At 39.2% G+C, this 72089-nt stretch overlaps 1 protein-coding gene across 1 annotated transcript; it reads right to left on the minus strand.

The window, feature by feature from the left end:
* Positions 1 to 601: 601 nt before the first annotated feature.
* On the minus strand, positions 602 to 41652 carry PUM3 (pumilio RNA binding family member 3). The gene is made up of 18 exons (XM_033237210.1): positions 41554 to 41652; positions 34687 to 34778; positions 33389 to 33607; positions 30278 to 30413; positions 29615 to 29690; positions 27521 to 27614; positions 27193 to 27259; positions 25839 to 26013; positions 24720 to 24823; positions 23114 to 23192; positions 20758 to 20856; positions 19798 to 19851; positions 16397 to 16477; positions 8647 to 8789; positions 7767 to 7989; positions 6750 to 6837; positions 4253 to 4343; positions 602 to 907 (listed from the first exon to the last, which is right to left on the minus strand). Exons 1-18 carry the CDS (start codon positions 41649 to 41651, stop codon positions 775 to 777), a joined length of 2052 nt encoding a protein of 683 aa, XP_033093101.1. The 5' UTR covers position 41652; the 3' UTR covers positions 602 to 774.
* Positions 41653 to 72089: the final 30437 nt, after the last annotated feature.

Raw genomic sequence — 72089 nt, forward strand, 5'->3', positions numbered from 1 at the left:
AGACTAGAAAAATAAAATTGTATAAACTCACAGGAACAAACTAAACAGAAGAGAAGCCACAGTGGGTGAGAGATAGCACTAAGTATCTGGAAGAACAGGAAGCAGTAGGGAAGGCAGCAGAACCATGGACGTGGAATACCTAGCGCATGGAGAGGAGTTAGTCCATTCTCACCATGATAGACCAGAAAATTCCAGTAGCACATTTCCTCCTATGAGCTTAACTTACCTGAGTGGCTTTCAAACAGAATCTAGCATGGAACCTAATCCATAAGACAGCTAGGAAGGCAGCTGTGGACCCCCCACTTCCCCGGTACTCATTAAATTCCACTTTACTGTGCCCACGACTCCCCCTGGCTCTTCTTTTCCACATCCTGCCTTCCTTTGACAAGATGAAAGTCTTCTCAAGTCCCACCTTCTCCAGGAAGCCTTCTGAGACTATGCTCACTGAAGATGTCATCTCCCCCGAATCAACTCGTTCAACTACACTTTATATATTTGGTTGGTCCCACCACATATGATTGGTAAACCTTCCACATTAATTGCCTCACACATTGATATGCTTACTACTCAATATAACAAAGGAGACAGCTGAGATTTTTTTAAAAGACCATTTAAAAAAACAATTTATATAAATAGATTCGTATACAAAGAAGAAACACATATACAGAGCACCCCAATTACCAGTATGGTGGATCCTATCCCTTCTTTTCTGCATTGGGAAACAGAACAGAGAACAGAAAAAAATGATTCCATCTTGCTTTTAACTCTTTCCACCTATGTGCTCAGTTTTTCAAGTAGAGTTTCTATTCCTTTGCTGGTGCTTTTGTTTTTTTCCAATGTAGGAATCAAGCTTTTCAGTGCAGCTTTGACTTTGTTTGCAACTTCTAGGTCACAACTCTGAAGGAGGCTGAAGAGAGGAAAAAAATTAAATTTCATAAGAACTCCTACATCATCTCCAATACTACCTGTACCAATAGTATAAAAGACTTGGTTAACTGTGAGACAAGCCTTGTAACTATATACACATTATTTTTCATTCAAAGGATGAATGATGAGGACCAGTAGTTTATATTATAAAGCCATGGAAAAAAATGTTTTAGAATCTTGCTAGTGGAGTCACCCAAGCAAAGATATTTGTAGGACCAACACCATTCCATACAGAGTTGGCTCTACCTTCACATTATCTTAGGACTTACTTACATCTGTCTTAAAATGATTCTACATGTATTCTATCTTCCCTTCCCCATCTCAGGATTATAAGCTCTAGAGCAGGGACCGTATTTTATTTATTTCATGATGCTACATTTATAGAGCAGACAGCCAAAAAATGCCCACCACGTGGCTGAATAAAAGTGTGTGAAGAGAGGCACAGAGAGGTCAGAGTTAGCAGCCTTCTCACTGAACTCCACAGCACTAACGTTTAGTGAAGGGGCGAAGAGCTTCACTGTGGAGCTTCACTGCTTGGATGTGAAACCTGCCTCTACCACTCAGTAACTGTACAACCAAGAGCAAGCTATTTAAACTCTCTTAAGACTCAGTTTCCCAAATTGTAGAATGGGAGTCACAACAGAGTCCACCTTCTGCCTCACAGAGTTGTTTTCTGAGGTTCAAATGGCCTTGTATCTAAAGCTCCCAGCCAGAGCCTGACACTCAGTAAGCACTCAATAAACGTTAGCCATTCAACAAAATAACCCCAGTCTCTGTTTTCTGAAACCCTGCGCGAGTACCCTATCAAAAGTGAAGGGAGCCCTAGAGGCTGGTAACAGCAGGCCCATTTCTCTGTGAACAGGACATACAGCTCTGACTGCAGAGCACCAGGCCTGAATTTCCTATTCTCTTCTTTTTCAGGACCATATGTAAATACGGACCTCTGAATCACATTCTAGAAATGAGGTACTTGGTATTTTCCAAAGTCCCTGGTCCCAATAACTTCCATTATGTCAATAAAGAGGAGGATAAATGTTCAGCACCAAGCAGTATTCTACTGCTTCTGGAAGACAAGCAACAAATTCAGCTTGCCACCTATGATGCTAAAAAGTAAAGTTCCCTTGTAATGAATTTGTGACTCACTAGGTGTTTTAATTTCATGCATCTTGGCTAAACACACAGTTATATAACACATAATAGTTATTGCTTACTAAGCATATGCCACATATTAGACATAATACTAGGCATTTTATATGCATCATTCCAATCTAGTTTTCATAACAACCATAGAGTTATGATTAATCTCATTTTTTTGCCACCAAGAAAATTAAGGCCCAGGAAAGCTGAATTTTCCCAAGGCTATGCACTAAGCTGGAACCCAGGCAGTCTGTCAAGAGCCAATACTCCCAAATGTTAGAGAATTTTGCGTCTCTGAACTACTTTTCAGCCAACATACAAGGCTGATTTTCTTTTCACCTAAAATTTACAAAAACAATTTTTTGTATTATTGTTATATATAGCTCAATTTCCATTTAGAACTTCAAATATTTCCTGTGCTCCTGTTCCAATTCTAAGTAGTGCTCCATAATAAACCTATAGTATCCTTCCTATGTTTGAAATCCACCTAATGGGAGAACATCCTTTATAAATTAATTTCATGGCACTGCTGAAATTTCCAGTTAATTGAGTGTAAAGAAAGAATGTGTCAGTAGATGTTAATACTCCAAATGCCTGGTAAAAGAATTTGTAACAAAAAAGTTCATGTATTAGCTAATGAATTCTGACCATTTGACATCAACTGGAAAATTAACTAATTTTAAGCAGAAATGAACAAAATGATCTGTAACACTTACATACTGGGAGACACTGACATACCTGAAGATATGAATGCTCCTGCATGTGTTTGTGAGTACATGTGTACCAGATCAGGTATATGTTGAAGAAACATTTAAAGTAACACTTGCAAACAATATAAATTAGGTTGTATAGCATGTTGCAAGTGAAATATCTTGAGAAATTCAAACTAGAGTTGGTATCTGTTTTCCCAAACCTTAATAACACAGCAGGGGAAAAATCAACAGTAATTGCTTCAAAGCAACACACAAATCTTTTTTTAAATGAATGCTCTTAACAGAAGGTTTTCATCTGCACATAGAATGTCTGGAAAATTTCAATGACTTGTGGATTGATTATAAACCCAACTAAGTTCAGAGAATAATACAAAACAGGCCACAGTTCATCACTGTTTTTTTCTCATTTTAAGTCAGATATCAACAATTAGCATACAGACTTCAGTAGCAAATGCTCTTCCAATCCTTTTAGAATCTTTTAAAACAATGAAGGAAATTACATGTAGAATTAGGCATGATTTAAGAATCAACATTGTCACAGTTTTCACAGGGACGTAAGTTATTCATTAAAAAAAATACAAGCTGGGCATGGTGGTTCACGCCTGTAATCCCAGCACTTTGGGAGGCCAAGGTGGGCGGATCACGAGGTCAGGAGATTGAGACCATCCTGGCTAACATAGTGAAACCACATCTCTACTAAAAATACAAAAAATTAGCCGGGCATAGTGGCGGGCACCTGCAGTGCCAGCTACTTGGGAGGCTGAGGCAGAAGAATGGCATGAACCCAGGAGGCAGAGCTTGTAGTGAGCCCAGATCGCACCACTGCACTCCAGCCTAGGCGACAGTGCGAGACTCCGTCTCAAAAAAAAAAAAAAAATTATGTTTCTGTCAAAACCATAAACATGGTGAAGCCACCTGATATCTTGTGAATGTTATAATTTGTCAAAAAGATGGTAGTTAAAAAATCCTAAAGGCCAGGCACAATGGCTCACACCTGTAATCCCAGCACTTTGGAAGATGAAGATGGGAGGCTTGCTTGAGCCTGAGTCTGAGATCAGCCCAGGCAACATGGGGAGACCCCCATCTCTATAAAAAATAAAAAAATAAAAAAATAAAAAAATAGCTGGGTGTGGTGGCATGTGCCTGTAGTCTTAGCTAAACAGGAGGCTGAGGTGGGAAGAAAACTTGAGCCCAGGAGGTTGAGGCTGCAGTGAGCTGAGATTGTGACATTGTACTCCAGCCTGGGTGACAGAGTGAGATGGAGTCTCAAAAAAAAAAAAAAAAAAAATTCTAAGGACTGACTGAAAGAGTTACATTTGCTTTCTAATATTTGGTATGCTTGTCTAGACCATGACTGACTGGAAGTAATACTAGACTATTGAGAACAAATATTAGAACTGAGAAATCAATGTGAAGGAAGTATGTCTTCTGCATGACCAGGCCCTGCTCAGAGAAGGGGCACACGATATACATACCTAGAAAGAATAATGGCACCTCGATTTACACTAGCCCAGGACTTCAGGTTCTTCATACCAACATGCTCTACAAGAGTTTTTGCAAAACAACCTGTAAAATATACTGAAGCTTAGTGAACATCATATAATAAGATTTATACTCCCTAACCCCTTCTCTACTGCCCTCAAACCTGCAAATATTTTTAAATAAAAAAGCTAATAAAAGTAGCTTTCACCCAGTCTTCCTTTTAACACTAAAAATTCCAATGCAGGTTTATCTAATGCATTTTCAAAAGAGCGATTTCTTTTAACTCTGATCCAAAACCTAGGCTATGTTTAGCAGTAATTACTCAAGACGAACAATGAATTCTAATAAAACACTCACTGAGTTATGTCTGCATTTCTTTGTACTATTTAATGATTTAACTTTGACCTGAAAGCTATTCAGTAAATAAATGTTTCACAGTAGCACCTCATGGTTGGTTGAAATCAAGTCCTTCCTCGTGGAGAAATGCTCACTCAGAAGGTGCCATGAACATAACACAGTGTTCACGTGTTCAACAGTGGTTGATAAATGATTGTTCTAGCTTACACTTGGCATTTCTCTTTACAACGCTTACATACTCACAAACCAAAAATACCATTTGTCTCCTGTTATTCTGGTACTTCTGATTCCCAAGGTCTTGGTATTATGTTTTTTACTGTGCAATTAATGCTTGGACAAAGGAGAAATTCTGCTAGCTAAGATTTAGTGTAGATAGAGGTAGGGACAACCTATCTTGATGGCAAACATCATAGTCAGGTAGCATGTACTACATAATTCATCCGGATACCTAAGTGTAAGTACTCTTTAAAAGTCAAGAGGCCTATGTTTCACGGTACCTGCTAAAGAGGGACAGAGTTCACCTAGTGAGGCAAACTGTTTTCCAAAGCTCACAACAATAGTATCTCCTGTCCTGTGTGCTCTTCTAGAATGCAGCCACTCCCCCATCTACAGGGGGAATCCATGTCTTCTTTTGAGTCACGGGGGGCCTCTGTGATTGACTTGACCAAAACAGTATGATGAAAGTGGCATTAAATGACTGCTAAGGATAAATCATGGAAGTGCCAGGCATTTACTTTGTTCTCTCAGGATGCTCACTCTTAAAAAAGCAACCACTATCTCGTGAAGGAGCCCTAGCAGCCTAGAAAGGGAAACTGAAGCTGTTGGTCCCCAGTCAACAGTCAGTACTCATTTGCCAGCCATGTGAGTGAGTTATTTCAAAAAATGGACACTCCAGCCACAAACCGAGCAGTCTTAGATGACTGACTCTGAGCACAGAGGAGGCAAGCTCCACCAGACCCTGATCAAGTCATTGTTTTGAAAACTACTACGTTTTAAGGTGGCTACTATACAGTAAAAGAGAATCAAAACAGCTAGACATGCAAGAGGACAAACTCATTTGCTGCTATAGGAATACAACAAGACAAACACATCAGACCCAAACAGGCAGATTTTAGGGTCCTCAGCACATTTTAATTAAGAGAGAGAAAAACCACTGGACATTAAGCCAGACTACTTTTCTGGCATAAACTCAACTATACATTAACTTTTTAATAATGAAAAAGATGATTCCATATGTTATTTTTTTCTTTAATATTCATCACAAGGCTTCTCTTTTACAAAAAAAATTTTCAGTGACAAATAGCCCCAGGTCCCCATTCTTAAAGGTAAAGTGAGAAGAGACAGCTCTACTACTATACTGATTGCCTCGCCATTAGAGCTGCCACTTGCCGTAAGACATGAATTCACGATCTGTCACTTTTTTTTCAGTCATTGTAATGAAAAGCCCAAACTGTTTTAATTCACTAGGGGAAAAAAATCTCTCCAGTGGTTTAAATACTAGATGCAATTTGGATTTCCTAAGTGAAGGTCTGGTTGGAGATAGGACGGAGAGGGGAATGGCATGCAAATGCTAATGCTGTCCTTCTCTAGAGAGCTGAGTTTCTACAGAGCAGCTGTAAGGCTTACAAAAAAACAGAAAGCGCCAAAGACTGGCTTACTCTTTGGTCACATGTATTTCAATACCAAATAAACAGGCACTAGTCCAAAATTCTCTTACGAGGATAATCTTTCTCTGCTTATTCTTTCTTCAGACATAGAGATAAATATCATGCCTTTCTACTGAGGTAATGATACTCAACAATTGGGGCCCCTGCCCCCCTCACCATCCTCATTAGAATGGCATTTTAAGGCATTGACCAAGCCAGGTTAGAAGCCTGCAGCAGCAGAGGAAGGAAAACAGAGAGAGTGAGGGGGGGTGGAAAAAAGAAAGAAAATTAAAGAGTTCTCGGGCACAAATTTATAGGGGAAAAAGCATTACCAGCAACCACTGAGTCATTTCTTATTCACAGACATCATTTCTAAACACTCAACAAACTTCATTTGAGCCTAAATGGCCGGTATAAAGTTCAGGGATGCCAGGAATTACTGGAATTCCACATAAGATACAAGAAAAAGTCAAATTTCATAGCCTACCTTCTCTCCCACTGTCTTTCATCTTTTTATCTTGCTCTATTAACCACTTCAGAACTAGATGTCCTGCAGGATGTTCTGCAATGTGAAGCTATGAGGGGTCGAGAACAGTTCATCTTAAAAGCTGTTTTCATTCATGCAAATACATTTGAATGAATACATACAATTTATATCACCACATACTGATAAGGACTCAGCTACTTTTAAAGTTCCACAGGCTTAAAAGGTCTTTATCTAGAACAACCATCATACTTGGGGGTACCAGAGATCTATTCTCCCAGACCAAAAGACGGTTATGTCGGATAACACAGCCACTGCACAGCACTTTAGTCTCAGCTTCATGAAATGTGCTCTGAACAGTAGCAGCACAAGGCTCTTCTTAATGCTAATCATGTCTTAGACTGAAATATGCCATTCTCAGACACAAATAAACCTACAGGACAGAACACTATAGCAGAAACATCAAAACCCAATGCTGCATGCTGTTTAAGCACACATGACTACCTAAGGGGATTATCTGATGAGCAACTCAAGAAAGCATCTCTTCAGCTCAACCTTACACCTTTTCAAGAGTAATAGCAATCGTTCCCAGTTACTTGGGTTTCTCCTTAGCAAGTATGGGAGGCAACCGGCTCAGTCTCCTTATAGCGAAACTTGCAAGGTGCATTCATCTTTCCCATTTGTTAATATGGTCAGGAGGAGCCAGGGCTTCTCTAAGATCCATGGCCCACTTCTCTTCCCCAATCTCAGGTGTCAGAAGCACCTTGGGCATTCAATACTTGGCAATGATTTCATTCATAACCAAATACACGTCTGCAAAACATTCCCAAGTGCCAGGCTTTGACCCAGATGGTTAGAGAAAATTAAAGATGAATTGTAATTGCTGCTGTGGGAGGTTCCTTGTTGTTTATTCAACAGGCATCTCCCTCCCCAGTTTTCTTACTGACACCCCGCATCCTCCAAAAATGAAGTTTTTGTGGCCTTTGCAGCTTTCCTGCCTGGCCTTTAACGCCACACTACCTCTCTGTCCTTGCCACCAGGATGCAGTTCTGTTGCTGCCAAGCTGGCGATGGCATTCATGGCAGGCTGAACGTCTCCAGTGGCAGATCCCAGAATGTCAGACACCAACACACATGCAGACTTATCTAGCACCACTTCTTGGGCGTGTTCTTGCAGGTAGCTTAACAAAGCTGGAGAAATGGATTCTAGGAGCTCCCGTCTGCGGACCTCTGTATCCTTCTTACTGTTGAATATGTTGAATGGGGTATTAAGGTAAGATAAATCGCAAAGGAAATGTGATCTTATTATCACAAAAACCTCTAAGAGCTTATCACAGACTGTATCACACTCTATTATTATTGTCTATCTTTCTGTTAAGTATGTAGACAATGAGTGATTTGAGTATGTGTTCTATCTGTTTTTAAAAATATTTCTGTCCCCCGATCTGAATAATGCCTGCCACAGAACAAGCGCTCAATAAAGGGAGTCTGGCTTGTGTAATACCAAAAAAAAAAAAAAAAAAAAATCCAAAAACCAAACAACATACCCACAAAACAACACGTTTACACTGCTGTATGGACACCATACTCTAGGGTACTCAAATAGGTGGTATCGGTAGCTTTGAAAAGAAAGCAAAAGTCAAACCACACACCTGAATGCCTACTACGTGCCAAGGGCTCAGAGGTATTCTTTTGGCACGACACTTTTGTTTCCTTTTCAAGATAAAAACTTTAAGAATCTGTCAAAAATACAGGCTTGAAAATGGAATTCACCTTTTCAGTAGTTTTAGAGAGAGAGGGTATGGATGCGTAAGTGGATTTCTGGACACACGCACTATTCAACATTAGCAGACAACCAGAGCAGAGGAATAAAGAAGTCAAGCCATTCTACTTGTTTTTACCTGTGTGCATTTCCATCTCCTTTTTGCAGAACTTCAATGATTTCTCGTACTGTATGTGCAGGATCTCTGGGGCTTAGTAAGTACAATAGGACCTTCCTTCCATATTTGTCATTTACTATGCTAGGCAACGAACTGATAATTTCCTATAAAATTATAAACAAAAAGAAGAATCAATATCTGCATTCTTAAAAAAGTACCACAGGACCTTCATTCCATATTTGTCATTTACTATGCTAAACAAGGAACTGATAATTTCCTATAAAATGATAGTGTATGTGCCGCCGAAGTGAGTACAATGTCCTATAAAATTATAAACAACAACAACAACAAAAAGAATTGATATCTACACTCTTAAAGTATGCCTGGAATTTCAATGGTGAAGGACATACTTAACTATTTTTCCCAGTGTACTTCATGGAAAATGTGGAGCTAGTTCTGAAATTAAAGCACACAGAGATTTACACTTAGAACACAGAATCAATTCTCTTTTGTGACTAGCATTACTGAACAACTCATTTATATTAACTGACCAAGCCCAAGGACTTAAAAAATCTTTAAAGGTGTTATCTTCCTTCATTATGGCCAGTATTTCTTGGGCCACTATTACGAGGGACATCACTTGCTGAGGTCACTGAGTAGAGACAGTTAATTTGCAGCTGCATTTAAATGTAGCATCGGCATGAATGAAGAACATTTCTATTAGAATTTCCCTGCTGGGATGTATGTGAAAGGAGATAAAGAAACTCTGTTAAATCGAACAAGTGGATAAAGGCTTTTAAAGTTAGGTTGCTTATTCATGGCAAATGAAGGCTGTTTAGCTACCGCAATGAAAAACAAAAACAGAGGAGGAGGGGAAACCAAATCCAGAAAGCCTCAACTAAGCAGTTACAAATTACACTGTATGACATTTCCAATCAACATACCCAAGAACAGTAACCTCCTTTTCTAGTTGTTCGAATTTAAGGGACAAAAGCAATGTTATCCCCACCCTAACTAAACTTCTGTGTAAATCTGATGTTTTCAAAGACAGAAAAGTCACTTGAAAAATTTTAAAAATTCCTTTATTCTTAATAGAGAAGATCCAACAGAAGAGTCATCAATTTGTTTCCCCACCTCTGACACTCCTACTTCTTGTAACAAACTTTACAACTATTCAGTGCATGTTTGAGCACCCCATATTCTTTAGAACTGGCTGGGCCTCGGAAAGAGTTCTGTCCAACTGGCCAGGTTTACCAATGAGGCATCCACAAAGAGGAGAGGACCTGCCAGAGGACTCACAGCGGCAGTATCCTGGTTCTCCAACTCCAAATCCAGTCTCTTTCAAACATAAAACCTCCTCTTAAGGAAAGGGATTCTCTCTGAGATGATATATTCAGATCTACTCTTCTTAAAATGGCCTATTTATCATGATGAGATTAGCAATTTTAGTGTAAGGAACCGAGCTCAAAATCAAGTCAGCCATCAACCATGGGACCATGAATCTCGCTGTCATGATCCTACAGCTGATGATGCTGCTCCAGGTTCCAAACACCATGTTTCTCTTTTTAAAATCCCAACCTTCCTTCATTTTTTGCACAAAAGTATAGCATGCTTCTGATAACAGTAGCTAACACTCGTTAAGTGCTTACTTACTAGGAGTCAAGCACTACTGAGAGCTGCACACTGATCATAATCTTCTGATCACTATGTCCTGTTTCTAGCAGTCCGATCCTCATTATGCTCTCCTAATTACTTCTGAAGTCTAAGATCACAGTATAAAGATTCCCATGTAAAACATAAAAGTTTTCAGAGAACTGAAAATTCAATAGTTCTAACCACCTCAAAATGAATATATAATTTCAAGCACCCAGGGAAAATGAACATAACATTTCAGTAATAAATGGGAAAACACACACACACAAAATATACAGAACTTGTTACAAGGTAGGGAACTCTTTCAAGGCAAACAAGCTCCAATGTGAATTCAATCTATGGTTTTTTTTTTTTTTTTTTTTCTGAGACAGAATCTCACTCTGTTGTCCAGGCTGGAGTGCAGTGGCGCAATCTTGGCTCACTGCCACCTCTGCCTCTTGGGTTCAAGCAATTCTCCTGCCTCAGCCTCCGGAGTAGCTGGGACTACAGGCTGCGCCATGACACCCAGCTAATTTTTGTAATTTTAGTAGAGACGGGGTTTCACCATGTTGGCCAGGCTGGTCTCAAACTCCTGACCTTAGGTGATCCACCCACCTCAGCCTCCCAAACTGCTGGGATTACAGGCATGAGCCACTGCACCCGGACAATCTATGTGTTGTTGATAACGAAGTGTTTAATGCCCCAAATATGGCGTAACTTGAGTGTGCCTTTAGTGTACCTTTAGGTACCTATATTAAGCTTTAACCAACTCATAAAAGAGGACAAATGCTTTAATTTCTTATATATTTTGTTAATTTGTTCAAAGAAAGAGGTGAGAATAATACATAGGCTGGGCCAATTTCTACAGTTAAAAACAAAAACAAAAACAAAAAAAAACTGAAACAAAACTTCGTGGCCCTTAACAAAATGATTCTGAACTATATATAACACCATTAAAAAAGTTTTTTTTTTTTTGAGAAAAAAACAAAAACTGTATGTAGTGAACAACTATAATGGCTACTCTTCACTTTTATTTAACATTTTTTTCCCTTGGTATAGGGAGGAGGCATGACGCTGGCAATGTATTCCTCAATATAGCGAGCTTTCTCCACAGCTTCCACGCTTAGGGACTAATCCGACACATATGGCTTGGGCAGAAATTGTTTTATAAAATGAGAAACTGGGACTTCATGATATGCATAAAACCTGTGCTTAAATACTACTCAGACCAGTCCCAAAATTCATTGACCTTTACTCCCTTTTGGTTTGTAATTAAGGAATTTAGAATCTAAATTCATATTTAATTAAGGCTTTTAAAAGAATGCCAATGTTTATAAATAGCAATTTTACAAAAAACTAAAAAACATTTACTTCAAAATGTAATATTTTTCAACCCACCTTATTGATCAGAAAAAAAAAAAAAAATGCAGTATCACTTAATCCTTCCCCAGATCACTCTCATTCCAGCTCTCCCCTACCATCAAAAACACACATCTCTGAAAGAGTACTATAGACTTCACTTCTTTTTAACTGGGGTTACAGAGAAAATGGGGAGGACGTTCTGGATTATCACACGGTGTGTACTAACAATTCCAGTGACATGTATAAATAGGTAAGAGACAGCTACGGCATAGTTATTTTTGTGCAGAATTTAGTCTCTGGGGTCTTGAGTTCAAGCTGTGTAGCCTTTGGCAAATCCATTAACCTCTTTGCATATTAATTCCCTTATATTTAAAAGGAAATGATACACCCGCCTAACGCATGGGCTATTACCAGGAGCAAATCAGAAAAAGTCACACTGCAAAGCGAAAGCTGTCACAAAATAATTATTTCATATGAAAAACATACCTCTCAATATGTATCTCCTCCTTAACTATGGAGATTAAATAAAGCTAGCTGAGTCATGAGTTTTCACCCTCAAGAGAAAGAATAGCAAAAACTGTTTAATTTGAAAGGTTCTGGCTTAGCTCACTCCTAACAAGAGTTAACTTACAGAAAATTCACAAAGGCCCATTTATTGTAATTTCTTCTTAAGCTCTAAAGTAGGCAAGTAAACAAAGAAAGCATGGGAATTACAAAGACTTTTCTTCCGAAGACATCTTTGGCCAGTTCTGACTGCCTTGTGCTGACCTCTAGCTAGACACCTTGGCACTCTTGTTTTGCCAATGCTCTTTTAAAGAGGAAAAGTAAAGGTCAAAATAAAAGATGCACACATGAAGTAGGGTTAAAGTGTGTGCATTTTTGGTCGAGGTTAGAAACGTAAAAATCAACCCATCCATGGTGCTGAAGACTGAGCCTATGGTGTCCACTCTTACGGTAGTTTGCTGTGGGGACAAAAAGAAATGCAGACTACTATATGGAACCTAAAATCCAGTGAAGAGGGAAGACAGTTAATAAAAAGTTAAAACTAAGAGATTTAACTAATGGCTAACAGAACTATAGAGGGCAGGTTAGATCATCAGGCAGCTTCCCGAGTGTTTTGTTCTGAAAACAGGATGACTATTTGCAAAAGTCTACCTTTTCAGTTGCAATAAAAAAACTGGAAGGTCTAGTTTAGTGGGTACAGTGCCTCATTCAGTTTTGCAAAATAAAAAATGTCCTGGAGATTGCCTAACAATGAGCATATTTACTACTACTTAACTGTATGCTTCAAAACGGTTAACATGGTAAATTTTGTTATGTGTAGTTTACCTCAATTAAAAAGAAAACAAATGTGAAGACCTATCACCATGGAGCTCACACTGCCAGGGACTGTGTGAGCTACGGTCCCTCCCACATCTTCTTGTCTCACACCTGGCCTGGCCACTCATTTACCTATCTGGTCAATGAAGGTTTTGCAGGTTTGTGAGCCCTGGGTGAGATCATGATTAACTGCTCAAGGAAGGGATGGCAAAGAAAAAGACTACAGTAGTTGAGTGGATGAGGAGACCACATCTGACTAGAAGATCACTATCTGGTGATTACACTAGAGCTTAGTCCTAACAGAAAACAGGCAGTGATTATCGGGCGGCTATGATTTCAACTTGACATTTTGGGAAATCTAGTTACTTTAAATGGAATGCTTAGCAACACACTAAGCTTTCTTGGCGATTTTTAAAAGCACTGTGTAATACAATGGTTTTGTAGTGGCTGAGTGGGAAATAGGAACACATGACTCTCTATGTAAACACACGCAGCAAAACTGGCAGCCCAGAGATTCTGATAAGTGCCTTAGAGAAACTTAACATGTCCCAAGGAGACATATACAAGACTGTTAATGGATTTGGATTAGCAAAAATTAAGAATTAAAGTTAGTTTTTAAAACTGTAAACAATCTAAACATCCATCACCAGAAAAATAGAAAATAAATCGCAGTATAGTCACATGTAATAGAATACCATTTGGCAGCGAAAAATAAATGATTTAGAATATGGATGGGTAAACTATGGTGCATTGGTCAAATCCAGCCTATAGCCTGTTTTTGTCCATCTTGCAAGCTAATAATAGTTTTTACATTTCAAAAGCGTTTTAAAAAACAAAAACAAAATGAACAAGAATACATGATAGGACCATATATACCCCACAAAATAATTATTAACTGGTCCTTTATAAAAAAGGCATGCTGACCCCGATGCTAAATCTCACAAACATGACAAAAGAAAAAAAGCAAGATGCAGAAGAATACATGTAAGACATTATTTATACAGAACTTGTAAACATGTGAAATAAAATTACATACATGTTTTACAAAATAAAAAACGTCTACATACAGTGAAAGGATAAGGACATGCATATGAATAATAAATACCAAATTTATCATAGTAGATATGGGGCGATGACAGGATACCAGGGATGGGTACACAAAGGGCTTAAATTTGAACTGTATTTGTCAAGTTCTATTTTATGCCAGGTGGTGGGAGGCTGGGTGTTCACTGTATTATTCATACCTTTCTGTATATTTTAAAGACAATGCCTTTAAAAATATGCATCAATATTTATTCATCCTCAAACAGCAATTAGCTAGTGTACTTATTTACTTTCCGATGAACATTGCTGTCAAACCGCTTGCGTATCAATGACTACAAAGGTAAACTGGATGAAACTTTATGTTTATTTAGGAAAGTAAAGTAGTTAGAAAGAGCTCGTATCCATTTTGAAAGGTGAAAGGCTCAGCTGACCAGGCTGTGATTTGAACCTGACTTTTTTGGGAAGTCTGGGTGCCCTGAACAGAGTGCTTAGCAACACTAAGCTTTCCTGTTTATTTTTTAAAAGCACTGCATACTGCAACTGTTTTTGTCGTAGATGAGGGGTGGGAAAAATTCAAGGGCAATTAGCATTCCAGAATTTTATCACAAGCTACACAGTTTAATAATACACAGAACCTGTTGAACATTTGTCAGTTACAGACAAGAGATCGGCAAATCAGGCCATTCAGGGAAAGCTGCCCTAAGTATGATAAAGTCATTAAGAATGTGGGTTAAGCAGTTGTGGGAATCAAAGTGATATAAGGAATTAAAACTGTTTCAACAGCAACTTTAAGTGGCATATATCTTCGGAAAAAAATTAACAGACAATTCTGGCAAATTGTGAAGGAAATCTGGTTTCTCTTGAAATCCATTTGGAACAGTTATGCAAATTTTAGTTGTCGTGAAAATATTAAACAAAAGCAAACTTTCAATATCCCAGCCTGTTTCCATTTCTGTGAAACAACTTTATTCATTAGCCAATTCTATGGCCTCACATCTCTGTCACAGGAATGAAAAACAATCATTATTGATTGGAGTCAAAAGGCTAATAAAGTCACAAGGAACATGTCAAAATACTCAGTTTGTAACGTTGAAGTCTTGCCAACTTGTTTCTTCCCACAATCCTATCCCAAAGAAAGTCATCACAATCTTAAAATAGTCAAGGGTAAAGTTGGAAAATGACAGCAAGGGCATGAGAAATTCACACACACTGGGACCTACAGCTGGCATCTAAGAAAACAACCTTCCCCTCCACTAGCTGGTATACTTTTTCTACTACACTCAGCTCGACTGATCCCGAGGGGCTACAAAGAGAGACCACAGCACCACCACCCGACAACAGGTAAATTCTCTTTTTGAATCATCCACATTCTTCTTTCTCGCAGATGTGAAAGTACCACTTGTCGTCACTAAGATTTCTCTAAGGGTCCCATTCATGTATATCAAACAGAAAGGCTTGTGTAATTCTCAGACAAATAACCTATGTCTATACAGATTATGTGGTTTTCAAGACGTTTCCAAGTTTGGTCACTACTATCAAGCTTGTATTTTCTCATCCCCACTCTGCTGCAACCTCTACCATATACTCAACACCACTCATACACTAAAAATAGAAGAAAAGAAAAGACAATCGTAGAATCAGAAAAAGAGGCTATTGATACAGAATGAAGAAAACAAATAGTTTAAAATGCAATTTTTACTTTGGAGTACTTCCCCTAAGAGGACAATTAGTTTTTCTGAAGGCCAGTTTAGGGACAAATACACTACATTCATGTATTACCACTTTATGGTCATTACACTGGACTAGAAGGAATTGCTGAAATGTAAAAAGGAAGCTAGAGCTTTAATTTGAGTTATAACTTTTAATTTGACCCTACAAAAGCTCTAAGAAGCATCACAACTGAGTGAGTCTTGTACATTTTTCTTCTCCATCAGCTCAATCCAGCACGGATGTAATGATTAACTGGGTAACTGTGCAGAGGTAATTATTTCTCCACAGGGAGAGACAGAATTTAATAGGTCACAGATATCCTCTGCTTGTATTTGAGTTCTGGAATAACTGAGGAATTACTATGCTAATTTCTGATCATATCTAAATATTACTTTGCTAACTTTCCATAGTTTAGAATCGCATATAGTCTGAAGTACCATGTTATCCTAATCCAAAATAAAAGTGTTAAATCTTAATTTGACCAGTCTTAAATATTTAAAATAGCATTAATATCAAGTTACAAGGTTAAGATTTATACAGGAATAAAACCTCCAAAATAAAACATAATTAACTTAAAAGTAAGCAAAAATACTGACAGAAGGCACAGCCGCAAGTCTTTACACATGCATGGTGAAATCAAGCTTACACATCCACAATTGGTTTATCGATATAACTTAAACTCAAGACCATCAGAATTACTTACTGATATGATTATCTGCTTCACAAGCTTAGTATCATCAATACAATCAAATGCTGCCAGTAAAACCAAATGGGAGTATTGGCCCTGCAAGAATTGGAAGCCAGTAAAGGTTAAAAACAAGTGCATAGATTTTCCCTCTTATTCCACACACAGAATATCTTCATAAAGGTTACCTACATTGACAACTTGTCTAACATAATATAAACAAGATGAATAAAAGCAATTCTAACGAACTTTCTCTCTTATCATGACCTCATTAATTATATTCTAGAGGTAAGGTTGATTTTTTTTAAAGCACATTATTCATTACCAAATGTCTAAAACTAATACCTATGTAAACAGGTATGCTGTTAATGAACAGCTACTTGAAAATTATACTTAAAAGTTCAAGTTATAAGATTAGGTTCAAAAAACCTACATATATAAACACATATATAAGATACTCCAATCATGAAAAAGAAAATATAAACTCACATAATTTTACACACACACACACACACACACACACACACGATATACATAATACACGTACACAGAAAATCCTGGAAGGCAAGGCATTGTAATAGTCATCTCTGGGTTATACAAACAATTATTAATTTTCTTTTCTATATTGCTCAATTTCTTTAACGTGATCTCACAAAATTAGAATATAAACATGAAAAAGATAAACTAGAAGAGTATAATTATACACTGAATGAGAATGATATAAAAATCATTACTTTAAAAAAGTATAGCTGCATGAGATCACAGAAATACACATGTGGCTTTCACAACACTTATCTTTCGAAATAAAATTATTTCCATGATGCTAATACTGTTCCAAACATTTAAAGAACATCTACTTTATGTTAAGAACAAAAACAAAACAAAACAAAAACCTGTTTCCAGAGCCTGTCGCACGAGTATCCTGGATTTTGATATAATTGTTTTAAACTTTGATAGGAATTTGATTTTTGATAATAACCCACAATCATTCAGAGCCAGATCTGATAAATATCACAGATAATACAATTTCAATCAGAAACAATAACGGAGTTGCTAATTGTAAAGTCAAAAAGACAAACTGAAGATAAACAACAAAGGTCTAACACCCTTACTATACAAAGACCAACAACCAACTAAAAACGGGCAAAGAACATGAAGAGTCAGATCACAAAAAACAGAAGTACAAATGTCTTTAAATGTATGAAATAATGCTTTAGGAACTAATTAAGGACAATAATTAAAACAATGAAGTGCCATTTATCCTATAAGCGATGGTGAAAACCTCTGACAATAGACTAATTTATCAAAGGTTTAGGAAAAAGCAGGCACACTTTTATGTTGATGAGAATGTAAAGTCGTTCAACTTCTTTGAAGGGCAACTGACAACACCTATACAAATTTAAAATGCAGGTATGACCTGATCCAGCAATTCTAGTTCTAGGGATTTATCTTGCAGACGTGTTTCCATGTAAGTACAAAGACTTACATACAAGTATATTCACGGAAATACTAATTGTAATTTTAAAAATTCTAGAAACTACCAAAATGCGCTACAGTAGGGGCTGGTTAAATAAATTATGGTACAGGCATATGATGAAATATTATAGTCACTAAGAAAAGTGAGGTAGACAGATGTATGTATGTTGAAATAAAATGACCCGTAATATGAATTAAGTGAAGGAAACAAAATGAAGAACAATGTGCCTAGTACAAAATCACTGGTTTCAGTTCTCTTAACTCAGACACACATAAGCATAACCAAGCATAAAATATTTCTGGATGAATACAACAGAAGCTGGTACAGAATTGAATATAAGTGAGAAACAGACAAATCCACAAGTATAGTTGGAAATTTTAACATGTTTCTCTCAGCAACTGATAGAACTAGAAAATAATAAGCCAGTAAAAACATTGATGGTACGAACACTATCAACTACTTTGATCTAATTGACAAATATAGAATACCTACCCCACCAAACAACTCTACAATATATTATTTTCAAAATACGTAGACCATATGTTAGGCCATAAAACAGGCCTCAATAAATTTAAAAGGAACAAAATATAGAGTATACCAAGAAACCCCCAATATTTGGAAATTAATAATTCTAAATAACCCATGGATCAAATCCATGGGTAATATTAGTTTATCACCCCTTTAGAAGTAACTCTTAGAGATTTAAAAAGACATGTATTGTTAATTTCTGTTACCATCATGATGCCGTGCTGGGATTAGGTTCTCAAAAAACTTAAGTGTTGAATTATCTGACATAACCAAACTGTAGAACTAAAACAATCTATTATTTAAAAATGTCGTACTATTAATACCTTTGTGAATTTTCTATTAACATTCTAGTTTTTACTCATTTTAATGTAAAGTATTCAAATTAGAATGCCACGCATAAAAATTTACTTAACATTGAATTATGAATCATAAAAAAATCACATACACTGGAAACAACTCATCAGAGGATTCCATATTTCACTTTGTTATAGGAATGTTAGCTGTCTTCTGAATTCTTCTAATCTCTAGCCCAACAGAAGACAACAGTCAAGTATACAATCACACAGCATTAATTTTAACTTGTTTGACTTACTATTTCAAACAAGTTGAAGTATTCACCAGATGCTAGTAGTTCTCACTGGATTTGTTTCAAAGGATAAAGTAGTTGATTACTACATAATTTTAGTTCACCAATAAATTAGAACTTTACTGATGAACTGCTATCCATCAAATTTATAAAATATAACTCAAAAATTAAAATTGTATTTACTACATATTTTCTAGTTATAGTACTCCATAGTAACAGCATGAAAAATTATTTAATATCTAAAAACACATAAACACTATTTTTGAAGCAACAAATCCCCCAGAAAAAATCAGGAAAATTGTTACTGCATTTCTAAAGAACTATAAAATTTAACAACTAAAAGTTTCCATAACCACACTGCAAAGTTATTCTTAAAAAATAAAAAGATACATTTTAATTTCTTTTATGGTTTTGGTCCTAAGGAAAACTAATATCAAGTTTCTGAAGTGCAATCTGGTATCATTCACCCAGAGACTAAAATATGGACATACCGTATCCAGGCAGTAATTCCCATGTTTAATTAACACGACTGGACAAATTCACCAAAAAAGCTAGTAAATATCAGGTTTTCAAAGAATATCTAATAAAAGTAGAGAACTATCACAATATAATGTTCAATTAAAAAAGGAGAAAAGAATGCATGTGGCATGATTTCCATTTTATGTAGATAAAATATGAAAATACATGTATATGGCACAGAAAAATATAATAAAACAATAATTTTCTTCCTGGTAATTTTCTGACTTTTTCCAAAGTTCCCGTAATATACATGAATACATCTTACTATTAAAAATAATTTGAAGAAATATGTAGTTTTATTATACTTACATTAGCTACCTTCTCAACGTAAGTCTTCATTGTTTTCACAATCACTTTCCTGTCCTTAAAAAGAAAAGATTGTCTCACTGAACTTTCAGTTATGTATTAAGGGTATTTTGTAGTTAAACATTTTAATACGATATTTATTAAGTTTTCATTTGAGTGCCATATTTTTTCATTAGTAAAAATAGTCATGCAGCCAGAATGAAAAAACTGTAATATACCAAAGAAGTTCTCTTAGAACTATTACAAGCTTAGATGTGTATGCGACAATCCATTCAGACATAAATATGGAACCATGAAATTGCAAATTGCAAGGCAAACCTAGTGAAGCCACCTTTCACAGTGAGACCAGACAGACCCTTCTTCCAAGGTCTGAACTGTCCTCAAATGCAGAGTCTAGCAAACAGTTAGTACTCATCTACATTTGTTGAACAAAATTAAATTTGCATTAAAAAAGTAGATACAGTACAACTATCTTTTAAAGGTAGAATTATGCTGACCAAGGAAATAATGACCATTTTTGTTAAGCTTCTGTGACTAATAAGGATCTTCACCTTTTCCCTCAAGTACTTAACACCTATGGGAGCAAATGTGTGTGGCCAGCTGTTTGTTAGCCCTTCCCATTTCCCTCTGCCATAGTATGATCATTAAGTGAGGAGGTACAAAAACCTCTATAAACTAAAGCTTAAATACATATTATGTTTACTTGCTTGATAGATCTCTTCCCATCCTTTAATGAAACTTTAAGGTTTCTACTACAGCAGAGAAAAGAAGAAACAGTAGGCCTAAAGAAGATGGCTCATTCCCATCAGGCCCTGAGACACAACTTTTGGAAGATAATGTTGCTGTGCACAACAGGGAAAAGACCAAAGGAGATTAAAAGTCTAAGGACAGCTAAATCAAGCCTTCAGATAAAGCATGGCCCTGACTTGTACAGTTTAAATGCACAAGTGCTATCACACTTACCTTGGGCGTGCCATGCCACAGGCAGTGCATGGCCACTCTGGCGCCATCGTGTGTGTGTGCCAGGTAGACCACCGCTTCGCGGATGGCTTCAATCATTTCCTAGGGAACAAATGCTGTCAGGAACAGGGCTTTGCTTTATTTTCTTCTTTCTGCTGTTTTAGCTGTCTGTCTACAGGGGCCAGTTATGCCGAGAGAAGGAAAGGAAGAGAATGCCAGGTAGCAAACAATTTCATTTTGTAGGCAAACAGAAACACAATCTCTTTCTAGAAACGTTCTTTTCCATCAAGAGCAGTAAATACTGCTGGCAGACAATTTCTGTTAAACACAGTATCTGACTTTTACCAATGTCCGTTAAAAAAAAAGTCACAAACTATATGCATAGTATAATATATTCTAATAATTTTCCAAGAAAAAGAAGCCTAGGAGTTGGTGGTGATAAGAAGGGAGCTTTTAACAGAATAAGTGAGATAAAGAAAATGCTCCTCCCTAAAAGAGACCTGTATGTAATAAACAGAATCAAAACCCTCATTTTGACTGAAAAAGTTCCCTTTTTAGTTCATAACAGGATTACCTCCAAAAATCATATTCGTTACCATAAACATGCTTATATAATATTTCCTTATGAAAAATTTCTGTACTAACATTTAGACTAAGACCTCACCTATAAATGACCCTTTAGTAAAAAACATTTAATTTCTCACTAGGTAGCTTAGCTTAATTTAACCCTTAGTCTTCATTTTCCATGTACATAATTTCTTATTTATATTTTCTTTCTTTTTTTTTTTGGAGACAGAATCTCGCTCCGTCGCCCAGGCTGGAGTGCAGTAGTGCGATCTCGGCTCACTGCAACCTCCAGCTCCCCGGGTTCAAGTGATTCTCGTGCCTCAGCCTCCCGAGTAGCTGGGACTACAGCTGCCCACCACCACCCCCAGCTAATTTTTATATTTTTAGTAGAGACAGGGTTTCACTATATTGGCCAGGCTGGTGTCAAACTCCTGACCTTGTGATCTGCCTGCCTCGGGCTCCCAAAGTGCTGGGATTACAGGCGTGAGTCACCGTGCCCAGTCCTATATTTTCAAAGTCTAAACACATAGGATGTAAATGAGTTCTGGCAACGAACAGCTTCAGAGCCCCATTTTAGTCTATTCCCAATTTAAACATTTCCGTTAAATAAATAAATACAAAGCCCCATGCCAGGAAAGAGAGGATAGGTGCCTAATTTCATCAAGGAACAAACAATTGCACCCTCACGCATCTTACGTCGCTTCCCAAGATGACTCTCAAGAGCAGTTTCAACTAACATACCTGAACTTAGGAATCTCTTCAGAGCTACCCAGATGGAAAGCCATGCATATATCCCAATTATGCTTCCATTTTCCCCAAAGGTTTTTTTTTTTAAGTCTCTTTTGAAAATGCCCCCAGTACCAGAAAAGACAATTTGTCTCATTATTTTACATGCATGCTAAGTTACAAAAGATTTTTTGCTGTTACTGAAACATTCAACACTAAAAAGATACTTTCTACCACTGAATATATTCAAATAATCATTGTGTCATTTCTGAGCATACAGGCCTGCCTCAGAACTGTGGGATACTGTGTTTTGCAGGAAATAAGAGAAATCTCCGAAAGAGAAGGTGCTGCTATGGTCATCGAACCATAAACTTAGGTGGGTGGCTACCGTTGGGAAATTATTTTGCATGCCAATTTTAAGGGAGTCAAAACTCCAATGAATGTATAGTCTGGCATATTTGTTAAGTCAGTCTCATTATTTTCATTATCCCTTGTGATTGGGAAATGAGGACAAATGGACAATGAGCTCACTGTACGATGAAGCAAGCAAAGTTCAGGGAACTAAATGATGAATTCTTATTTGTATTCCCATGACAGACTTGAAGGGCAGTGCAATTTTACCTTCACTCTCTGTTCTTCTATCATTTAAAGTCCAGGTTTTCATGGTCCATTTAGTTTTACAAACGTATCCTCCTCCAACCTTTTAATGCCAAGCAAATTTTTTTTTTTTTTTGGCACAGTTGAATTTAAAACTACCCGAATGCTTGAATATTCCTCCATGAGTTAGTTAATTTTCAGAGTAGGCTAGCTAGCGGATACTCTCCGGATTATAATTAAGGTATAAACATTCAATATGACTAGTAAAACTAGGGTCAGTTCTATTGTTTACTGGAATATCTAAATGGAATTTGCAAACACGTTCAAAGGGAGGTGAGTAAATTATCTTCCCTAAATAGAGAAGCAACTCTAAAATTTCCAAAAGACAATGTACATCAAAGCAGTTTTTCAAATTTCTACACCGCTCCTTCTCCATGTTTTAGTTTAAAAACAAAAACCAAGAACTTACTGATCTGAGTTTGGGGGGTGCATAGGTAAAAAAGTCCAAGAATACTTTATGTACCAATGAGTGCTTAATCACAGCTTCCCTGAAAACAGAAAAAAAAGCAAAAAGACTCATCAGATCTGGCACTAGTCATACCAAGACAGGTATTATCTCAGAAGTCCTAAAGTAATCTAAACTAGTGAAATGGTTTTACTGAATATAATTTGTCATAAAATAGACTGCATCTTTCAGAAACACTAAAACTTAAACAAAAACTTAGATGGTAAAATTGATTTAGTGCCATCTACAACCAAGACCGGTACAAATTTCTAATATCTACTCAGCAAACATAAAATTAACATTTGAAATATGCTCTGCTCTGTTAAATAAGGACATCTTCATTTTTTTCCCCAGCACTGGACATGATGATTAGAAATCCACACGTGGAACTATTTTTTAATAGTTGTTTTATTTCTGTCAACACCCTTCACAATCCATCTGTTTCACAAAATAATTTTAGCAAAATTAAAACTTGAATGAACCAAACATTGTCAGCAATTGCAACAACACCTGTTTAATCCAAACCCCCTAGTGTGACACTTGGTGGATCTAGGTGTACAGTGGAGGGTGATGGTCAGGCATCAAAGACCTAAAGTTCACAGGCGATATCCAAGTATATGGCAAAAACTAACACTGCCTTTATGGGTAAAACACTGTTCTGAATGTTTTGGAACAACTAACCCATTTAATCTTCATAAAATTCCTATGAAGTCTGTACTGTTATTATCCCAATTTTACGGATATGGTAATTGAGGCACAGAGAGGTTAAGTTGCTGAAGGTCATACAGTTAGTGGGGGGAGTGGGGAACCAGGAGTTGTACCCAGGCAATCGGGTCCTAAAAGCTATGCTCAGCCACTCCACTACGGGACAGATGCCATGAAGGGCACAGGCACAGGCTTCTGAGTCTTACAATCCATTTGAAAAAAATTTTTTTTTTTTTTTTTTTTTTTTTTAGGCAAGGTCTCAATCTGTTGCCTAGGCTGGAATGCACTGGCACAACCATGGCTCACTGTAGCCTTCACCTCCTGGGCTCAAGTGAGCCTCCTGCCTCTCAGCCTCCCAAGTAGTCAAGACTATAGACACATGCCACAAAGCCTGGCTAATTTTCTTATTTTTTCATAGAGATGGGGTCTTGCTATTGCCTCAGCTGGTCTTGAACTCTTGGCCTCAAGTGATTCTCCCACCTTGGTCCCTCAAAGTGCTAGGATTATAGGCGTGAGCCACTGCACCTTGCCTACAACCAAATTTGAGTAACAGATTATATTTGTGAAACTGTTTAGTATACATGGCTTCCATGTAACATTTTATTTGGGGAAAGAATGTTTCATTGCTTTAAAAAGCTCATAAATCACGAGTGCATGTTAGTTGTCATTTTATAGGGTACAATATCAGAAAAAGAAATCTCCTTTTGCACCAAGAATGGTTTCAAACCAATACTTTTGCACTCTTATTTAGGACAGATTAACACTTGTAGGCAGGAAATATCTACCTCTTCTGGGCAACAGTTATGTAAAACCTTCCTCCTTTGAATGTCATTTGTTAAGAAAAAAACAAAAACAACTTTCTTACTTTTGGGCCATTGGAGTTAGAATCTGCTTCATTTCATCCACAATAAGCTCTAATTTTTCTGGCTGTACCTCTAACACTTTGTCCAGAGTTGGGTGATCTGCTGACTGCAACAAAAGAAAAAATCAAACCCCTCTAAATTTAATCCATTTTTTCACTTCAGGACAAAGAAAAGCAATTACAGTAATTTTAAAGTAAGTTTTAACAAATTTAAGATTTCCCACATTTACATAATGAAAGCTCTGCTGTATATCCTTGTGGAGTAACCTGATTAGCTGATTCTCAGTCTGTATATCTATCAATGCATTTAAAGAGCCACGCTAAACACCAACCAAGTTAACCAGTCAACAGTTACTTGCCAAGCACCTAGCTCTCGCCTAATTATGAGATCAAGTAGTCACTTCACAAATTCTTGCCACGAGTTGAATCATTTAGTTGGCTATTCCTATTAAATATAATGAACTGTTAACAAAATTAGTACAGCAGCAAATTCAACCGAAGAATTGAACCTGACTAATGGAGGCAACCCAGGAATCAATCCATATCCCTTCAGACAAATGTGTGCATTTATGTTCCAAGGTTTGAAATAGATTCTTCAACCAGCTAGTCCCACTGCTCACTATTCTCAGATTCAATCCCTGCACTCTATCCAAGGTTAGGTCTCTCTACTCCCCTTCATCTTTAGATACAATCTGAAGAAGGGCAATGCATGTACATGAGAAAACACAGGAGAAGCTAGCAACCAGAGCCCAACACACTTCAGCCAGAGCTGGTTGGGGGTGCTTACACAACTTTGATAACTATTGGGAGTCTTCTCCCTCACTCTGACTGTAAAAATAGAAGTACTGAAGCGCTACACACAGAGTACTTAGGAGATGAACAAAAGTTGATTTGAAGTGGATTTAAAGCCAATGTTCTGGAGAAAGAGACGCGTAAGTATGATCACTTGCTTACTACACCAGAGACAAAATAAAGCATGAGGGAAAATCAAGGGCATAAGATGGTCTCTTAAAGAACCAGCCAAGGTAAAAAATAATACATTCTAAAAATAGGGCACTGGAAGTTAAGGAAGAGCATATAGAAAAAGTAAAAATACTAGAAAAAGACTTCTGGAGATGTCACCTTGTAAAGTTGAAATGTGTTCCCATAAAGCTCTTCCGTCAGCATGTTCCTCTGCTCCAAAATGGCTTTATCATTGTATGCATACTCCACGATGGCTGAGGCTTCCGCATGCCGCAGCATCTTCCTCACGTGGCCTTTAAAACTTCTGATTATCTCTGCAACCTGTGGTTTACTTCTAAATGCAACACAATCATGGAAAAAATAAACGATAGAAAGAGAAAGCTGGGTGACAATAAAACACAGCTTACTTCCTCCAAGACCAACTCATCAATCTGTTGCTCTGAGGAGTAAATGAGCAAGCATGCATTGAGAAGCTGGGGCTAGCACATAGTAAATGCTCGATAAATGTCAGTTCCTATTAAACTGTTCTGCTTGAAAAAAAAAAGTATGGCAGGAAAAAAGATAAAAGTAAAAGAAATAGAAAATCATATTCTAAGATTCTTTTTGAAGATGGGACTTAATCACAAGTATTTTAACTATATCCTAAAAGAATCAAATAGCTGGTAACTATAGCTAGGAATATGTTTTTGAAAATTTTGTCAACTGCATATATTACACTTTTTGTTGTTGATTATCATATTCTAGCACATTATTACACTCAAAAAGATTGGTCAAGACAAGTACTAATTCCACTTAATTTAGGAAATTCTCCCATGTTGACATTTTCTAAGCCACTAACCCTGTATCAGTCTACTCACCCACCACCCCCTCCCCACTCTCTACCCTCTTAATACTGGTGGCTAATTACAAGCTAATTATTCTATCTCTCTTCTTCCAGAGGATCAAGATAAACATTCACAAATCATCCATCATGCAATATTATTTTTACTATGCTACAGTATCAGTCTACTTCAAAAGTGCTTATTTGTTGCTCACTCTGTCTTTGTGACAGAACTGCCTCTTCTTTTGATGGAAGTCCCCACTTGTACTCCCCCCGCATATACTGTGTTTACTGGATGACAAGAAGACAGACATATAGACAGGAACACAGATGGAGAGACAGCCAAAAAGATGGACACGTGGAGGGGGAGGACTTAGAATAGGGCCCAGCATCTTTTGAATGCCAACAAATCAGAAGGTGAGGGTATACCTTCATCAAAGTCATAAATTTCAAGGAGATTTGCAAGACATCTCTCATGTATCTTTTTAGGAATGAAGGCAGTACCATAATTTTATATTAATTTCAATAATTGTATTTAAGATGATACTCTCTAGAAACAACACAAGCATCTGCTCAGAGCCATTACTATTACTTATAAAGACCACAGACTTCCTATTTCACATCTGAGCACAGTTGGAAACCATGCCTTCAAAAGACAAACAAAAAATGTATTTTATAAATAAAACAACTTACCCATACATGAGAAATTTCTTAACAATATTTCTGGAATATTTGGCTTTACTTAATTCAACCAAATCATCTGAAAAACAAAAATACATTACAATGACTTGAGATCTCATTTCAGTTCTCTGGAAACAAAGGGAGAAACTAAATAAATGCACAATCCTGGAAACACAAATAATTCTCAATTTGTCCCAGGCAAGGAAAAAATAAAAACAAAAAAGGATCTGGAGAAGACACACCTAAACAAAAATTGTTTTCTAGACAGTCTTGGGTATTTTAAGAGAAAACAAGTGACTTATTGCAAATGATAACATAATCTTCAGTATGTAATAAATACCTCGCAATTCTTCAAAAGCCTGTTTTCTCTGTTCTTCATTACCATACTGAATGTAACACTGAATCACACGAGTTGAATCATGTGCAAATGCAATCTGTAGGAAAAAGTCTGAGTTAGACTAATTCTCTTTTGAGAGTCATGTTTCTCATTAATTTATTGTGACCTCTTCTGGAATTTCTTGTTAGAAAAAAGGTAGTCTTCATGGATAAAATCAAACCTAGATTACTGAGAACTACTTGTTTTAATTACACAGAACATCATTCTTTTGTTTTGAGGCCTACCATATTTGATAGGTACAATTAATAATGACATTGAGACAAGGATAAATTAAACCATTCTGCAATACTCCTCTCATTATAATTAAAACCAAACCAATCCAAACCATCTGATGATTATACAGACTATAACTCCTCACTTCTTTGATAGTTACTGTCCCTAAAAGGGAAATATTTGTTTAAAAGGTCTATTACCCTATGACTTTTATATAAGTGATCTAAGAATGTTTGGCTTTGACAACCAGAAGTATATCCGTAAGATGAATCTAAACGTCTTCCTAAAGAAATAAATATATCTATACACACTGGCAATTATAAGCTAATCATTCATCTGTCACATTTTCATGATAATTCCTGCACATATATCCAGTTATATTTCTAGAAGAGTTGCTGTGTTTCGAATCTGATTCTCTAACCCATTCCTCCTCACGACTGCCGGAAGGACCCACTGGTCAATTTTCTAGAGCATCCTCCACAAATCATCCATCATGCAAAATTATTTTTACTATGCTACAGTACCAGTCTACTTCAACAGTGCTTATTTGTTGTTCACTCTGTCTTTAAAGTTTTTTAATTCCAACAAATCAGAAGGTGAGTGTATACTTCCATCAAAGTCATAAATTTCAAGATTTGTAAGACATCTCTGAATATCTTTTAAAAAATTAAGGCTGTTTTTGTGTATATATTGAGCATCTACTATATAACCACATAACTGCCTTAAACATAGTGTTCTTATTTATATCTCAAAGCAACCATAAGAATAAGCTGTCATTATTCCCACTTTACAGATAAGGGAAGTAAAGTTATGAGAAGGAACTCGCTATTACCCCAAGGAAGAATCTTTACTTCTCTGAGTCCCAAATACATCAAATATATAACAGGGATGATGACATATGGTAAATGACACAATGCATGTCCTGGTTAACACAATTCCTAACCTATAGTAAATAATAAACAGGTTATTGTTATTGTTCAAAGGCACACATATTTTAAGCAGCCTAGCCAGGATTTGAACACCAAACTCACTTCTAAGACCATGGTCACACAGCTGTGACCTCAGGGTAGTTGAGAAAGAATGCTGAGTGAAATATTTATAAACTGTCGGAGCTGAGGGGGCAGTTCTATTGTAAAAAGATCCTGCTGAATTTATAAGAAAGCAGCAGCTGATGACTTGCTATTTTCCTTCAAGAGGTAATATAGCATCTGGTTAGACCTATGCATCTGACTTGGCAAAGGCTGCCCCCCTAGGTGCCGTAAAACTATGAGAATCTGTTGTCTTCCAAGCCATTATATATTAATCCAAATGCACAAGAGTCACTGGAAATTTATTACAAAACCGGATTAAGCATCAACAATGAAAACTACTTTAGAATTCTCAAATGATTATATTTTAGTTAAAGATCTTTGCATGATGTTTACAAAAGCATGGAGGAAAAGAAAGAAGTAATATGTTCACATCACAAATACAAAAAAGTTGGCAACTGAGAACATACTAAATTATATGGAGTTCAGAACAAGACATTTAAACAAATACTACTGAACTAATAACTTCTCAAGATAACTTTAAGAGAACACCGGCTTATTTTAAGAATTATTAAAAAATGACACAGCCAACGGATAATCTTTGCAAAACTCTCCAGCAGTAAGGTCCCTCACTTTTAAATTTTTATGTAGTTCAGTGTTATGGAAGATATTTAAAACTTTTGGTCAAATACACCGGAAACAATGACAGGATCACCTGTCATGAATGGTCAGCTACTCCTGAGAGTGAGGCAATTTCAATCATTTAAAACTGCAACAATGAGTATGTCCTACTTACAGTTTTAATTTTCCCTTGAATCAACTTCTGCAAATCACTCATTAACTTTACTCTTTTTTCTTTGTCACAGTCTTTTCTACAAATGAGAAAAGGAAACACAATTTAAGTAAAGAAGTTATTTTAAACACACAAAATTAAAAACCATACCAGTATATGTTCTCCGAGTTCAGCATGATTTTCTTTTCTGCAGCAGCAAACCTCTGACATTAAAATTACTATTCCAGAGCAGCCAGACAAAAGTAATTTTCTCAAAGGCAGAAACTCATTTCAAAAGGTGTAATTTTATGTATCAATCCAAATCTTAAGAGCCAGAACTTCAGAAGTAAAAAAATAATAAAACAAATCTAAGATAACAAATACTGAAGTATCTCAAAACCTAGCTGATAAGAAATTATCCTTCGTTTTCTCAGAAATCTCTCAGGAAGAATGTCAAATTTATTTCAACCTCATACATTTTTATAAGCATATCCGATGCCATCATAATGATTCTACACACTTCTGCAACGGGCAGACATCCAAGTACTGATGTCTGTACTGGGGTGTCATGAGGACTCCCTCAATAACCCAAGTGCTACGTCATTTATTTTAGGACATCTCACTATTTACAAGTGACTTCTCCACTGTCGCAAAGGGACTAACAAACACATCTTTAGGTAGAATTACCTTCTTAAAATCTCCCAAATTTGCTTTGCCCGAACAACAATGTCATAGTTGGTTTTATCACTGAGTTGTCTGCTTTGCTTCAGTTCTTTCTTCTTCTTTTTGAAGTCATCCCATTTGGGTTTCTTGGCTGCTGATTCTAGTTATTATAGAAATTATTTTCAATTACATTTAACATTCTAAGTGTCATAAACCAATACAAATTAGGTATAAAGGGCGATCACTAATCAGGATCAATGCTCATTCTGGAAGCTAGAAAGGGGAATACACCATCCCCCATACATACTTTGCTTTCTGAGCAGTTTGTACATTTTACATTTGGTTAAATTTAAATATTTAATTCTTCTAACAGGATACCTATTAAGAGAAAAGGACATTACAAGAATTACAAAAGTAAAATATTTTAAATATCTTTTTCAATTGTGAAATAAAATTCTACTTTTAAGATTAAGATCATTGGACTTGGAGTATAATCAACTTTCAATGAAAACAAAAATTAGTCCAAATGAAAACAGGAAAAACAACTTCGAAAATTCACTGTTCTGAGTGCTGTTGTATATTAAGTCACTTATTTCTTAAAACAACTCCAAGAGGTAGGTATTAATATTACCCTCCCTTCCACGGTGGGGAAAAAGAACCAAGCAGTTGAGTTCTCTATCTGAGGCCACACAACCTGCTAGAATTAGGATTTACACCTAGAAACAGCCCTCTGCTATCTTGTCATGACAATGAACAACCAAAATTTCCAAGTTTGCCACAAATAGTGATACTATTAAAGTCGAATATCTTTCTATCACCACTTTTTTGTCTTCAAAATCCAAGTAACTTACCAATGGAACTAATGATACCAAAGAACAACTTACTAAAATGGGTATTATTTACATGAGTATCCTGCACGGAATCCTTTTGGGGAATTAGTCACTTCTCACTATCTCCCTTTCTCTTAAAAAACTGGAAAAATGCAAAAAAGAAAAGAAAAAGCCCTATAAAACCAAAACCTAGTTATAACCACTGATTATTTTCCTCTTACTTTTTCTCCATGTATGTTTTAATCTTTAAAAACTCAAAATGTGGCCGGGCTCATGCCTGTAATCCCAGTACTTTGGAGGGCTGAGGAAGAAGAATCACTTGAGGCCAGGAGTTTGAGACCAGCCTGGGCGAAATAGTGAGACCCCGTCTCCACGAAAAAATTAAATTAAAAAATTAGCCGGATGTGGTGGTACACGCCTGCAGTTCCAGCTAATTGGGAGGCTGAGGCAGGAGGATCACTTGAGTTCAGGAGGTTGAGGATGCAGTGAGCCATCATCATACCATTGCACTTCACAGTTTGGGCAACAAAGTGAGGCCTTATCTCAAAAAAGAAAACACTTCAGAATCTGCCTTCACTTAACATGATTATGTTTTCTCATGAAATTATCATTCCTCTATAACATAATTTCTAATGGCTATCCAATATACTACAATGTATTTATTATTCCCTTATTGTTTACTTATATTCCCTGCCTGGTAATACAAAAGATTATAGGCAACAAAGGGCGTATTTACCATTATATTAACATGATATCCTCTACTATACAATCCAGGGCTAATTTAATTCCATAAATATTTGGGTACCCTTGACATACGTCACGTTAGGCTGCAGTACATTTATCAATGTGGGGGTTGTCTAGTATCCAATCTCTCATCTTATTCTATCAGTCTAGTTACTGATACAAAAATATGAGAAAATGAAATCAAGAGTCTCATTTTGAGATATCAGGAACATATCTCCCATAGCAAAAGAAATCATGGCTTTTCTCACACCAATGTGAGAAATTAGTGTATATGTGTTTAAAATGCAGGCATCAAAAACTCCAGTAGAGAAAGTAAGATTTGGGATCTATTAGAGAGGCTAGGTAAGAGAAAGTATAAAAGAGAGCTAGAAGAGAAACTACTGGCAATGGGGGAGGAGGAAGACAAGGGAGAAAGAAAAAATGAAAAGAGAAGAGCGAGACTGGAGCATGAAAAGATCCTACAGCCCTAATGGCAAACAATGGCACTTCCCCTCCTTCCTCTCTCCCTAGCTCCGTCTTAAGGCTGCTGTCCCTCTGGTAAGCAGTCCTCAGGCAGGGTAAAAAGCAAGCACCAGGACTAGGGGGTGGCACTGAGAAAACCATCCCCAGTGGTCTCAGCTGGCAACAAAGGAGCAGTGTTAAGACATGCTGTTCTGGAGAAAAAGAGAATAAAAGGCACCAGAAAAATTCTCAGGATGTTGCAAAGGAAGTAATGATATGACAATCCACACAACCTGGAAACTGCTTGTTTGAGATCAATGCAGGACAATGCACAACAGAGGAATGTTATACAATAGAGAGCAAAGCTCTGGGTTAGAAATGACCCACTGAACATCATCACAGAGACGGGCAGTTTGTTTCAACAGACAAGCAGGAGACCTGCCAATACCTCCAATCAGTGAGCAACTTGTCCTGAACCAATTAAAATCAAATCTGTCATGTGTGCAGGACACCTTCTCTGGAACTACTATGGATCTGTGCGATCAGATGGGTTATTGTATTAGTCTGGCCTAAGCTCTGTGAAGGCAGGGTCTGTATGTTTCTTGCTCACCAAAGCATCCTTAACCAAGGATGACACTTAGCTGGGGACAGACTGATTCTTTAAAGCCAGATTCTATGATGATTAGTTGGGGCCTGATAACAATCAGTATCCTTACTGATTGTTTTTGTGTGCGTGCGTGTTTTACCCTATCTTCTGGTGCAATGCATAGAAAACTCAAATACTCGTTGAATGAATGAACCAATTTTAGCTTATGGAAAGAAATGTTTTATTGAGGTTCCACTGTACAAAGCCATTATAATTTAGTTTAACTTCATGGCTAAGGTAATTCAGAAAAGGGCTAAGAAATAAAAAAACTCCAAGCACCAGAGGCAAATTCTGAGCATGAAAGATGCTCTGTTGTTTGTTTAAGCCATCTACCTGTCCCAAAATGTTACCTGCCAAGGAATAAGAATGTGAGTCTCTAATGCACCTCCAGAGTCCCTGTGCACAATGCTTCAAGCACTAGGTCAGGCAGGGCAAGGACTCTGCAAAGACCATGCTGAACGAATCAGTACTTACCATCGTTTTTACCATCTGGCTGGAATCTTCTCTTCTTGTTGAATTTATTTGCCTGCTGGAATTTGTTCTTTGGTGATTTGTCCCCTTGCTGCTTATTCTTGAACTGCTTCACACCCTTTTTGCCAGGTTTTGTGATACCTTTCTCAAAGTTCCTAGATGTAATTTTAGGTCCACTTTCTTGAGCAACTTTTCTTGGAAATGTCTTTGAAGAACCAGAATCTAGTGACAATAATAATTACAAGTTCAATGATTCTGGGCCCAAATCTCTTGTATCCATGGGATTATATTCATTATAGAAAATTACACTCTTTAATCCTAATACCTTGTCTTACTCTCAGATACGCAACGTACAGCCTTTTGAGTAGAACTGGATTTAAACAATCAAAACAAAATTAAAAAATTCTTTCCTTGATTATAAAACTAATACAGGTTCATGACAAAAAACAAAAAACAAACAACAAACAAACAAAAAAAAACCCTAGAGAGTACAGAAATGTAAAACAAAAGCTACCCATGATTCTACCACTAGAGATAAGCACTGGTGTCACTTTGGTATGTTTCTCTAGTTTTAAGCATATAGCAAGGCTATTATTTATATAACTTTGTATTCTGCTTTAGTGATGGTCTACACAGAATTTTCAAGAGTTCAATAACATAAAAGAAGTCTAAGAATAAAATGAACATTCTTGAAACTTGGAAAGTATAACATAAGGACATCTAAAATGTTAATTTTAAAATTTTCTAGTTTTAAGAAAATAAAATTTTAAAGCCTACAATAAAATTATTTAATAAAAACTTTTAGTCAAGAAGGTTTACAAATTAGTACCTTACAAATGAGATGCAAACAGCAATGGCTATATTTTAAGGAAACAAGTTATGTGTATAGTTCCCTGACTTTTCTATTTTACAATACTGACACCTGATGGAATAATAAAGACATCACCATTATAAATTCTGAACCTAAAAGGATTTGGCTTATGAACAGTATGTATTAAACAGTCCTAATTTATCAAATGTTAAAATAAAACATATGGTGAACTAGTGTGAATAAAATGACGCAACAGCAGTAACAACTGAGATAAGGAGTCTTCCATGAGTAAAGCATTCCTCAATTATTCTGGCAATTTCTTAAGTGTCTAAATGTCATGAGCAACATGTTAACTCATACACAATAACACATACTTCTTCCTACTATTTTAATCCTAATCCTAGCCAATGAATACAGATTGAAATTTGCTACCTGCCCTCCCATCCTCCAATTATAATAGCCAAACAACCACATGGGAAGCATATCTTACCACTATTTTTATGAAATCTGTTTTTTCCTTGCGATGTCTTTGTACTCTTTCCTGTGAATTGCTTTTTCCCTTTGACTTCCATTGTAGCAACTCTAGAAAACCAAAACCAAAACAATCACTGCAGTTCTCTTCATCAAATAAGAGCTGTTATATAGTCATTGCCGCATTTAGCCCTTCAGTCTACAAATACAATACAAATCACCCAGATATAGAATGGGCAACTACTTAAATCCAGCAATTATGCAATCACTGCCTCAGATTTTAAAACTGAAAATGAACAAGGTATCAATAAAAAAACTAGGAACAATACACACCCTGGCCAGTGTTTGATATGTCTGGAGGCAACACTTCACTTCCACAATAGTACTGGCTAAAAATAGACCACGATTGACACTAAGTATAATAAGCATCAGAGTTTGCATTTTGTAACCTGGGAAGACTAGAGGATGAGTAACTGACAAAATTATCTCTTGATTTCTTGGAGCCTAAAAAGCCAGGAACAAACAATAGGCTGCACATACCACTACATGCATTTAATACAAGAAAATAAAGGATTATCTGAAAGAGTCCTATGTGATCCAACATAGCTAAAACAAAGATTAGCATCCAGTGTTTAATTTGTGATTGTTTTAGAGGCAGCCAAGTAATTGGCAGTGAACTCCAAAATAAGATCATGTTGAAATAGTTAATATTTCACTGAAAGGAATCTGTCTAATAGGTGCTTTATAGGCTACTGAGACACCATGGTGCACAGGATAAACAAGTTATAACGCCTCAACTACCCAAGGTCCCTGAAAGCAGCGGAATAGATCAAGAGCAAAAGCCTTTTGGCTCATTTCTCCACTTTCCAAAGTCGGACGATCAACTCATTTGAAAGCTGACTCTAAACAGATGTTGGCGATCCCCAGACAACATTAGATATTTCTAGATTAGAATTGCCCATTCAATCACTAATTTCTCAGGATATCAGCATAAGAGAAAAGAAGGGTTCAGGGATAAAATATATTTGGGAAACAGTAAGTTACATGACAACTATCAGTCTGTAAGAAAAGGCTTTTCAGATTCTTTAATTTGCTAATATAAACGATTAATTGTCAAGCAAAGGCTAAAAGGATGCAGGATTTTCCGACTCCAGTTGAACCACTTTTTCCTGGAACATCACAAGGGAACAGCAGAGTTCCAAGGAGCACTCTGAAAAGCACCGTTCTAATCTAGACTTTTCTAATGATTCTGAAATACGGACAGCCCCCGAATTACTCGGCTTCCTTGGGGCATTTAGAACTGAAAGGTCACATTATTACTTAGCTATGGCCATCATAACGTGTCCGGAATTGGTGGGTTCTTGGCCTCACCGACTTCAAGAATGAAGCCATGGACCCTTTGGTGTTACAGTTCTTAAAGATGGTGTGTCCTGAGTTTGTTCCTTTAGACGTTCAGATGTGTCTGGAGCGTCGTCCTTCTGGTGGGTGGTCTTGCTGTCAGGAGTGAAGCTGCAGATCTTGGTGGTAAGCGTTACACCTCTTAAAGGCAGTGCGTCTGGAGTTGTTCATTCTTCCCAGTGGTCTCACTGGCTTCAGGAGTGAAGCTGCGGACCTTCGCAGTCAGTGTTACAGCTCATAAAGGCAGCGTAGACCCAAAGAGTGAGCAGCAGCAAGATTTATTGCAAAGAGCGAAAGAACAAAGCCTCCACAGTGTAGAAAAAGACCCGAGCGGGTTGCCGCCAGCTGGGGCAGCCTGCTTTTATTCCCTTATCTGGCCCCACCCACATTCTGCTGAACCGTCCATTTTGCAGAGAGCTGATTGGTCTATTTTATAGAGAGTTGATTGGTCCCTTTTGACAGAGTACTGACTGGTGTGTTTACAATCCTTGCTAGACACAGAGTCACAGAGTGCTAGTTAGCTAGATACAGAGTACCAATTGGTGTATTTACAAACCTTGAGCTAGACACAGAGTGCCGATTGGTGTATTTACAAACCCTGAGCTAGATACAGAGTGCTGATTGGTGCATTTACAATCCTTGAGCTAGACACAGAGTCACAGAGTGCTAGTCCTCCAAGTCTCCACTAGGTTAGCTAGAGTACCAACTGTTGTATTCCCAAACCCTGACACAGAGTGCTGCTTGGTGCACATATGATCGATCCTCCAGCTAGATATAAAAGTTCTCCAAGTCCCCATCCAGTTCAGGAGCCCAGCTGGCTTCACCCAGTGGATCCTGCATGGGGGGGTGGGGTGGGGCGGGGGGCTGCGGGCAGAGCCGTCCACCAGCCCCTAGCCGCGCCTGCACTCCTCAGCCCTTGGGCTGTCGATGGGACCAGGCGCTACGGAGCAGGGGATGGCGCCCACCAGGGAGGCTCAGGTCGCACGGGAGTCCACGGAGGGGGGGCGGGGGGCCGAAGGGGCTCGGTCACAATGGGCTGCAGGTCCCGAGCCCTGCCCTGTGGGGAAGCAGTTAAATCCTGCAAGAATTTGAGTGCAGCGCCGACTGTCCGCACTGCTGGGGGACCAGGCGCAACCTTCTCCGTAGTTGCTGGCCCGGGTGCTAAGCCCCTCACTACCCTGGGCAGGTGGAGCTGGCCAGCCGCCCTGCACCGGCGCCCGCAGGAACTCGAGCTGGCGTGCTCGCGCTGGCCCCTGAGCATGCGGTGCGCAGCCCCGGTTCCCGCCCACGCCTCTCCCTCCACATCTTCCCGCAAGCAGAGGGAGGCGGCCCTGGCCTCAGCCAGCCCAGAGGGGGGCTCCCACGGTGCCCTAGCAGGCTGAAGGGCTCCTCAAGCGCCGCCAAAGTGGATGCCAAGGCCGAGGAGCCGCTGAGAGTGAGGGCTGCTAGCACATTATCACCTCTCAATGACCATACCTGCATCTCTTAGCTCTTCTATGCCATGTAGTTTTCTAAGAATCTATTCATTTACATGTTTTCTCTATATGTTTATTCTAATTTTTATATTGAAATAATTTTAGCTTTAGAAAAGAGTTGACAAGATACACAGTTCACATATGCCCTTTTCCCAGCTTCCCCTAATGTTAACATACAATACTATTAACTAAGCTACAGAGTTGAGTTGGAGTTTACCAGTTTTTCCACTAATATCCTCTTTCTGTACCAGGATACACTGATTCTGGCCATCAAGTTTCCTTTGTATTTTGTAGAATATTCCTCATTTGGGATTTGCCTGATGTTTTCTCATGATTAGGCTAAGGCTACACATTTTTTGGAAGACTACCAGAGGTCAAGCTTTCTTCTGGTAGTACTCTACCAGGAGGTACATGACATTAACATGACTTATTACTGTTTATGTTAACCGTGTTCACTTGGTCAAAGTAGTGTTTTCCAGGCTTCTCCACTGTAAAGTTGCCACTTTAACCCTTCCATCTTTATTAGATCCAAGCCACCAAGTCCAGCCCAAACTCAGAGGAAAATTAAGCTCCACTTCCCAGAAGGCGGGGTACTAAAGAATCCAGGCATATGTTAAACTACCACAGCAATTAATAAACATTTTAGACAAGATGTCTGGAGGATATGTAGACATCCCATGTCTTCCTAAGTTTTACCTGCTAACTTTAGCATCTGTCGGTGGATTTTGGCTGCAGCAATTACTGCATTTAAATGGTGATCTTCTATTTCTCTTATTACTTTTACCCTTGTTATTCTGAACTTTTCTGTAGGGAAGACTTGTCCCATCTTTTCTATTTACTTATATCATATAGTCTCAGATATTTATTTCATTCCTTGGTTATAATCCACTACCATTGTTATTTTGTTGCTCAAATAATTCTAGCTCCAGCCAGTGGGAAGTTTTTCAGGTTGCTTCTGTGTCCTTTTGACATGGCCCATCTGTTTTGTGTTGTTTTGTTTTTTAAAGCACACCCTTATTTCGTGGCACTAGCTCCAGGTTCATTCTGTATTTTCCTTAAACTAGCCCTGAAATTAGCCACTTCTCCAAGGAATCCTGGTTCCTTTAAGAATGGTATTTAAAAACCAAGATCTGAGTGCTAGGTGTGCTTGTTGTCACTGAGGTGTCCTTGTTTCTACGTCCCTTCAGCAGATTCAGGAAACACACATATATACATTAACCTATGCATATGCACATACCTATATTTATTTTTATATCTATTAAAATAACATGAAGCTCATACTAATGTTTCCAAATCTAATCAAGCACCACAGATTTTATTCTAGGCATCTCCTCTTGCTCATTTGTAAGTTCTTTCTCTGACAGTGAGCAACCTGCTTCCCACCATCTACAATTTATTTATACGTATGTTCAACCCTACTATACATGTATACTTTCAGAACTGCTAACGTGTATCCCACGAGAAATAAATTTACAATGAAGGTACAGTGTTGATGTACAATTCTTTTTTGTATCCATTCAAAACACTTTTCCAGAGTTACTTAGAGGCTTACATGGTGGCTCACGCCTGTAATCCCAGCACTTTGGGAGGCTGAGGCGGGTGGATTACCTGAGGTCAGGAGTTCAAGACCAAACCCCGTCTCTACTAAAAATAAAAAAAAATTAGCTGGGCGTGGTGGTGGTGCACACATGTAATCCCAGCTACTCAGGGGGCTGAGGCAGGAGAATCACCTGAACCCAGGAGGTGGAGGCTGCAGCAAGCTGAGATTGTGCCACTACATTCCAGCCAGGGCAACAGAGTGAGACTCTGTTTCAAATGTTAAACTACCATAGCAATTAATAAACATTTTAGACAAGATGTTTAGAGAATATGTAGACATCCTACCTCCTCTTAAGTTTTACCTGCTAACTTTAGCACTCAAGTCAGTGGATTCCGCCTGTAGCAATTACTGCTGCAGGCAAAAAAAAAAAAGCTACTTAGATCAGCCCTTCAGTCTCTCACTCTCTTTAGTGAAGTTACATGTTTATAATATAGCTTAACTGATTTGTCACAGTCTGCATTGCATCCCCAGAAATGCTGGTAGATTTATCAAATGTGCATATAGTCAAGTTTACTCTTTCTGGTATATAATTCTATGGGCTTCAACAAATGGCTAAGAGTCATGCATCCTCTACCATAGTATCTTACAGAAAAGTTTTGTCACTCTAGAAAGTCCCGTGGTACACCTCCTTTGTAATCAACTCCTTCCCTCTTCCCTGACTGCCAATGATTGGGTTTTCATGCCTATTTTGTCTTTTCCAGAATGTCATTCATTCATATACATGGAATCATACAACATGTAACTTTTTGGGTCTTGCTTCTTCCACTTGGCAAAATGCAATTTGCTTTGCTCAGGGACCCTGTACCTTCATAATCAATCATCACATTCCATAGTGTCTCTCAGAATTGGCCCCTCTTTTTCCTTTCCCTCTATTACCCCATTCTGGCTCCTGTTAGCTCTTGCTCAGTTTTGTTTAGATCCAATCTGCTTTGATCCACTTTCTGCTGCCTGATTAACCTTCCACTAGCACACCTATTTCATGTGATTTCCATGCTCCAATAGCTTCAAAGCTTTCCCACTGCCTTCAGGAAAAAGTTCCAACTCAGGCATTCACAGCCATTCAGAATGTGGTCTTAATTCACTCCACTCATCAACACCACACAGGAGTCAATCTTTCTCATTATTCTTTATCTAAATAGTGAAGTTTTAAGTGAAGTTTAGCCATTCTCTCTGCAACACAATTCCGACCCATCCTTCAAATTCAGTTTAAATGACATTTTCTTATAGACCAACCTCTAAATGTCAGCATTCCTCAAATCTTTGTCCTAGGGAACGTCCCTTCTCTCTCCACGCTTTTCCCTAGATGGTCTTATCCAATCTCCTGGCTTTTTATGCTGAGTTCTCCCAAATCATGTCTCCATTATGAACTTCTCCTTGGGCTCCAAACTTGTGTATAACTGCTTATCTGATACCTCTAATTATGTGTCTAACAGGCACCTTACCCTTAATGTGTCCAAAACATAATTCTCTTATGTTGTTCTCTATGTTATTGTTGTCTGTCCCATAGACAACAAGATACTATTTTTCTCTGCCCCACTGTCCCCCATCTCAGCCAATGGCACATCATCTATTTTACTGCTCAAGTAAGAAACCTGAGTTACCCTTGACATTTTCCTCTCTTGTCTGCCACACTGAACCATAAGTTAGTTCTCTTAAATGCCCCTTAAGTCACCACCCTAATGTAAACTATCATTAATACAATCTCTTGAGCTCCCAAATTAAATACATCTTCTAAAGAGAACCAGGGCCTATTCATTATTCTCACTTGCTTATAAGCCTTCAATGTTTTCTACACATGGTAATAGCAACGGAAATGTTTTCCTACTGATAGAAAAAAAAAATTCCCCATCATGGCCTTCAAGGCCCTACAGAACCTAGTTCCACTCTATCCCTCTAACTTTATCTTGTACTCTAACTGTACTCCTTTCTAGCTCCCACCTCAGGGACTTAGCCCATTATTGCCTCTGCTTGAAGTACTCCCTGAGCTTCCAGATCTCCGGGTGGCCTCTCGCCATGCTTTAGATCTCCGCTTAAAAATCACTTCTTCAGATTCCACTATCTTCCAACTCAGCTTCCAGTTCGTTTCCTCCCAGCACTTATAATCTGCGTACATTCAGGCACACCACCTAGCACTGGAGTTGGTGTTTGTGAAACGGCACAGACAGGCTGATCAGGCCGAGCACGGGCTGGGATTCTAGAGCGAAGCTAGTCCAATCTAACCCAGGACGCAAGGCAACGTGGTGGGAGAGAGGTCGGAGCTCCGCCCTCCTTGCCAGGTTCCAATCAGTCCCAAACGCCTAGCCCAGAAACAGGCCACAGGAGACTGCCCAGTGGACAACAGCCCCGAGAGACCTCTCCGACTTCCAACGCCCGAACCCCTCCTAGGAGCGACCGCTGAGCCTGCCACACTCACCGCACACGTGGGACAGAGGCAGCTCGCGCAGCGGATCCGGACCGCGGCTCCGCTTCCGCTTCCTTGCCTTGCTCCGCCCCCGAGCCGCTTTTTTTCATCTTCCGCGGCGGGTCAGTGACTAAGAGGTGGAGCTTACCAGACAATACAAAAATTCGGAGTTTCTATTGGTCCGCTGCTGTTATGCCTCCTCTTGAGGAGCGAGGATTTTGGCCCTTGAAAGGATCCGTCGGGCAGAGGACGCGACAACGGTCACGGGAAAATGACGTCATTAACCCTGTCGCTTCCGTGCTGGAAAGAAAGGGAAATCTCTTGCGAGGTCGAACAGGCTGCTGAAGGAGAGACTTGGCCGGCGCGATTAATAGGAGGCCTGAATCCCGTAGCCTGAACAAATATTGAAGTAGCTAAAGTTTCTAAAGTGTGTTAATTTGCATACTTCCTGAGCAGTCCAGCGTGGAGGATAAAAGGGGTATCTCGTGAATCGGTTTGAATTGTAATCCCGTTTTTTTCACTTGCTAGCTGTGTGGCTCTGGGAAAATTACAAAATTTTTCTGAGCCTTGGCTTCCTGATCAATAAAATAGAAATAATTAAGTTACACGTGCAAAGCGCTTAGCATGGGACGCTCTCAATAAATGTTTGCTATTTTTAATGTCTGCTCGTGCCTGGAAAGTGCTGTTATTCAACTTTATACTTCAGGAAATAAGATTGTGGTTAGGATATATGCCCCATTTTCCAGATGAAGAAACTGACACGACAAACTTGGTCGTGTCAAACAACAGGATTTTATTCTGTAACAGTTCTAGAGGCAAGAATTCCAAAATCAAGCTGTTGGCAGAGCCCTGCACCTTTTCAAGGCTCTAGGGGAGAATCCTTTGCTTCTTCAGCTTCTAATGGTTCCAGGCGGTCCGTGGCTTGTTGCATGACTCCAATCTCTGCCTGTCTTCTAATGGCCTTCTCCTGTGCCTGTGTCACCTCTCTGTGTTTTTAGGACACTGAACAGTGAATTTAGAGTCCACGGGGATAATCCAAGATTATCTCATCTGGAGGTCCTTAATTTAATCACATCTGCAAAGGCCCTTTTCCCAAATAAGGTGACTTTCACATGTCCTGGGAGTTAGGACATAGACATACTTTTGGAGATTATTCAACCCACTACATTGGGAAAGTTGAGAACTGGCACTTGATCCCAGGTGCCAGACTTCAGATTTTACTATCTTCCAACTTACTCCGTTTTCTGGCCACTAAGGAGTAAGAGTTGAAACTGGCAATTTAGTAGACTATGCTTCTTGATGACAGGGGCCATCATTACTTTCCAGGCACTTATCTCACTATTCAGCACATAGATATTTGATAATTTCTTGTTGTTTACCTTAACTGTTACTAGTTTGTTTACATTTCAGCTCACTTAAGTCTCATAAGAACAGTTTTAAATAGGTCTTTTCTCATTTCACAGAGAAAGACAAAACATAGTAGCTTTGGTCCAGTGAGCCTGACTCTAAACTCAACGTGGCTGCCTCTGTACTGCTTTCAATAATTCAGTAAATGCTAAGAGAATACGGAACAGGAATTGCAGGAGGCCCATCAGCAGTGCCTTTTGGGCAAATAGCATAGTAGTGGGGATATTAGACACCTTGAAACACCTGAAGAGTAAATGCTGGCCAAAAAGAAAAAAAAAAAATCACAAAATATACCCTATCACACAACCCTGGGAAGGGGTACGTTTGTCTTTTCAACTCGACAGATAGCAGCACCCCATATCCTTGAAGATAGGTCCATATAGTTGCCTTAAGCATCTACACCAAAACCCTACTATTTATTTGTCTTTTCACCAGGGAGGGAAAAAAAATGTTATCACATACCAAAGCCCTTGATTATTATTAAAAACGTTTTTATCAAGTCTTCTGTGAAAGTGGATTGATTTTGTTTTTTTTTTGTTTTTTTTGTTTTTGGTGGAGTGTATTTAAAGCATCGTGTGGTTTTGCAGAACAGCACAAAAAAGTTTATCCTGTAATTTTTTTTTTTGTCAAGCAAACCCATTAATTCTTCAAATATCTATTGACCTAAATGTAGACCATTAGGTGTACTCCTACAAGCCTAACATGCTCTTCTTGCATGATACACAATTTAATCAGAGCAACTAGACTTGCACACATCCAAGAGGTTAATAACAGTACTATAGCAATGCAATGAAGAGCACTGAGATTGGAATCAAAGGAACCTGGCTTAAAGTCTAAATTCTGTATGGCCAAGGGCAAGATAGTTAACTTGTATGGGCCTCAGTTTCTGCATATGTAAAATGGGAATAACAACACTTGTTTCTGGAGTTGCTGTGAGGCTTAAAAGTGATAATATCTTAAAGTTCTTAGCCAATAGTAAATGTTGAGTGATTCGTAGCTTAAGAGAGAACTAAAGTGTACCCATTGGAAATACTTTAGGGCCGGGCGCTGTGGCTCACACCTGCAATCCCAGCACTTTGGGAGGCCGAGGCAGGCGGATCACCTGAGGCCAGGAATTCAAGGCTAGCCTGGCTAACATGGTGAAAACCCATCTCTACAAAAATACAAAAATTAGCCGGGTGTGGTAGTGCATGCCTGTACTCCCTGCTACTCCGGAGGCTGAAGCACGGAGAATCGCTTGAACTGGAGAGGCGGAGGTGCAGTGAGTGGAGACTGTGCCACTGTACTCCAGCCTGGGTAACAGAGGGAGACTCTGTATCAAAAAAAAAAAAAAAAAGAAAGAAAGAAAAAAGAAAGGAAAAGAAAAGAAATACATTTGACTTCATGTAACGGAAAGCTCAGCCAATGGTGGCTTAAGCAATCATTTTCTTAACATAAAAATGTGGAAGGTAGTTGGTGGTTGTGGTTCAATGACACAACAATGTCATCAAAGACCCAAGCTCTTCCAGTCTTTGTCCTACCACCATCCTCAACATGTTGACTTTTTATTCTCTCACTGCTTTTTGATTGCAAGATGTACTCCTTAGTTTCAGTATTTATCTGAGAGTTCAGGGCTAGTGAAAGTGGAGAAAGAAATGAAATCCACTTATTCCTCCCAGTGGGGCTCTGTCCTTTTATCCCAGAAGGAAAAGACCCAGCAGGAGTCTCCCTTCTATTTCAGTGCCAAGAACTGGATTACACGGCCACCCCAGAATTGAAAGACCATCAGATGTAATGTTAACCAGGCATTTGGATTTCATTCTTTTTCTAGTACTCTGGTAAAATTAAAGGTCACTTAGCAAATATGCTTTTATCCAGCAGTAGAGATTTAATTTGTGACTTAAGCTAATCTGGTTTAAAACTTAAAATAACTATAGTATCCCAGGTGGTGGATAGAAATCTAGGCAGCACATTGAATTACCTGTGGAGTTTTCGTTTTTCTTTCTTTAAATAGCAGTATTTCTGATTTAATTGGTCTGCAGTGGGACCTGAGCATTGAGAATTTGGTGCCTAGATCATGCTAACATGCAGCTAAGGTTAAGACCCAGTTATTTAAGGAATGGGGTTCAAGTTGACGATTGTTTTTGAGACAGAATCTTGCTCTGTTGTCCAGGCTGGAGTGCAGTGGTACGATCTCAGCTCACTGCAGCCTCCACCTCCCGAATTCAGGCAATTCTCTTGCCTCAGCCTCCCAAGTAGCTGGAACTACAGGCGTGCATCACCAGGCCTGGTTAATTTTCATATTTTTAGTACAGACAGGGTTTCACCATGTTGGTCAGGATGGTCTTGGACTCCTGACCTCAGGTAATCCATCTGCCTTGGCCTCCCAAAGTGCTGGGATTACAGGTGTGAGTCACTGCCCCGGGTCTGTTGATTTGATTCTTTAGTTAACTAGGGGCTAAATCTCCCAGTTCCTCTTTGTATTGCAGGTACCAGAATTTAAGAATTAAATGTACAATATGCTTCTCTCTGTAAGTAGAACATTGGAGAGAATTGTATCCTTCTTGCTGATTGAGTTCTCCTGAAGTGATTTAATACCATTAAATGTTAAAAAATGGTTTAAATTTGAACTATACACTTTCAAACATATTCTGGAAAATGTTTGCTTCTTTTTTCAATTTCACATAATTTTGTGCAATTTTCTTTTTTCCATAAAAATAAAATAAGTTAGGTGTCAGCTCCCGTACATCTTCCCCTCCCCAAAATCAGTTCTCTGGAGTTCTAATTAGTGGATTTTTAACGAACTGTGTTGTTTTTCTGTTTCTCAAATGCATAAGCAGGGATAGAGGGCATGTTACTGATATAAAGCACAAGTGAGATTTTGGCAAGGATTGGGCTATATTTTCAGGACCTATTAGAATCATAAATCCATGGAAACGGAGCAGTTGCCAACACATTTTTCTTTAGTGAAAAAGAACTGCTTCTGAATAGTGTGCATTATGTTTTCCAATATCATACATTTCCTATGAAGTGCACTAATGTAGTCTAAACATTAATTGAGCATTCATAATGCTGTAGTTGCTGTCTAGTAAACACAGTATTAACCTTGTCGTATTTTGCTTTCTTTGATGACATACTTTGGAGCAGCAGAAAATTATATGGCCAAGATGTAAGTTTATCTGATTGTAGCAGTCTCACCTTAATAAAAGATTGTGTCAGCACATGATGGAGAAATGAAATAAAAAGTAGGTAATATCACTTAATTGTCACTTATACACAGTGACATTTATAATGCACTATGGTTTTTTTTTTTTTTTTTTTTTTTTTTTTTTTTTTTTTTTTTTTTTTTTTTTTTTTTTGAGACGGAGTCTTGCTCTGTCACCCAGGCTGGAGTGCAGTGGCGCAATCTCGGCTCACTGCAAGCTCCGCCTCCCGGGTTTACGCCATTCTCCTGCCTCAGCCTCCCGAGTAGCTGGGACTACAGGCGCCCGCCATCTCGCCCGGCTAGTTTTTTGTATTTTTTAGTAGAGACGGGGTTTCACCGTGTAGACCAGGATGGTCTCGATCTCCTGACCTCGTGATCCACCCGTCTCGGCCTCCCAAAGTGCTGGGATTTATAATGCACTATGGTTTTGTTAAACAAAACTCCTCAAGCAACACATACTAGCTTCAGTTTTTTGTCTAGGATAAGAAAAATTAATATGCTGGCATTTTAAGTTTTTAAAATTCTGCTGTCAGGCTTCATAAAAGTTATTTCCTTTGGAAAGTATCAATTAGTTTTTTCTTGTGATTTCCCTAATTTGTGAGCAATGAAGACTTGATAACCAAGTGTCTATTGTATTAGGTGAACAAATAAGAAACTTGTTTCAAATATGAATGAAGAATAATTTTCTTGCAAATCAAAACCACAATGAGATACCATCTCACACCAGTTAGAATGGCGATCATTAAAAAGTCAGGAAACAGGAGGTGCTGGGGAGGATGTGGAGAAATAGGAACGCTTTTACACCGTTGGTGGGACTGTAAACTAGTTCAACCATTGTGGAAGACAGTGTGGCAATTCCTCAAGGATCTAGAACTAGAAATACTGTTTGACCCAGCCATCCCATCCCATTACTGGGCATATACCCAAAGGATTATAAATCATGCTGCTATAAAGACACATGCACACGTATGTTTATTGCAGCACTATTCACAATAGCAAAGACTTGGAACCAACCCAAATGCCCATTAATGATAGACTGGATTAAGAAAATGTGGCACATATACAACATGGAATACTATGCAGCCATAAAAAAGGCTGAGTTCATGTCCTTTGTAGGGACATGGACGAAGCTGGAAACCATCACTCCGAGCAAACTATCACAAGGACAGAAAACCAAACACCACATGTTCTCATTCATAGGTGGGAATTGAACAATGAGAACACTTGGACACAGGAAGGGGAACATCACACACCGGGGCCTGTCGTGGGGTGGGGGGAGGGGGAGGGATAGCATTAGGAGATATACCTAATGTAAACGATGAATTAATGGGTGCAGCACAGCAACATGGCATATGTATCCATATGTAACAAACCTGCATGTTGTGCACATGTACCCTAGAACTTAAAGTATAATAAAATGTTAAAAATAGAAAAAAGAATTTTTAATTATTCCTCCCACTTTACTTTTAAAAAGTATAGAAATTTCAAGTTGGTACTTAGAATAATAATATAGCTCTACTTACCTACCCAATATGCCTCTCTTCCTTTTTTTTTTTTTTCTTTTTGGAGAGACATAGGTTTTGCTACATTGCCCAGACTGGTCTTGAACTCCTGACCTCAAGTAATCCTCTCACCTCAGTCTTCCATAGTGCTGGGATTAATGGGCATGAGCACCTGTGCCCAGCCTACCTCTTCCTTTTAAGATGAAGAAAAAAATTAACCCACTTGCTCAAACCTATTATGTCAGTTTAAATTCTCCAGGAAGCAGATGCCAAGATAGAATTAGGAGGCATGTTGTGAGACATGTTGTGAGAAACATGTTGTGAGAAAAACTTCACAATAAGATGAGGCGAGAGGAAATAGCAGTAAATAGGGAGTGCCTGATACCATGATACAGATCTGACGTGTGTCGAGAGAGGCAGAAGGAAGGAGGATGTGGTAGAAAGTCTTCAGGCTGTAGTAAAGCTCTGAGAAAGCCTCAGTGAGGCCAGCATGGCACTGCAGAGCAAAGATTTCTCCTTAAAGGAAACCTAATTTCAGTAGGAAAGGCCCAGTTCAGGTACCCCTGCTGTGCTCAGTCATTGGCTGGGAGCAACTCAGGGAGCACATGGCCTCAGCATGAATGCTGCGGTGGATGCTGAAGTTGTGGCAGCTGGAGGCATCAGCTAACTACACCTCTCGCAGCCGGTTCTCTCTTGAAAGGAGATTGGAGCCGTTCACTCCATGGCTGCCAGGGTCTACCCCTCACACAGCACAGGGCTATTTCTCCATCTGTGTTTAGGGAGCGGCTCCTCCATTGTTCCTATGGCCCTCTGCTCAGGAGGGGAAAGTTAGAAGAGGGAGACCAGGGGGACAAAGTAGAGTCTCCTGGGGGCTGCAGCAAGTACTCATCATCTCACGGCAACACTATCCATTCTAAATTCACCTCGTCCTTGGCTATTAGCTTGGCAAGTCTTGATGACTAACCTGGTCATGTGACTCAAACCACTGGTTTTACAGAGTCTGAGACTCTAGTGATCATAGCCTCTAAGCCAAGGGTTGCTTCCTATGCTCATTTACCATTACAGTGGGGGCTGAGGAGAACTGAGAGGTACCTAAGTGGATCGCCTGGGTTCTATATGTATTCCTCCATGTCTCTGTTGACCAAAAGCAGTCCTATCTCCTATAGTTATCGGAGTTAATCACACTTGTCCAGATGGAGACGCCCCTGGATCACCTGGGTTCTATATGTATTCCTCCATGTCTCAGTTGACCAAAAGCAGTCCTATCTCCTTTAGTTATTGGAGTTAATCACACTTGCCCAGATGGAGACGCCCCTTCTTACCTGTTGATCTTGGACACAAGGAGTTCAAAATGTCCAGGAGACATCTGTAGTTCAATGAAACTCTTGCTCTGTCCCCTGGCAAGAGTGTGTCTCCTTTGGAGACAAGGACTTCTAAACCTGCAGAGCCTAGAGTTAGGGGGACAGGAAACATGCATTTCCCCAGAGGGCCATTGAGAATAATGGTAAGAATGATGATTCCTGCTTCTTTCCCTTGGTTTCTTGACCCATGTATTCTTATTAGGAGCATAGTACTCTATAGAGATCTCTGATTTATTTATTCTGCACTCCGGAGGACAGCACCTCCTTTTTGTAGACTATTGCCGGTAAACTGGCGCTCCAGCTGTGCCTTCGATAGGTCACTGCAGTGTTCTATTGTGGGATGGTTGCCTCTTGATGGTGCATCTGTGATGTGATCTCAGAATCACATGACCATGGGCTCACTCCTGCGCCCACTTTGCTGTGATTTGTGCCCCTGTTTAGATGCTATGTTATATAGGATTACATGCTTATGGATCAGGCACTGCATAAACATCTGGATATTGATGCTGGCTGAGGCTTTGTGGATGGGAAAGGCAAACTCATATTTGGAATAAGACTATCCCACTGAGGGGAAACCGTCGGCCATTCCAGAAAAAAAGGAGCCCAAATGTTGTCAAGTTGCCACTGAGTGGTTTGTTGGTCTCTTTGGGAAATGGGCCATATCAGGAGTGCTGTATTTGTTCCTGTTGCTGGAAGACTCTACATTTAGAGGAAGCAGCAGTTAGAATGGCCTTAGAATGAGTATAAGGTTATGCTGTTGGGCACATGTGCAGCCCTCACCTCTGCCATTGTGTTCACTCCATTCATGTGTCCATCATGCCCATTGCTGAAGACTGACCAATGTCAACTGGCTGCAATATTTTGTCTACTTAATTGTTCAATGTTTCTCCTTTAGTGGATGCTTTCTGATGGGTATTAGCATGTGAAAATGTTTATACTTTGTGTACATTCTCATCTGACTTCCTGGAAGCTTCACCAAAGTGGCCTGTGCCTGAATCTTTGTAAGATTTCTCTCCTGCTCTCTGGAACACATGTTTCTTACCAAGATTCCTAGCATAGCAGCCATGTCTTCATTTTATTGATGTAATGGATCAAATGTGATATTCTACAGGATGTCCAGATGGTCCAGATCTCTTTGGACTATATTAAGACAGAGGGTGGGCGAGCTAACATAGCCCTGGTGCAAAACTGTAAATGAGTATCGTTGTTCATTCCAAGGAATATGAACTGTTTCTGATCTTATTTTCCATCTATTTTTTTCCATCCTTTTTACCATCTGCTGTGGCAACTCAGGCATTTCACCTGTGCTCAGCAACTGGGCACTGCTTTTACTAGGCTTTGGAAAGCCACATAGCAGTGTGTTTGTCCCATCTCTAGGGCCTTACCAGGGTGCTAAAAACCGTGTCCTGAGAAAGTGACTCCAAGTCAATGCACTCTTGCTTGTTCACTTTTGTGTTCCAGCCCTTTGGTCAAGAACTCTCATAGTCCTGCCCCTGAGAACTCCCCAGCTCTTGAAAGTAAATGCTGTAGGTAATTGTTGCAGGTCCTTTAGGATACAATCTCTCTTTATCCTCATCAGGCCCGGTATTTCTCTGGGATTTGACCTCAGTTATTGGCCTGGCAGTTGGGAGAGGCATCTGGGGTAGCTCTGGGTGGGGGAAGAGGGCACATGTTGTTTTTCAGAAAGAGACTTCTGTGTTGTCTTTCTGCAGGAGGGAAGTTAGATCTTAATAAGGCCCGAAACCAAAGATTCAAGTGCAAATGGCTTAGTCTGGGGATGTCTGTATGGGAATGGAGAGTGAGGCAAGGAACAGAAGATAACCAAAAAGGTTCATTGTCAAACAACTTACCATTGTGGGTAACTGAACAGCCATCTTGTTGGGGCACTTTGGGAGCCAATGGAGTACATATACCTCAGAGATAGACCACCCAAGGGGTTCAGAAGCTGGGACATTCGTACATGAACTCCCATCAGTCATTAGTTGATGACTGCTTCTGAGGGTGGGTGTGGGGCTAGTATTTCCCTAATATTTCTGGTCTGCTATATGAGCATCAACGTGGCATCTGGTGGCATCAGAGAAACTTTCATAAAAAGATCCATCTGCTGGCAATGGAAGGCTGGACAATGTGCACTGAAGAGGCAAGGGTGGGGATTTGGACAGTCTACTGGCAGGATCCAATGCAGGATTATTAACAGTGGATTATTTCAGTTTCCTCAGCAGAAAGTCACTTGGACCCAGACTAATGTGCTGATAGTAGGGAGTGAAAAGATAGAACAGATTTTATGAGCTTGTATAAAGGAATATTTGCAGGGATTGGTCTTAAAAATCCTTGTCTTATAAAGCAACCAGAGATTTTGGCCATTTAATGACTTTGGAGTTAGCCTAGAAAGAAATGTGATCCTGGCCCCACATGCGTTATTCTTAATACAGTAGGGAAAATAAGTATTCATAAGATCAATCTTTTTTAAAGAAGGATCTGGGGAAAGGTGGAAAAAACACACTAATGGAATGGTAGTGTAATGTACAGTCATGGGCCATATAATGCCGTTTTAATCAACAGTCATCCACATAGACAACAGTGGTTCTACAAGATTATAATGGAGCTAAAAATTCCTATCACCTAGTGATGTCATTGCAGTCATAATGTCATAGCACAATTACTTTAAAAAGTAATGTAACCTAAGTATACAGTGTTTATAAAGTCTACAGTATTATACTGTAGTGCCCTAGGCCTTTCCATTCACTCATCACTCACTCAGTGACTCACCCACAGCAATTTCCAGTCTTGCACTCAATTCATGGTAAGTGCCCTAGGCAGGAGTACGATTTGTTATCTTTTGTATCATAGTTTTACTGCACCTTTTCTGTTTACATATGTTTAAATACACATACACTGACCATTGTGATACAACTGCCTACAGTTATGTAGTATAGTAACATGTTGTACAGGTGTGTAGCCCAGGAGCAACAGGCCGTACCATATAGCTTAGGTGTATAGTAGCTGTACCATGTAGGTTTATGTAATTGCACACTGTGATGTCCACACAATGATGTTATAAATGATGAAACACATTTCTAACAACACATTTCTCAGAATGTAGCCTTGTCTTTAGGTGACACACAACTGTACCTCAAACTCCAGACTTGCTCATTTTAGCCATTCTGTCCTTTTCATAGAGATGAAACAAAAAATAAGAAATAATGGAAATCAAGAAACGTTATCTAGGAATAAATGAAAAACAATTTTTAAGTATATTCTAACAGTTTGTTCAAATATTTCCAGCAGGAGCTTTTGAGAAAACCTCCCCCAAGTCTGATAATGAAAAAATAGCAGCATGGGTGAATAATATACTGAGGCACTAATACAGTCTCATTCTCATGGCTGTAACAAAAAGAATGAGAGGTGTTTTCCCTTTTCCTCACCCCTTGGCTCCTCAGCAAGACAGAACAGAATTTAAAAGAAAAGAATATAAAAGAAAGATAAAGGAAAGCTGGGCTCCTTGAAGAATGGACCTGAGATGTCCAAAAGAGAAAGCATTCCAGGTGTCAGGGAGCAGCGCAGGTGGTGATGGGACCGCAGTGGAGGTGGAAGCGAGGGGCGGGGCAGGACTCCCACAATGTGGGGGAACACAAGGTGGAACAGAAGGAAATGCCTCAGAGGGTCCAAAGGGCTTGGGGAATGAGCATTTCTTTGACAATCACAGTAAACTAAAGATTAAAGACTCTGTTCCTTTTTTTTTTTTTCTGACAGCTAAAGCCCCATGGGACTCTTCATGACGCATGAGAGAGGGAGAAACTTCTAGAGACACCACTGAAAATATTCCACCACCTCTAGTGGGTGACAGCTTAGCCAAATCTTTTCGATTTAGAAAAACAAAAGTCAATTATTGCAGCAAATTCATACCTGCAACAGAAGGAATAACTAAGACATACCCTATACTTAAAAAACAAAAACAAAAACACTTTTTTGCAATTATGTACTGAGAAGCACCACATCTGGGAGGGTGAAGAGTGATATTTTGCCAGGTTTGTGGCTGGAACCATCCTCTCCATGACTATTCTCAGACCTTGTCCATCAGTGTAGGTGCCTAGACATTCTCAGCAACCTAAGAGGATTTGATTTTCCCCAGTCTTCTGAACTATTTTCTACCCTCTAGAAATTGACATGTGAACAAGAATGGGTATATATGACCAAGGAAAATGGAGATCTTTTAAAGGTACATATTTTAAAATAATGAGAAAAGATGAAGAGAAAGCAAAACAAAAAGGTCAAGAAGACAAAACAGAAGAGGAGGATGAGAAGAGTGGAAAAGGGAAGTGGAGAAAATGGTGAAGAGTAAAAAGGCAGAGGAAGAAGAGAGGAAAGAGAGCCTAGGTCAGGTGCTGTGGCTCATGCCTGTAATCCCAGCACTTCAGGAGGCTGAGGTTGAAGAATCACTTGAGGCCAGGAGTTCAAGACCAGCCTGGGCAACATAGTGAGACCCCACCCATCTCTACAAAAAATATTTTTTAAAGTTATCTAGGTGTGGTGTTGCATGCCAGTAGTCACAGATACTTGGGAGGCTGGGGCAGGAGGATCACTCGAGCCCAGTCTGAGGCTACATTAAGCTATAATTGTGCTACTCCATTCCAGCCTGGGTGACAGAGCAAGACCCTGTCTCAAAGAAAGAAAGGAAAGGAGGGGAGGAAAGGGGAAGGGAAAGGAGAAGGAAGGAAGGGAGGAAGGGAGCAAAGGAAGAAGGAAGGAAGGAAGGAAGGAAGGAAGGAAGGAAGGAAGCAAGGGAGGGAGAGAGGCTTAGCAAATACTATATATGCTTGAATATACAGAGTTCCTCTCTTCCATTAGTTGAAGAAGCCGCAAAAGTATCTTTGGGCCAACTTGGTTAACTAAATTTTTATAGACATAATTGAACTAGCCAAATTTCTCCTTAGAATATTAATGTATGTAGTGACACAGACACATTTAAAATCACTTTAAAAATAACATACAAATTTATAAATATTGCTTGTTCTTACTTTGACATTTCATTTAGTAAACTTTGTATATTCATTTTTCATAGAAGTATCTTTGTTATCAATAGAGCCACTTTTTGAGTCATCATATGCTATTTTCAGGAAGGACATTCAACATTAAGGTTTATAACTTAGGAATGATTCTTCGATGCTATAAGCAGCAGAGAAACCTGTCATAGCTCAGAACATACCTGAGAATCATCCAGTGACCATCATAGGCCAGGAGAGTCCAGGTGGGACAGATCTCACAGCAGGCACAGTAAAATAAAGTCCACCTAACAGGTAGATCGGGATCTCATCATGGCAGGGAATATGAGTCTTTTAACAAGCATTTGATTGCTCCATGACTGACATTTTTTTTAGACACTATGGATACTATAATAAGAAGCAAAGATGACAATCTCTATGCTCATGGAGATTATGTTCTAACAAGAGGAAGAAAACAACAGAAATTAATAAGTAAAGCACATAAAAATTTAGATAGTGATAAGGACTATGGAGAAAAATAAAGGAAGGGCCACACAGTCTCTGGGACTTTGAAAGAAGAGAATGCAGAATGCACCATGTTAGTAACTGGAGGAAGTGTTTTAGGCAGAGGGAACAGCAAGTGCAGATGTCCTGAGGCAGAGCCATGCTTTGTTTGAAGAACAGCAAGAAGGCCAGTATTGTTGGTGAGGGTAAGAGGAGCAGGAGATGCGTTTAGGTAGTTATCTGTGAGCCTGATTACAGTGTTTTGGATATTGAGAAGACTTCTATTTTTTTCTCTGAAGGAAAGGGATTGTGAGCAGAGGAGTGGGTATGATCTAACTTGTGGTTTTACAGGATCATTCTGGCTGCCATGTGCGGAATGAACTTAGCGGGGAAAATGTGGAAGAAGGTAGACCAGTTAGGAGACTCTTTCAATAATCTGAGGAAAGGGACTGGTAGCTTGGACCAAGAAGGGGGCAGTGGAAGTTGTAAAAAGCAGTAAAGAAGGTAGGGAAAAGTAGCACAGCCTGCATTCAGAGCCAGAATCAGAATCATAACTGCTGATTCAAGGGCAACGTGACCAAAATATGAAAGAAAACCCAGGGTCAGTGTGTCAGAAACTCTGTGGATCCACTAACATCAACATCACCTGAAGCCTGCAGATAGCACACCCCACTCACAACCCTGCAGCCCTAATATCTCTTTGTACACCTTGCATTTGAAATGATCTAGGCATTATAAAAAATGAAAATGTTATTTTGAGGGAAGAGGGACCTTTACCATTATTGAAGGCTTGAGAATTGGAATTCAAATATTGTCAATCACTGTCTCCTGCTAAACATTTCTAAAAAGGAGACAAAAATGTGATTCCACAGAACACTGAGCATTATCATTCACTGAATCTGTGAGATTTGTGAATTGACAAAACTAAATACATGCAGTGGACGGAAATGGGGAAGAGCTATGTGACGATACTTTTAAATGCCACTGTGTTTCGCCATGAATGTTTCCAATTGCAAGACAAACAGAAGTGTGCACCGGAGGAGGAGCATCAGCCACCAGATGGCACTATTTCCCTGAAATATCCAGCGGTACCCAAAATCACCAGGATGGCATACTCTCCAGGATTCTGGAATACTCTCCAGGCTACAAAGGAGCGTCTTTCATTATTATTAACATCTCTTCTAAAGTCAGGGCCTAGAACCACAGAGGCAAAGCTTCTGTCTGTTCTGAGGCAATTCGGTTCCCCTGGCACGGGATGGCCTGAAGGATTCTGTTTTTCCCAACAAAGCTCTCGAAAGAGTTTAATGCAGGAGCTCTTAATCCCTACGGCAGTCTGGTGAGACTTCTGAACTCCTTCTCAGCATTGTGATTTTAAAAGCAAAAATGGGATGCATAGGATTGCAACAGAAGGCAGTTATATTGAAATGCAGCTACTGGAATATTTAAGCAAATGCAAGACATAGTAATATATGTGCTTCTTTATTAATGCAGTAAATAATAAAAGCCAGAGGCAGGCCTCCTATCCATTGTAATTTTAAAATAACAATAAGCAAAAACAGTATTTCAAAATATCTGCAACAACTATAATGTCATGTTGTGGCTTACAATCATATTTTATAAACTATAATTTTACTTAAAAGTCAGTAAAAAATAAAGGTGTATTTTCTTTTCCCTTCTCTCTCTCTCTCTTCCCCTTCCTCCCTTCTTTTGTTCCTTTAAAAATTACTTTTACTGGCCAGGCACGGTGACTCACGCCTATAGTCCCAGCACTTTGGGAGGCCGAGGTGGGCGGGTCACCTGAGGTCAGGAGTTTGAAACCAGCCTGGCCAACATGGTGAAACCCCGTCTCTACTAAAAATACAAAAAATTAGCCAGGTGCAGTGGTGGGTGCCTGAAATCTCAGCTACTTGGGAGGCTGAGGCAGGAGAATGGCGCGAACCCAGGAGGCGGAGCTTGCAGTGAGCCGAGATGGTGTCACTGCACTCCAGCCTGGGCGACAGAGCAAGACTCCATCTCAAAAAAAAAAAAAAAAAAACCCAAAAAACAAAAAACAAACAAAAAATAATATATATATATATTTTTATATATATATTTAAAAACTGTGTCCATGAACCTCTTGATTTCTGTCCATGAATCTCTTGAATATTGGAAGACCCAATGTTAATAACCTTTGGTTCAATGCCTTTTTAATGACTGTATCACACATTTTTGCCAACTGAAGAAAGTAAAGTTTCCCTCAAGCTGGCCACACTCAAAGAAGAAATGAGTTAATTAAAGAGATCTTTTTTTTTAAGTTACTTTTTTTTTTTTAATAAAAAAGATCAGGTGCAGTGGCCCACACCTGTAATTCCAGTACTTTGGGAGGCTAAGGTGGCAGGATCACTTGAGGCCAGGAGCTTGAGAGCAGCCTGGGCAATATAGGGAGACCCTGTTTCTACAAAATATTAAAAAGTTAGCCTGGTGTGGTGGCTCGTGCCTGTATCCAGCTACTGGAGGGGCTGAGGCACAAAGGTTGCTTAAGTCCAGGAGATCGAGGTTACAGTGAGCCATGATCACACCACTGCACTCCATCTAGCCTGGGCAACAGAGTGAAACCCTGTATCCAAAACAAAATAAAAAACAACCTCCACCCCCCAAAACCGTCTGAATTTTATACTGTCTCTCCACAAAATATTCGATGTGGGTCATGAGTAAATTTCTATTGCTATCAAATAGAATACATATATTTGTATATATATGTAGCTAAATATGTATATATCTATAGCTAAATGCTCTAGAGGCCGGGATAAACTATGAATATAAATATATGAGGAAGAGAAGCATACGTGTTAACTAACTTTCAATAGTACAAATGGAAGTAATTTTGTTATTAATTTATTTGTAAATAGTCTTACTTTCCTATCATGAACAACTCATTTTACCTTTGTGTCTCACGGCCCAGGCAAATCAAAGTTGTAGTGTACTGAGATAATATGCAAATGAGATCATGGAACTGCTGCTAGTGGGACTTTTTTAACCTCATGGGTAACAAGAGACTGCAAGCAAGAACTTCACATCCTTTACAGTTTCTAAGATGGGAAGAAAATAAACTCTACAAACTGCAGACTGGGGAACTCAGTCTTGGTTCCCTAGTGTACGAACCTGAAGAAACTGTTAAGAGACGCTGATCCCAGTAGGTGGCGCCAGCAAGCAGTCACCGAGGACAAATCTCAGCACAGTCACTCCACTCTTTTTTTCTGGAGCTTACTAGACTGGAGTGTCGTATTAAGAAGATGTGTGAGTCCTCTGAAAGGTGTCTAAGGATCTTGCTAACTTTCTCACAAGTGAAGAGATGTATACTAAGCACAAATTAGGTGAATTCAGAGCATTTAAAAATAAATAATCAGCCATTCTCGTATCTAACAAGTTTGAAAGATCTGCCATCCTCTCCTTTTTTCTGTGGGAAACCAGTCCTCTAGACTCACACTGGCATATGAACTTGTTTTCATCAAATGAGTTAATAGGAATAGGAGAGTTGATTTAGGAAATTTTAGGCTACATTGAGGGAAGAAGTTGAATGTCTTGAATAAAAGAGATGATGCGTTTACTCTTTTTCGGGTGAGGCAAACCAACCTGGAAAGTTGTACTCTGTTTGGAAAATCACATTTTAAAATTAGATACAGACAAATTGGAACACCTCAAGCAGAGAGGTAAGGATGCTGACGATTTGGGATATGTATAGGAAATAGTACAGAGGATTTGAGATGTTTCAACATGAGAAGGAGCAGGGGTCATGACAGGGAGGGGGATAAAACGTGTTGCTCATAGGTTGAGGCTGACACATAGAAGACTGTACAGTCTAGACAGTAAGTGCAGTCACTAGTCTAAGACCACAAATGAAGGGGAAATAATTAGGTTCAACAGCAGAAGAGCATTTAGTCACAAATGTTCTAAGAGGAAAATATGTCAGCATCTCTAGTAGTGAGTTCTAATTCACCAGAAGTATGCAAGCATAGGCAAGCTCCAGTTACACCTTTTATGGATTTGGGGAAGAAGATTCCAGTATTGGATGAGTGGTAGGTAAGGTCAAAGTTTCTCATACACCAACTAGTCTACGGATTGATGGTAGTTTATTTAAAAATTTTTACTGGCTGGGCACGGTGGCTCACGCCTGTAATCCCAGCAATTTGGGAGGTCAAGGTGGGTGGATCACCTGAGGTCAGTAGTTCAAGACCAGCCTGACCAACATGGTGAAACCCCATCTCTACTAAAAATACAAAATATTAGCTGGGCATGATGGCACATGCCTGCAATCCCAGCTACTCGGGAGGCTGAGGCAAGAGAATCACTTGAACCTGGGAGGTGGAGGTTGCAGTGAGCCAAGATTGCGCCATTGCACTCCAGCCTGGGTGACAACAGCAAAACTCCGTCTCAAAAAAAAAAAAAAAAAACACCAAACGTTTTTTTGTTTGTTTGTTTTTTTACTAAGTTCGTGGAAAGAAATAGGCAGCAAGGTTCATAAATCTAAATTTATTCAATGTAAAGGGCTATCATTCTAAAATTATTTACTTCTTACTTTGTGAGGGTGACAAGGCTTTTCTTTGTATGAAATAATTGTCAATGATAGATTGTAGTATGTTTGTAAATATACCTTATCTGTTGGAATAAAGTTTGGAAATCCTCTATTGAACTCCCTAATTTTTATTGAAATATAATAGTAAACATTGAAATGTAAAAAATTTAAAAGTCACTTATTTTAGTGATCTTTAGGCTCCTTTCAGTCCTGAGGTGCTGTGATTCTAGACACTAATTACTCAGCATCCTTAAGGAGTGAGAGTCTCTTCCATTTGATTTGTCTTCCCAGTCAGCCTGGAGTGAGGCTGGCACATGTTAGGCCATGCCTTCCTTGCTCACTCCTTCTATGCTCACCACTGTCTGGCTTCTCTTCACACTTTTACCACATAAGTGTGTACCCCTAAATACTATCATTTATGCTTTGTGTGTATTTGGCCTTTATAAAAACAAAATCATAGAAAACGTGTCCTTTTGTTTCTGTTCTCTTCTGCCCAACACTTGAAAAAAGAAGATCGAGCAAGATGGCCGAATAGGAACAGCTCCAGTCTCCAACTCCCAGCGCGAGTAACACAGAAGACCGGTGATTTCTGCATTTTCAACTGAGGTACTGGGGTCATCTCTCTAGGGAGTGCCGGACAATCAGTGCTGGTCAGCTGCTGCAGCCTGACCAGCGTGAGCTGAAGCAGGGCGAGGCATCGCCTCACCTGGAAGCGCAAGGGGGAAGGAAATCCGTTTTCCTAGCCAGGGGAACTGAGACACATAACACCTGGAAAATCGCGTAACTCCCACCCCAATACTGCGCTTTAAGGAAACAGGCACACCAGGAGAATATATCCCACACCTGGCCGGGAGGGTCCCACGCCCACGGAGCCTCCCTCACTGCTAACACAGCCGTCTGCGGCGATCTATCCGCAAGGCAGCAGCGAGGCTGGGGGAGGGGCGCCCGCCATTGCTGAGGCTTAAGTAGGTAAACAAAGCCGCTGGGAAGCTCGAACTGGGTGGAGCTCACAGCAGCTCAAGGAAACCTGCCTGTCTCTGTAGACTCCACCTCTGGGGACAGCCCACAGCTGAGGTCCAATAGGGAAAGCAGCGGGGGCGGTGCAGAGGCGAACGACTCTGTCTGACAGCTTTGGGGAGAGCCGTGGATCTCCAACACGGAGGTTGAGATCCGAGAACGGACAGACTGCCTGCTCAGGTGGGTCCCTGACCCCTGAGTAGCCTAGCTGGGAGACATCCCCACTAGGGGCAGTCTGACACCCCACACCTCACAGGGTGGAGTCATCCCTGAGAGGAAACTTCCAAAGGAAGAATCAGACAGGTACACTCGCTGCTCAGCAATATTCTATCTTTGGCAACCTCTGCTGCTGATACCCAGGCAAACAGGGTCTGGAGTGGACCTCAAGCAATCTCCAACAGACCAACAGACAGTCCTTCTGACTGTCAGACGGAAAACTATCAAACAGGAAGGACACCTATACCAAAACCCCATCAGTACGTCACCATCATCAAAGACCAGAGACAGATAAAACCACAAAGATGGGGAAAAAGCAGGGCAGAAAAGCTGGAAATTCAAAAAATAAGAGCGCATCTCCCCCTGCAAAGGAGCGCAGCCCATCGCCAGCAACGGATCAAAGCTGGTCAGAGAATGACTTTGACGAGATGAGAGAAGAAGGCTTCAGTCCATCAAACTTCTCAGAGCTAAAGGAGGAATTACGTACCCAGCGCAAAGAAACTAAAAATCTTGAAAAAAAGTGGAAGAATTGACAGCTAGACTAATTAATGCAGAGAAGATCATAAACGAAATGACAGAGATGAAAACCATGACACGAGAAATACGTGACAAATGCACAAGCTTCAGTAACCGACTCGATCAACTGGAAGAAAGAGTATCAGCGATTGAGGATCAAATGAATGAAATGAAGCGAGAAGAGAAACCAAAAGAAAAAAGAAGAAAAAGAAATGAACAAAGCCTGCAAGAAGTATGGGATTATGTAAAAAGACCAAATCTACGTCTGATTGGGGTGCCTGAAAGTGAGGGGGAAAATGGAACCAAGTTGGAAAACACTCTTCAGGATATCATCCAGGAGAACTTCCCCAACCTAGTAGGGCAGGCCAACATTCAAATTCAGGAAATACAGAGAACGCCACAAAGATACTCCTCGAGAAGAGCAACTCCAAGACACATAATTGCCAGATTCACCAAAGTTGAAATGAAGGAAAAAATCTTAAGGGCAGCCAGAGAGAAAGGTCGGGTTACCCACAAAGGGAAGCCCATCAGACTAACAGCAGATCTCTCGGCAGAAACTCTACAAGCCAGAAGAGAGTGGGGGCCAATATTCAACGTTCTTAAAGAAAATAATTTTCAACCCAGAATTTCATATCCAGCCAAACTAAGTTTCATCAGTGAAGGAGAAATAAAATCCTTTACAGATAAGCAAATGCTTAGAGATTTTGTCACCACCAGGCCTGCCTTACAAGAGACCCTGAAGGAAGCCCTAAACATGGAAAGGAACAACCGGTACCAGCCATTGCAAAAACATGCCAAAATGTAAAGACCATCGAGGCTAGGAAGAAACTGCATCAACTAATGAGCAAAATAACCAGTTAATATCATAATGACAGGATCAAGTTCACACATAACAATATTAACCTTAAATGTAAATGGACTAAATGCTCCAATGAAAAGACACAGACTGGCAAACTGGATAAAGAGTCAAGACCCATCAGTCTGCTGTATTCAGGAGACCCATCTCACATGCAGAGACATACATAGGCTCAAAATAAAGGGATGGAGAAAGATCTACCAAGCAAATGGAGAACAAAAAAAAGCAGGGGTTGCAATCCTAGTCTCTGATAAAACAGACTTTAAACCATCAAAGATCAAAAGAGACAAAGAAGGCCATTACATAATGGTAAAGGGATCAATTCAACAGGAAGAGCTAACTCTCCTAAATATATATGCACCCAATACAGGAGCACCCAGATTCATAAAGCAAGTCCTTAGAGACCTACAAAGAGACTTAGACTCCCATACAATAATAATGGGAGATTTCAACACTCCACTGTCAACATTAGACAGATCAACGAGACAGAAAGTTAACAAGGATATCCAGGAATTGAACTCATCTCTGCACCAAGCAGACCTAATAGACATCTATAGAACTCTCCACCCCAAATCAACAGAATATACATTCTTCTCAGCACCACATCGCACTTATTCCAAAATTGACCACATAATTGGAAGTAAAGCACTCCTCAGCAAATGTACAAGAACAGAAATTATAACAAACTGTCTCTCAGACCACAGTGCAATCAAACTAGAACTCAGGACTAAGAAACTCAATCAAAACCGCTCAACTACATGGAAACTGAATAACCTGCTCCTGAATGACTACTGGGTACATAACGAAATGAAGGCAGAAATAAAGATGTTCTTTGAAACCAATGAGAACAAAGATACAACATACCAGAATCTCTGGGACACATTTAAAGCAGTGTGTAGAGGGAAATTTATAGCACTAAATGCCCACAAGAGAAAGCAGGAAAGATCTAAAATTGACACTTTAACATCACAATTAAAAGAACTAGAGAGGCAAGAGCAAACACATTCAAAAGCTAGCAGAAGGCAAGAAATAACTAAGATCAGAGCAGAACTGAAGGAGATAGAGTCACAAAAAACCCTCCAAAAAATCAATGAATCCAGGAGTTGGTTTTTTGAAAAGATCAACAAAATTGACAGACCGCTAGCAAGACTAATAAAGAAGAAAAGAGAGAGGAATCAAATAGACACAATAAAAAATGATAAAGGGGATATCACCACCGACCCCACAGAAATACAAACAACCATCAGAGAATACTATAAATGCCTCTACGCAAATCGACTAGAAAATCTAGAAGAAATGGATAATTTCCTGGACACTTACACTCTCCCAAGACTGAACCAGGAAGAAGTTGAATCCCTGAATAGACCAATAACAGGCTCTGAAATTGAGGCAACAATTAATAGCCTACCCACGAAAAAAAGTCCAGGACCAGATGGATTCACAGCTGAATTCTACCAGAGGTACAAGGAGGAGCTGGTACCATTCCTTCTGAAACTATTCCAATCAATAGAAAAAGAGGGAATCCTCCCTAACTCATTTTATGAGGCCAACATCATCCTGATACCAAAGCCTGGCAGAGACACAACAAAAAGAGAGAATTTTAGACCAATATCCCTGATGAACATCGATGCAAAAATTCTCAATAAAATACTGGCAAACCGGATTCAGCAGCACATCAAAAAGCTTATCCACCATGATCAAGTGGGCTTCATCCCTGGGATGCAAGGCTGGTTCAACATTCGCAAATCAATAAACGTAATCCAGCATATAAACAGAACCAAAGACAAGAACCACATGATTATCTCAATAGATGCAGAAAAGGCTTTTGACAAAGTTCAACAGCCCTTTATGCTAAAAACTCTCAATAATTCGGTATTGATGGAACGTACCTCAAAATAATAAGAGCTATTTACGACAAACCCACAGCTAATATCATACTGAATGGGCAAAAACTGGAAAAATTCCCTTTGAAAACTGGCACAAGACAGGGATGCCCTCTCTCACCACTCCTATTCAACATAGTGTTGGAAGTTCTGGCTAGGGCAATCAGGCAAGAGAAAGAAATCAAGGGTATCCAGTTAGGAAAAGAAGAAGTCAAATTGTCCCTGTTTGCAGATGACATGATTGTATATTTAGAAAAACCCATCGTCTCAGCCCAAAATCTCCTTAAGCTGATAAGCAACTTCAGCAAAGTCTCAGGATACAAAATTAATGTGCAAAAATCACAAGCATTCTTATACACCAGTAACAGACAAGCAGAGAGCCAAGTCAGGAATGAACTTCCATTCACAATTGCTTCAAAGAGAATAAAATACCTAGGAATCCAGCTTACAAGGGATGTAAAGGACCTCTTCAAGGAGAACTACAAACCACTGCTCAGTGAAATCAAAGAGGACACAAACAAATGGAAGAACATACCATGCTCATGGATAGGAAGAATCAATATCGTGAAAATGGCCATACTGCCCAAGGTTATTTATAGATTCAATGCCATCCCCATCAAGCTACCAATGACTTTCTTCACAGAATTGGAAAAAACTGCTTTAAAGTTCATATGGAACCAAAAAAGAGCCCGCATTGCCAAGACAATCCTAGGTCAAAAGGACAAAGCTGGAGGCGTCACGCTACCTGACTTCAAACTATACTACAAGGCTACAGTAACCAAAACAGCATGGTACTGGTACCACAACAGAGAAATAGACCATGGAACAGAACAGAGTCCTCAGAAATAATACCACACATCTACAGCCATCTGATCTTTGACAAACCTGACAAAAACAAGAAATGGGGAAAGGATTCCCTATTTAATAAATGGTGCTGGGAAAATTGGCTAGCCACAAGTAGAAAGCTGAAACTGGATCCTTTCCTTACCCCTTATACGAAAATTAATTCAAGATGGATTAGAGACTTAAATGTTAGACCTAATACCATAAAAACCCTAGAAGAAAATCTAGGTAGTACCATTCAGGACATAGGCATGGGCAAGGACTTCATGTCTAAAACACCAAAAGCAACGGCAGCAAAAGCCAAAATTGGATCTCATTAAACTAAAGAGCTTTTGCACAGCAAAAGAAACTACCATCAGAGTGAACAGGCAACCTACAGAATGGGAGAAAATTTTTGCAACCTACTCATCTGACAAAGGGCTAATATCCAGAATCTACAAAGAACTCAAACAAATATACAAGAAAAAAACAAACAACCCCATCAAAAAGTGGGGAAAGGATATGAACAGACATTTCTCAAAAGAAGACATCCATACAGCCAACAGACACATGAAAAAATGCTCGTCATCACTCGCCATCAGAGAAATGCAAATCAAAACCACAATGAGATACCATCTCACACCAGTTAGAATGGCAATCATTAAGAAGTCAGGAAACAATAGATGTTGGAGAGGATGTGGAGAAATAGGAACACTTTTACACTGTTGGTGGGATTGTAAACTAGTTCAACCATTATGGAAAACAGTATGGCGATTCCTCAAGGATCTAGAACTAGATGTACCATATGACCCAGCCATCCCACTACTGGGTATATACCCAAAGGATTATAAATTACTCTACTACAAAGACACATGCACACGTATGTTTATTGTGGCACTATTCACAATAGCAAAGACTTGGAATCAACCCAAATGTCCATCTGTGACAGACTGGATTAAGAAAATGTGGCACATATACACCATGGAATACTATGCAGCCATCAAAAAGGATGAGTTTGCGTCCTTTGTAGGGACATGGATGCAGCTGGAAACCATCATTCTTAGCAAACTATCACAAGAAGAGAAAACCAAACACCGCATGTTCTCACTCATAGGTGGGAACTGAACAATGAGATCACTTGGACTCGGGAAGGGGAACATCACACACTGGGGCCTATCATGGGGAGGGGGGAGGAGGGAGGGATTGCATTGGGGAGTTATACATGATATAAACGTTATGCACATGTACCCTAGAACTTAAAGTATAATAAAAAAGAAAAAAAGAAAAAAAAAAAAAAAAAAAGAAAAAAGAAGATCGATCTGGATTGTTGCGGATAGCTTTTATTATGTGGCTGAATATAGCCAGAATATAGCACATTTATCAATTTTACTTTGATGGACACCTTTTTTACTTTTGGCTATTTTGAATAATGCTTCTCCAACATTCTTATTCATATCTCCTCATGCAGGTTGGAGAAGTGATGCAAGGAGAATATTTTATATTAAATATAACCTTTGTGAAAATCAAGTATCCTTTCCATGTACAACCACTGACCCAATCCTTATTGCCCAAAAGGGACCTATGACTGAAATTCTTTCAGCCTATTCACGAAACCAGGGAACACATATCCAAAAGTATCAAGTATATTGTTTGAAATATGAAGCGGTCAATTTGCTGATTTTCCCCCTACTTTAGATATGTCTGCCTGAATTGGATCGCTCTCTGTCTCTGTCTCTGTCTTTTGTTTTTAGGGTTCAGTTGTTTTTTCTTTTAATTCTTATTTGGAAAATGACTAACATATACAAAAAAGATCAAAAATATACAGCTTACTGAATTAGTGTAAGGTGACCATCTGAGTAACTACTGCTCATGTCAAAAAATAAACAACATTTTCAGCACCCTAAAAGTCCCCACAGGAGTCTCCTGGCTGTTCTTTGCCCTTACTTTTGTATTGAATCTTCAACAATTAAACACAGATTTATCTGGCTTCATTCTTTTCTTCCTTCCTCTTCCCCCTAACTGCTTGCTACTAGGGAGTCTTTTTATCTAAATTTATTTTATAACAGCATACTTGCTTACATAATTCCTGTTACTTTCTTTCAGGCTCAAAATATCTGGTATTATAAAAAAAAAATTACTCTCTCAAATTTTTTCAGCAAAAATGTTTTTTTTTCTACATATTTAATAGGGTAGAAAAGAGAATGGAGAATAAATGAATTCAAGGGATCGTTCAAAGTAAGTTTGCATGTCATGTGAATTTAAACAAGATGACTAAACCAGCAGAGCACCAGAGTGCCACCATACCTTCAGCTTTATCACAGCTATGCCAGTCTCGTTATTGGTACTGGTCACGTCCTCCTTCTCTCCTCCCAAATTTTCCTCCCCTGTTTGGTAATATTTGGCCTCTTTTCTGTATACACCAAGTATACTAATTCCTTTTCTTCTAAGTTTTCTACCAAGTCCCCATTTCAGATATTACACTAACATCTGTATCAATGATAAGACCCACAACTCTCCCAATGATATTTGCATTTAAATAAGTATCAAAAACATCCAATAGAATTTTATAAGCTCTAAATAGTATTTAAATGCAGGCTTTATTTAAAAATATTGACATAACTTACCATTAAGAAAAATGGGGTACGTTTTGCAGAAGAGAGACCTATCCCATGAGTCAACCTTTAGGAATGCTACACCGAAATATACAAGCTGAGCATCCCCAAGGAAAGCTTGATAGGCACGAAGAATATGGAGATTGAGCATTTTATTCTCTCAAACAGTGTCTCAAAGACAAGACAGAAATCTCTTAAACATAAGAAACCACACCAGGCCAAGTGGTAAAGAAACTTTAAATATAAATCGTAGTATATAGTAGTGGGTTCTAGTAATGAACTGAATCACCTTGGGTATCCTTATCAATTGGAACTTTTTCCCTCTAGCTCCTTCCTAACAAAGATCTAAATAAAATGATAAAGATTCATGGAAGGAAGCCTAGGCACCAGCTTGAGATGGCCTAGAGGAAGCAAGATTCTTCCTGGTATTGCAGAAGCCATACCCTATACACCCTGCTTCTGAGGGCCTCTCTGCCTTACCCCTTCTGTTTAGGTAACCCATGTGTTTGGCCACTGATGCTGGTCTGGCCCATCTTTTACCAGGTCCTTCCATAAATTTGGAGGTCAATACATTTTATTAAGAGGAGGTTGAGTTTCATTTGGAAAACTGGAGAAAATATATTTTACAGATGGTCTTTCCATTTTAACTGTTAAAGCCCACATCTACTCACTCTTGTGTGTTACTTGTATAACACCTCTCTATGCATCATCATCCACCTGCTCCAGAGTTGGTGAACAATTGGATTTTAGAAATTTAACTAGAAAATTAAGTACTCAATGATTAAGGAAAGTTTCATAGTATTTCAGGAAATGGTTGTCAGACTTTAAAACCAATAAATTCATGGCCAGTGTGCTAGTGAATAGAGCTAACTAAACTCAAAAGCTTTATTAAAAATTTTTAGCTTTGAATTGTATCTGACTGCTGGTAACCAGAGACCTGATCTGAGAGGCTTAAACAGATAAGGGGTATATGTTTTGATATTAAAAAGAAAAAAAAAAAACAAACCAGTGGAGAGTATAAGGCTTGTATGGCGACCACTGCCATCAGGAATGCAGACATCTTCCTCTTTTCTGCCTCACCATCCAGAAGGCAGCCAATCTTCTTACAGTTTAGCAAAGCCTGAACAATGTGAACAGCTACAGTGAGTTCCAGAGTGGGAGGATGGAGAGGCTTTGCCTTTGAGGGCAACAAGAGAGAATAGTTAAGGAATATTTCCCCTGAAAGAGAAGAGGTTGGAAGTCAATGGATGCCACATATTTCTGTGCACATTTCTGTGTAGATTTCTGGATGATTAGTGGATCAAAGGATCTTGATTCATATTTTAAAATTGCTCTCCAGGGAGGTTGTACACCAGGTGTCCATAAGAGTGTCTATCTCACTGCCGCTCCTTGGTGATGTTTGCCCTCATCTCCCCATGTACCTCACGTACTCATGTCTTCTCTCCTGTTTTCTATCAAGCCTCAGTTTCAGGTATTATACTAAAAGCTGATCACTGATAAAAACTGTAACTCTTTTAATGGTATTTGTATTTCAACAGTTGTCGAAGACATCCAAAATTGACCATTAGAATTGCTCTTTTCCAGTTTGGGATTAAAAACAATATTTCATTGCTTTATTTTATTTTAATGTATTACTAGTAAGTGGATTTTAAAAATGTTTATTGGACTTTTGCATTTCTGCTAGAAATTCTTGCCCGTATCCTTTGCATATTTAAAATTTGTAGTGTTAGGGTTTTGTTTTATTTCCAATTTACACAGGCTCTTCATGTGTTAAAGATATCAGTCCATTGTCTACCATATTTGTTACACACTGATCTTCCAGCTCACTGATTCATTCGTCAGTTATATTCATCCTATTGTTTATTCCGTCTCTTGTGTTCCCTGTTTAGAATAGTATAGGTTTCACTTGGTTCCTTTTTGATTCTTGCTGTTGTTTCATATATCTAGTATCTTCTCTAATCTTAAACTTTTTTCACTTTTTTCTTTTTCTTTTTTTTTTTTTTTGAGATGGGTTCTCACACTGTCCCCTGGGCTGGAGGGCAATGGCACCATCTCAGCTGACTACAACCTCTGCCTCCCAGGTTCAAGCAATTCTCCTACCTCAGCCTCCCAAGTACCTGGGATTACAGGCCCCCACCAGGATGCCTGGCTATTTTTTGTTTGTTTGTTTGTTTGTTTGTATTTTTTGAAACCCCGTGAGATGGAGTTTCACTATGGTGGCCAGGCTGGTCTCAAACTCCTGACCTCATGATCCACCCACCTCGGCCTCCCAAAGTGCTGGAATTATAGGAATGAGTCACCACAACTGGCCAAACCTTTTTTTAACATTCATTTTTTATTCTTATTTCCACAATTCTGCTTTAGATGAAATAGGAAGGGCACATCTGTGTGAGTTCAGGTGATTCGGAGGAGAGGGGAGGGATGAGCCCCAGTTGGAGCCCTGTGTACCCACAGAACCACTGTTGATCTTTGCCATTTGCTGCCAACTCACTATGCAGCTCCTCTGGTCAGGGTTGCACCATTAAAAACATAGGAAGAAGGGACCCTGCGGGGAGGGAGACTCCCCTCTTGGTTGTCAGCAATAGCTCTCCGATTGAAGAACAGAGGATTGCTCAGCCTGTGTCTCTTTTCATTCAATGTCCTGTTCCTACAAGGCTTAGTGCCTGTATCCAAGCCATCCTGTGGACACTGGCAGAGGAAGTGTGGACAATTGCAGGATTTTTTGCAGTAAAGAGTCAGTTGCTCTCACACAGTATCTAATTTACATTAAACATTAATGGACACATAGTTCTTTTTGAAGTGAAAAGATGATAGAAAATAGAACAAATAAAATATAAAAAGAAAAAGAGTCAATTGGTGGTTGCCTCAAGTAACCTAGGGAAGAGGCCTGTGTAGAATTTAATCAGCTTTTCTGCAATTCCTCTTTTCACTATTGCCTCAGGTCACCCTTCCTCTCAGCTGTAGCCACCCATCTATCCTAGCACAAAACAAGACAATCTTGTCTATTTAGGGACACCTTGCATTTTTTCCGTCACTAGTTTCTAGAGTTCTTGTTTCCTCTAAGTACTGGGGTTTCTCCAGGGTTGATTTTGGAGGAAAGAGACAACAGCCTGGGTAGTTGGTCATTTTATTAGTTTCCTAGGGCTGCTAGGAAATTGCCAGAAACTGAGTGGGTTCACAACAGAATTGTATTCTCTTACAGTCCGAGAGGCCATAAGTCCAAAATCCAGGTATTGGCAGGACTAGTTCCTTCTAGGGGTTCTAAGGGAGAATCTGTTCCATGCCTTTTCCTCATTTCTGGTGTTTGCTGGCAATCTTTGGTGCTCCTTGGCTTGCAGATGCATTGTTCCAATCTCTGCTTCCATCTTCACATTGCCTCTTCCCTTGTGTCTATGTCTTCTCTTTGTATAAGGACACTTGTTGTTGGATTTATGGCCCACCAAGATAATCCAAGATGATCTCATCTTGAGGTCCTTAACTTATACATCTGCAAAGATTCTTTTTCTAAATAAATTCACCTTTACAGTTTCTGGTGGGCATAGCTTTCGCCCTCCCCTCATTTATTTATTCATTCATTCATTTATTTATCTAATTTTAATTTTTTTTTTTATTATACTTTAAGTTCTAGGGTACATGTGCACAACGTGCAGGTTTGTTACATATGTATACCTGTGCCATGTTGGTGTGCTGCACCCATCAATTCATCAGCACCCATCAATTCATCATTTATATCAGGTATAACTCCCAATGCAATCCCTCCCCCCTCCCCCCTCCCCACGATAGGCCCCGGTGTGTGATGTTCCCCTTCCCGAGTCCAAGTGATCTCATTGTTCAGTTGCCACCTATGAGGGAGAACATGCGGTGTTTGGTTTTCTGTTCTTGTGATAGTTTGCTAAGAATGATGGTTTCCAGCTGCATCCATGTCCCTACAAAGGACACAAACTCATCATTTTTGATGGCTGCATAGTATTCCATTGTGTATATGTGCCACAGTTTCTTAATCCAGTCTGTCACAGATGGACATTTGGGTTGATTCCAAGTCTTTGCTATTGCGAATAGTGCCACAATAAACATACGTGTGCATGTGTCTTTATAGCAGCATGATTTATAATCCTTTGGGTATATACCCAGTAGTGGGATGGCTGGGTCATATGGTATATCTAGTTCTAGATCCTTGAGGAATCGCCATACTGTTTTCCATAATGGTTGAACTAGTTTACAATCCCACCAACAGTGTAAAAGTGTTCCTATTTCTCCACATCCTCTCCAACACCTGTTGTTTCCTGACTTTTTAATGATTGCCATTCTAACTGGTGTGAGATGGTATCTCATTGTGGTTTTGATTTGCATTTCTCTGATGGTGAGTGATGATGAGCATTTTTTCATGTGTCTGTTGGCTGTATGAATGTCTTCTTTTGAGAAATGTCTGTTCATATCCGTTGCCCACTTTTTGATGGGGTTGTTTTTTTTCTTGTATATTTGTTTGAGTTCTTTGTAGATTTTGGATATTAGCCCTTTGTCGGATGAGTAGATTGCAAAAATTTTCTCCCATTCTGTAGGTTGCCTGTTCACTCTGATGGTAGTTTCTTTTGCTGTGCAGAAGCTCTTTAGTTTAATGAGATCCCACTTGTCAATTTTGGCTTTTGCTGCCGTTGCTTTTGGTGTTTTAGACATGAAGTCCTTGCCCACGCCTATGTCCTGAATGGTACTACCTAGGTTTTCTTCTAGGGTTTTTATGGTATTAGGTCTAACATTTAAGTCTCTAATCCATCTTGAATTAATCTTTGTATAAGGAGTAAGGAAAGGATCCAGTTTCAGCTTTCTACTTATGGCTAGCCAATTTTCCCAGCACCATTTACTAAATAGGGAATCCTTTCCCCATTTCTTGTTTCTCTCAGGTTTGTCAAAGATCAGATGGCTGTAGATGTGTGGTATTATTTCTGAAGACTCTGTTCTGTTCCATTTATATGTTCTGTTTATATGCTGGATTACGTTTATTGATTTGCGAATGTTGAACCAGCCTTGCATCCCAGGGATGAAGCCCACTTGATCATGGTGGATAAGCTTTTTGATGTGCTGCTGAATCCAGTTTGCCAGTATTTTATTGAGGATTTTTGCACCGATGTTCATCAGG

The sequence above is a fragment of the Trachypithecus francoisi genome, unplaced genomic scaffold (genome assembly GCF_009764315.1).
Source record: "Trachypithecus francoisi isolate TF-2019V2 unplaced genomic scaffold, Tfra_2.0 Lachesis_group16, whole genome shotgun sequence".
In the NCBI taxonomy this organism is placed as follows: domain Eukaryota; kingdom Metazoa; phylum Chordata; class Mammalia; order Primates; family Cercopithecidae; genus Trachypithecus; species Trachypithecus francoisi.

Coding starts and splice junctions, on each gene's coding strand:
- PUM3 (XM_033237210.1), bottom strand. CDS start 41,651: ATGAAAAAAAGCGGCTCGGGGGCGGAGCAAGGCAAGGAAGCGGAAGCG. Junction 23,193..24,719: donor CTAACTCCAATGGCCCAAAA/GTAAGAAAGTTG, acceptor TTCTGTTTTCAG/GGAAGCTGTGATTAAGCACT. Junction 16,478..19,797: donor ACGTTGAGAAGGTAGCTAAT/GTAAGTATAATA, acceptor CAATTCTTGCAG/GGCCAATACTCCCATTTGGT.